We start from the raw sequence: 72089 nt of genomic DNA on the forward strand, positions 1-72089 counted from the left end.
TAAACAACAACATATAGAAGTCAATTACTTTGTGTGTATGTTTCAAAGGTAAATGCAAAAAATAAGATTCAATATTTCCTCAAACCAAAACAAAAATTGATAATATAAAGTGTACAGTATTTTATGCTGTAATACTCAGAGAATTTTGGTGGCTGCTCCACTTCTCTATAAACCATTGCATTTATTTATGTGAACTCAATTCTTGCATTTGAAGCATCCATTTCAAATTTACATCTTTGTTTTTTGTTTTTTACCTAGAATGCAGAGGATGAAGAGCAATCATTGTTAAATCAGTTGCATATTTTCAGAACATTGCAGCATATTGTTCAATTGTCTTGGAAACAATTTGCACCATGGAACAAAATACACATTTGGTAAGTTTAGGCTCTCCTTAAATAGGGTGATTAATTGACCAAACAAAGAGAGCGCAAGGTAATATTGTGCTCCAGTTGTACAGCAGTGGAAGTATGAGGTCAGCCTTGTATGGTGGCTTGTGGCACAAACCTCATGAGACAGGTGATGTCTTAAGCACGTCGACATAGAGTATATCTATAGTATATATTCAGAATACTGTCGCATAAGCCCTGAGCTGCGGGCTCATGCTCTCTTTTGGTAATATTTTTCAAGAGCAAATGTTAATATATTCAGATCAAATGAAAGGAGCAAATTAACGGATAAATCACTAGAATAAGAAGCAGAGTTTCCACTGAACTGTGGCTGAAGGTAAACATTTCACTTCACATATGTTTAAAGATCTCCATTCTCAGGCTTAGACTATTTCTTCTTTTTACTGGTACGTAACCTAATTATATGGTGTACATCATCTTCAAGAAAGTTGTAATGAGCTATCTTCTCCTTAAGGAAATGTAAAATAAATGGGTACCGCTGCTGTGAAGGCACCATACAGGAACACTCAAATGTCAGAATTCACTGCATTGTGGATCTGATGTTGTGTGAATGCAACAGTTTGCTTCATTAGGTGGTAAAATTCCGTGGACACATGGACTCCATGTATAGTGTAGTGGTTAGCATTATTCTATTACAGCTTGGGCGTCGGAGTTCTGAGTTTAATCCCGGCCTCCTCTGTACGTCCTCCCGTGGAATGCATGAGTTTTCTCTGGGTGCTCTGGCTTCCTCCCACTGTCCTAAGATGTAATGGGTAAGTTAATTGGCCATTGTAAATTGTCCCATGATTAGGCTAGGGTTAAATTGGGGTTTTGGGGATTTCTGGGTGGCATGGCTCAAAGGGGCAGAAGGACCTTCTCCTCGCTGTATTGCTAAATAAACAAAAATAAATAAAATATAAGAGAAGGATTAATTCTGGAGGAAATATCAAAGGTATAAAAGGCGACTTTGCAGTTATGTTAGACATTAAAATATCATGGAATGTGAGTGATGTGAGTGTTTAATGTACTGAATTAATGGAAGCTCATTGTGGCTTCTCCCACAATGGTGAACTTGGTAAGATCACTAAACATCATTCTACACTGATCTTAGGAAGTGTGTTTGTGACAACTGCAGCTAATTTCTCCAATATTTCAGGGCCATAGCTCTCAGTCCCAGAGAGAGGGCTCTCTTTCATGTCACCTCCTCAATGAAGTCTATTGATCAGGTATTCCTGCCTCTCATTGTAACCAAAATGTCACTGCAGTTGCAAAAGTCAAAACCTGCAATTGATGGAAAAACTGAAATAAAACTGAACAGGTCACTTAGCACCTGTTGTCACTGTCTGACCTTGAACTTATTTTGGTATTTTTGACTTTTATTTTATATTACTACAGAGGGTCTGTGAATTCCTTATCTCACTTGAACAGAGGCCTTGTCTCCTTGTTTCAGTTGCGACAGGAATACAAATACAAATACAGTAGCCTTTAATTTCCCCTTATAGAATGGTGTTTCCCATAATTAGTGCCTACTCACATTATTATTATTATTATGCAACTATTAAATAATTATATATCAAATACATATTAATTATTATGAATAATAATTATAAAATTCTAACTTTCATGCAGGCCGTGACAGCAGTTTACTATCATATCATCACTTCTAGCTGGGTTTATGTACGTCATTGATCCCCAGTCAAACAACTTCATGATATTTGTTGAGCCAGAATCCCAATCTTCCTCATGGACTATGACAAGGAATTTATTTCTAAACGCTGCTTAATTTGATGCACACACACAGCACACAAAACTTATTAAAAGGAAACATTTTTCAGCCTAAAGTGGATTCGTTCCAATCACTCATTAGATTTTGGTCCTTGTAAAATAAAGCAAACAATCAAAGGAACAATGTGAATGATTGCACCACCAATTTGATGCTGTTTCATTATGTCAATGGTACTATTAGTTTCAAGTTCTATTGTGAAAGCAACAAACAACAACAGAAGCTTCATTGTTAAACTGCTAGAGATGGATTGCCTCAATTATGATTCTGTTTCTTTGCAACAAATGTCAAGGCACAAGCCAAATAACCCAGTATTTTCCATTTATTTGATGATTACTTTCTGAAGCTACAAATATCCATGGCTTGAATTCCACTCCTTTCCAATGGTTCGGTGAGATGTACCAAACAATGCCCTTCATGTTTACTTTTGGCAACAAAATCCGTGCCTGTCCAGGTGGCCATTGAATGTATGCAGTCACAGAGTCCATTCTGTGGGGGTCCTTGATGATGGATGGTGCTTTCCATGTAGATGTGCTTAATGATGGGGAGGGATTTACCTGCAAAGCCCATATCCAATACTTTTTGTTGGATTTTCTGTTCAAAGGCATTGGTGTTTCCATACCAGGTTGTCATAAAGCCAGTCATATAGATCTGTAGAAGTTTGTCAACATTTTAAATGTCATACTGAATCTTCACAAACCTCGAAGGAATAGAGGCACTGCCGTGCTTTCTTCGTAATTGCACTTACGTGCTGGGCCTCTGAAATGATAACACCGAGGAATTTGAAGTTTTTGATGCTCTCAACCTCTGATACCTCGATGAAGACTGACTCATGGACCTCTGGTTTCCTCCTCCTGAAGTCAATAATCATCTTTTTTTTTGCTGACATCGACTGAGATGTTGTTGGCGTGGGACCACTCAGCCAAATTTTCAATCTCCCTCCTATATGCTGTTTCATCACGACCTTTGATGCGGCAAACGACAGTGGTATTGTCGGCAAACTTAAATACGGCATTGGAGCTGTGCTTAGTCTCACAGTCATAGGCGTAAAGTGAGTTGAGCAGGGGGCTAAGCACACAGCCTTGTGGTGCACCTGTGCTGATGGAGACTGTGAAGGAGATATTGATGCCAATCTGAACTGACTAGGGTCTGCAAGTGAGGAAATTGAAGATCCAATTGCACAAAGAGATATTGAGGCTAAGGTCTTGACGCTTATTGATTAGTTTTGAGGGGATGATTGTATTGATTGCCAAGCTGTAGTCGATGAAGCGCATCCTGACGTATGTATCTTTACTGTTCAGATGTTCCAGAATTGAGTGAAGAACCAATGAAATGGCCTCTGCCATGGACCTGTTGTGACAGTAGGCAAATTGGAACTGATCCAAGTCACTTCTCAGGCAGGAGTTGATGTTTCATCACCAACCTCTCAAAACACTTCATCACTGTGGATGTAAGTGCTACTGGACAATAGTCACTGAGGCAGGTTACCACGTTCTTCTTAGACACCGGTATAATTGAAGCCTGCTGGAAGCAGGTGGGTACCTCAGATTGCCAAAGCGAGAAGTTAAAGATCTCGGTGAATCCAGCCAGTTGATTAGCACAGGCCTTTAGTACTTGGCCAGGTACACTCTGTGGTCTGGATGCTTTCCGTGGGTTCACCCTCCTGAAGGATGCTCTCACATTGGCCTTAGGTGTGAAATCACAGTATCATCAGGGGCTCTGGGAATTTGTGAATGTGCCTCTATTTTTTGACAATCAAAGCGAGCATAAAAGGCACTTAACTCACCTGGGAGCATAAAAGGCATTTATTGATCCCAAGTGGGAAATCATTTCATTACAGCAGCAACATTTAAAAACACGCTTAGCAGTGTGCAGACTTAACTAATAGTAAAGTACAGAATAATAATATACGCAATAATAATTTACCAAATGTGCAATACTGTGCAATAGTAATGTACGAAATAATAAAAGAGACTACTGTACTATGATGTATGTTCTCCTCTCGCACAGAGATGAACTGTTGTATATGCTTATTGCATTTGGTAGGAAAGGTTTTCTGTAACGATCCTTGTGACAGTGGAGCTGAACGAGTCTGTTTGAAAGGGGAGGAGGGGCTCTGCAGCTTATTCAGTAGGTCATGGAGAGGATGTGCCAGATTGTCCATAATGGATAACAGTTTGTTTAGTGACCACCTCGCCACCACTAACTCAGAAGAGTCCGGGTTGTGGCCAAGGACGGATTCATCATTTCTGATGAGTTTATTTAGTCTTTTTGCATCACCAGCACCAATGCTGCTCCAACAACATAAAGCAGCAAAGAAGACTGCACTCACTACAACAGACTGGTAAAAGATCTCCTGCTACACATGTTGAAGGATCTCAGCTTCCTTGGAAAATAGAGTCTGCTCATCCCCTTCTTGTAAACAGCCTTGGTGTTGTTTTTCCAGTCACATCTGTTGTCGAGGTGAGCACCCAAGTATCTGAACACCACAACTTCTTCTCCAAGAATGTATACAGGACTTGTCACAGTCCTCTTCCTCCTAAAGTCAGTCACCACCTCCCTGGTTTTGGGCACTTTCAGGAGAAGTTGTTTCCTCCTGCACCACTCCACAAACTTGTCCACCGGTCCTCTGTACTCCAACTCCTGCCCATCTCTGATACACCCAACCACCGCAGAGTCATCAGAGAACTTCTGCAAGTGACAAGACCCAGATTTGTACTGAAAGGCTGAGCTGTACAATGTGAATAGAAACGGAGACAGGACAGTCCCTCATGGCACTCCAGTGCCACTCATCACCATCTCAGACAGAGATCCAAACTGGGGTCTGCATGTCAGGTAGTCAGTAATCCAGGAGATAGTGGATTTGTTTACACCCATCCTTTGTAGCTTCCTGCTCAGAAGTAGCTGGATTGCATTGAAGGCACTAGAGAAATTTAAAAATGTGATTCTCATAGCGCCACCAGCATCATCCAGGTGGGAGTGAGCTCTCTGCTACAGGTAGATGATGGCATCATCCACTCCCACATGAGGTTGGCAGGCAAACTGGAGAGGGTCCAATGAAGATCTCATCTGGTCAGGACCAGCCTCTCCCACACCGTCATCACATGAGACGTGAGGGCAATTGGTCTGTAGTCATTAAGTTCAGACGGAGTCGCCTTCTTGGGTACAGGAACCAAGCAGGAAGTCTTCCATTGTACTGGAATCTTTTCCTTACTCAGACTCAGATTGTAAAGATGCTACAAAATACCAGACAGCTGGTTCGCACAGGCCTTCAGTACCCTGGGAATTGTACTGTCTGGTCCAGCAGCCTTGCCTTGATGTAGTCTGTCCAGCTGTCTCCTAACCTGACCTGCCATCACAGTCAGGCGGGGTAGGTGGTCATCCCCATGGAGGCAGGATACTCCAAAGCTGGGGGGCAGGGGGGTTGGAACACAAGCACTCACCACAGGGGAGGGAGGGGTGGAAGGAGGAGGCTTCAGGGGCAGGAAGGGTGTGGGGTTTGGGCAAGTGGGGGAGGGGACAGCAGGAGGTCCAATGCTGATCCTGTTGAAAAACAAGTTCGATTCATTGGCCCTATCCAGGCAGCCCTCAATCTTCCTTTCCTTAACCTTGAAGCCAGTGATCTGCTTCATGCCCGACCACGCGTTCCTTATGCTATTCTGCTGGATCTTGTATTCCAGCTTTCTCTTGTAGGAGTCTTTGCACTCCCTTGCCCTCTAAGCTAACAAGCTCTTCTGCTGCTTTATTGCTGTTCTGTACACGTACCTCACTTTTTTATAACTTAGCTGTAATATGGTTTGATACTGAGATAAAATACCCTATGGACGGCCAGGTTTAATGGAAACTTTCTGAGTCAGCTAACCTCACAGTAAATGATGATTTGATGTGGATTTGAAACCTGGGGAAAGGTTGCAGAGCATTGGCTGATTTTGATACCACCACCTTCTACTTCCCTCTAACCTACCCTACCCTCCTTTAATCCCCACCCCTCACCTCCTATGGGCAATTGTATTTGTATTCTGCCAACACACCCCTGGATGAGGTTCCAACACAACATAGACTGAATGTCTCAAGCCTACTCTTTTTCATCTGAATTTCTGATTCATTTTGCATTGATCCTTAACCTTTCCATATTGGGAAATGGGTGCCTTCCCTCCTTGTCCTTTACTTGAAACAACCACAGCTTTAAGAGATTATCCCACTGCACTGCTGATATTGGCTAACCTCATTTCATTGACGTGCTCGCTCTATCACTTCCCTTGACAGTTTCTAAAAACGGTTTCTTTTTAAACTGGTTTTGTAGCCAGTATGTCGACTCTTGGAACATGAACACATTTCGTGAGCTAGTTCTGTCCATGTTTTACCTCTGTTGCTGATAGGAAGAGCCCAAAGGCAAGCTCTAATTAACAGCCTAAGTACTTGTTTTTGCCTGATGAGCAGTCATGTGTCCAATAAAGTGGACTAATACATCTATCTCTACTTTGGCACTCAGTTTTATAACAACCACTATGCTGCAATTCATGCACCTGCTATATTATTTCAGTTCATCTGCAGACACAACTGACAGGTATTGTCCATCTTCTCTTATAGTCTGTGAGATGCATTAATGCTATCGAAGTATATGGTGTCTGTCAATGTTTTCAGTGAAAGACCACTAGTTAAAATATGCCAAATCCTGCCACCAACTCATAAGCACTTAATGGCACAAGGGACCACTGTTTTTTTAGGAGTTGAGATTGTGCTGGGTAATCCCAGTGGTTGGGGCATCTAGCATATCTATTGTGGACTTTCTAACTAAATTATCTCAAAATTATAAAAACTTCAGGAACCTCTGTGGTATCTTCAGTGCCAACTAAAAAATATTATCTATAGGTTTTGTGAATTAATGGTACTTCAAAGCATTTCACTAATAATTTTAGATTATGAGGACACGCAGTCCTCTTTTATTGTCATTTAGTAATGCATGCATTAAGAAATGATACAGAATGATATCACAGAAACAAGACAAACCAAGACTAAAAAAACTGACAAAAACCACATAATTATAACATATAATTACAACAGTGCTAAGCAATACCGTAATTTGATAAAGAACAGACCATGGGCACGGTAAAAAAAAGTCTCAAAGTCTCTCGAAAATCCCATCATCTCACGCAGACGGTAGAAGGAAGAGAAACTCTCTTCCTGCCATGAACTTCCAGCGCCGCAAACTTGCCGATGCAGCACCTTGGAAGCACCCGACCACAGCCGACTCTTGAGTCCGTCTGAAAACTTCGAGCCTCTGACCAGCCCTCCGACATCAAGCACCAAGCACCATCTCTGCCGAGCGCTTCGACCCCAGCCCCGGCAACAGGCAATAGACAAAGCCAAGGATTTGGGGCCTTCCCCTCCAGAGATTTTCGATCGCACAGTAGCAATGGCAGCGAAGCAGGCATTTCAGAAGTTTCTCTAGGTGTTCCTCCATGCTTCTCATGTCTGTCTCCATCAAATCAGGATTGTGCATGGTACCTACTTACAAATATGATATCATTTCGGAGTGGCCACAAACTTAGAGACAATTCTTAACAGATCTTACTCAAACACAGTCTTAAGGTGGCAGTTCAAAGAGTCCAAGTGATTTATGAGAGGAGAGACTTCCCGAACCAGCGATGAAGAAAAGACAAAACTGCTGATGCAGATCCCAGCCAAGAAATGCCTTGTCTAAGGGATCATGAAGAATAAGATTTCTCACAGCAACTGACCTTTTGCCGGAGGTGGTCACCACACCACACCCGAGACCATGCAGGGGTTAACCAAAAGTGTGTGCCACAATATCCGTATGGACCATACCAAATGTCAATCACAGAACGCCGTTGATTTCTTGGGTTCGTAGGAAGCTGGTAATTCTTCACTCTCTCTCTCTCTCCCCTTCTTCCATTATATAACTATCGACTGTGACTCCCCAACAAAACAACTACGCAAAAAACTGCGGTCTCCCCTTTTATGCCGGTTGGAACATGCCATCACGTGACATCATATCACCCCACTATCACGACAATTACATCATGCCAATATCACGAGACAATTACATCATGCTCACAAGATACTCACGGGACGGGTAACACCAGCATCTCCAATTTCTTGCAACCTTTCATCTTTTACCACTACCTCCCTCCCCCGCCCCCCCCCCGAGTCCACCTGTCACCTTGAGCTCCTGTCTCACCATTCCCCTCTTCGCTTTATACCAGCTATCTCCCCTCTCCAGATGCAGGGTTTCAATTGGAATCATCAACAATTCCTTTTCCCATGCAGATGCTGTTTGTCCTGCTGAGTTCCTCCAGCAGATTGTTTCTTGCCCCAGATTCTAGCATCTGCAGTCTCCTGTTTCTTCAATTTCTTAATTTTCAGTAAATCCAGGTGTACTACCTGTGTTAGTGAATGCCAATTAAGTGCCTCTTATTCTCTGCACTCGTAGAAGATTAAGCATCTGCTGGTTTCTGCAAACACTGGCAAGAGCTGATGACATTTCATCCATTTACTTCAATGGACAAAGATAATGGATTCACAAACACAAAGCAGCCATAATGTCTAAATTGATCCATTTCAGACTGCTCCATAATCCAGACTGAATTTATTGATTATTAAACCAAATTATTCAACAGCACTTTTAGCTCAACTCTTACTTGTCAAAGTGAGGGTGCTAAAAATTAGATGCACATTATGCTTCATTTAAGATTGTTTGTAAAGATATGGCAAATGCATCTGGAATATGACCACAAAAACCAGCACATTCTCAACAACTGTCAACAGAATCTTAACCATCATATGCATCATAAAAACGTCTCAGTATTTCCTATTTAGCCAGTTTTCTCTCAATACAATATATAGAATTATGTTTGATGTTGAGTACATTTTTAATTACAAAGCCTGTGAACCTTTCAATGTTGAAAACCTGTGCCTTTAGCATGTAAACGTTAAAACCTTTCTGAAGTAGAAATTGTGTAGTAGCATTGGACACTACCTTTCTGAGCAACTTGGTAACAGAAATAAACATCACAAAATAGTTTTATTGTTAAAGATATTATTCTTTGCATTTCCATTCCTAAAGATTTTACCCTAAGATTTTAAATGTACTATTATAATATGTGTGCATGTCAATGTGTTATGTGTGCTTCATTTCCATAACAGGATGTGTGCACTGATTACTCATAAATATTCTAATCACCACAACACTGTTGAGAAAGAATTACAATTAAATCCTTCTCATAATAAATCTTAGGGCTTAATATATTGCCTCAGAACTAATGGAAAAACACATCTCATATTATATTTCTACAAGTCCAAAGGAAACAGTACCTGCAGATTACATTACATGTCAAAGATGCAGCATGAATATGTTTGTAGAAGGGAGCTATGTGTACTGACCTGTGCAGGCTTGATTTATGGATGAGTACATGAAATGAATTATTCAGAATTCATCTGCTTGAAGTGAACCAAATGCTCTCTCTTTTGCTGACTTTATCAGTGTCAGTTAATAGCTAATACCTATTTTTCTCTTCTCAAGAAAGCCACAGGCAACATGCAAGTACCAGCATGCGTAAAATTTGAATTTCAAGTGTGGTGATATTTATTTTAACATGAAAAAAAAGTTCTTCCCTTCCATCATTCAGCAAAATTCTTTATTGAGAAAAGGTCTGTGGTAATAACTTGACAATTTAAATATTTAATTTACAAGAATGAAAATGAAAAATATAGTCCTCATTGGCTGCACATACATCATGGTCTGTGGGTCCCAAACCCCTGGGCATTCATGCTCTGACTACTGGCTCCATTTTACTTTTCGGTTGGTTTATTTGAGATTAAACAGATTCTATTGCTAGATTCTTCATCCTCAGCCTGGTTTAATGCAAGTGGTAATGTGTCTGTAAAATACAAATGAAAGGAAATGGAAAACTGGGCAAAGTAAATGCAGGCCAGCCTATTCAGAAGCACTTGAGTAATTACACTGAAAATTCTTGCCCATGGGCCCGGTTTTAACCCAACCTGTTTGCCAGGAAACTGGCACGCTCGGCCAGGCTGCTGCTTTACACCCTAAGCGATTTTAATTAAAGTTAATGGAAACTAAAATGGGGCAAAATAACTGTTTAACAGCATCCTTTGCATGTATGTGAATAACCATATCTGCAACACTGCCTCAGTTATCATTCTGTGCATCTTTGGATCCTTAATTCTGAGGTCTAAAAGGATATCTGATTAAGCCACCGAACAGTCTGTAAAATTTATTCCTTGAATGAATTGTTTGCTGACTTCTCCTTGAATCAACTGCTATGCTGTCTCCTCTTTATCTGGATTACGATGTACTTTTAGCTGGCACACTGGCACTGGAAATGAATGAACAGTTTTCATTAAAATCTGTTGGCAATACTGTAAATCCACTGGTTTGCTCATTTTATTTCTGTGGTGTTATTCTATCATTTCAGTTTGCAATGATGATAATTAATGAAAATCGCAATTTTTGAAAATGCATCCAATTCAGTTTTTCAGTGTTTGTGAGTGAAGAAAATACTTGCATAAAATAAAAAAAATCACTGATTTGTTATGATGGATTAAACAAATTCACACTTTCAATCTAGTCCTTTTATAGAACTTAAGTTATCTTTGGCATGTCATTTATTTTAATAATCCTTTGATGCACTTAAAATTTCTGAAAGCAATGCAAATTGTTACATTTCCAGGTTCAATCCTGCAGTCTTGAACTAGAATGCAAATACTGTCATTAGTGTGTAAATTGTCCAGATACTTTTGGTGAGGAGGAAAAATCCTTCAAGTTTTAAGTCATAAGGATCATTTGACCTGCTCTACTGCTGCCTTGGCAGAAATCAGACCTCACCTTACTTGTCAAGTAATTGCCATATTTAATTATTAATTGCCTTTAAAGTGCAGGATGGAGTACAGGTAAGAAGCTTAGAGAGGTAAAAGGGGAGAAACAGCAGTTTCAAAGACTGATAGAATGGTTCTAAAGACATTTCAACTCATTTGAAGCCTTTGGCCTTGCTAAAGGACTGTGGATTTGTGTATTAAACAAGAGCAAAGTGAAAGGAAGGTCCATGTGCAGACTGGCACATGACGAATAGGGTCTTGTGGAAACACTGGGGATGGCAGAAGGCGGAACCTGGAAACCCCTTTTCCTCTGACCATCTTAGTGTTTTGACCTGAAATGTCGACGGTTGCTTGACCTACTGAGTTCCTCCCACTAATAGGGTTCTACCACTGCCTGAGACAGTCCTGTGAATAGGGATAGTAAAGTGTACTAATAGCTCTGCATTTAGCTATCTGTTGTGCCTGTTTTGTTAAGACACATTCCTAATCCATTTTCTCAAAAACATTAAAATGGTCCATTGAGAAATACAGTACTTTGGAAAGGCTCATCCTCTCATTCCAGTTCCCATTTTGCTGTGACAAGACATTCACATATGTTGGAATCTTGTGACGTTTGATCAAATACACAATTTTACCTGTAGCATCTAATGCAATATTATTCATTCCACAACTGAGGACCTATTAAGGAATCACAGAGCACAGCTGTTATTCAGGGGTCTGCTGTCCAAGAACTTGTTCAGGATTAGCCCTTAATTTTCTGTTAAATTGAGGACCGCTTATTACTCTGCACAGTGCTACATGAGCACTAATAGATGGATAGAGCATTAGAAAATAGGCCGTAATCCCATTTGGGCCCCATTCATACCAGTGATTGTGCTGTTGACAGAGAGAAAAAGAAACAACAGCTGGTCAAAAGTTTATGAGAGCAATGGTAGTCAGTTCAAAATAGAAAAACTAATACTGACTATTGAGGTAGTTGGAAGAACTATGAAGGACTTTTAACCTTTTCATGGGCTGTGTATTGCCTACCAACCTGGGGTGGCCAGTTTGATAAAGCCAACATGATTATATCATTAGTCATAGTCATAGAACTCTACAGCACAGAAACAGGCACTTTGGCCCATCTAGTCCATGCTTAACTATTAATCTGTGTAGTCCCATCGATATGCACCCGAAACACAGCCCACCATACCTTTCCCATCCATATACCGACCTAAATTTCCCATAAATATTGAAATTGACCCTGCATCCACCACTTCCACTGTCAGGTCATTCCACACTCTCAACACCCTCTGAATGAAGATATTCTCCCTCATGTTTCCCTTAACCATTTCATCTTTCACCCTTAACCCATGATCTCTAGTTCCAGTCTCATCCTTTCCTTATGACTCAGGTCCTGAAGCCCTGGCAACATACTTGTAAATTTTCCCTGCACGCTTCCAATCTTATTATATCTTTCCCAAAGGCAGGTGACCAAAACTGCACACAATACTCCAAATTAAGCCTCACCAATGTCTTATACATCTTCAACATAACATCCATCTGCTGTACTCAATACTTTGATTTATGAAGGCCAATGTCCCTAAAGCTCTCTTTATGACCCTATCTACCTGTGACACCACTTTCAGAAATTGTGGATATGTATTCCTAGATCCCTCTGTTTTACCACACTCCTCAGTGTCCTACCACTCACTATGTACATCCTACCCTAGCTTGTCCTCCCAAAGTGCAACAATTCACAATTGTTTGCATTGAATTCCATCTGCCATTTTTTCCAGCAGGTTCAGAGCTCGCTGCAAGCTTTGATAGCCTTCCCCGCTATCTACTATGCCCACAATCCTGGTGTCGCCGCAAATTTGCTGATCCAGTATACTACAGAATCATCCAGATCTTTGATACAGACGACAAACAACATCAGACCCAGCACTGATCCCTGCTTCACACCATTAGTCACGGTCCTCCATTCAGAGAGGCAACCGTCTACTACCACTCAGGCTTCTCCTCGGAAGCCAATGTCTAATCCAATTTACTACCTCATCATGAATGGCAACCAACCGAACCTTCTTGACCAACCTTCCATGCGGGACCTTGTCAAGGGCCTTGCTAAAGTCCTTGTAGATGGTATCTACTGCCTGAGTAGTAAATTCCTGAGTAACTTCCCCAAAAATAATCGATAAGATTGGTTAGACATGACCTACCATGCACAACCCCATGTTGACTACCCCTAATCAGTCCTTGTCTATGCAAATACTTATACAGTCCCTTCAAAAAGTATTCAGCATCAACTATTTTCATATTTCACTGCCTCATTTCCTTTTTTTGTAATTTATTTTTATTGAATTTCATCATCAAACAAACATTTCCATAAGATGTATTTCAGATACTGAAATATGATCAAATATGATCATGTAATCATATTTGTCACAAATCTCCACTTAATATTAAGATGCCAGTAACCTGCCTTTGCCCCTTCTCCTGTCAGTATAAACAGCTCTGCCAGGCTTAGTAGCTAAACCACACATGAAGGCCAGAAGCTGGACTTGGTTGTCAGAGACTATTGGAGATGCACACCATTGGGAGCATTTAATAGGCTGTGGGAGCATGTCCCCACTACTATCCCCATGCTATAACAACCTTAAGGAACGCTATACATATATATACAAACGTATATTTCCTCATTACAGAATTCCTCAAAATTATTATGGTTACTATTGGTGGAGTAGGTACGGATGCACCGATTTTAATGGAAACTTATGTAAAGGATGGAAAGTTATTGAATGGTTTATTGTATATATTTATTTTTGAATTAAGTACATTTTGAAATTAAAAAAAACTATAGCAAGTGATCACTGGATCTCACCAACAGGCACCAAGACCTCGCCTGACTGGTGGTGAGAGAGGCCCTCCCAGTCAGAGCCCTCCTGTACGTCCGGAACGTTGTCTCCGCACCCCACTGCCCACGGGAGGACTGCAGTGAGGAGGAGTCTGTGACCCTCCTCTTTGCACACTGTCAGTTCGCAAAGAGGGTGTGGAGGAGGATGGACGGGCTGGTGTCACATTTCCTCCCCAGCAGCTGCGTAAGAGAGGACTCTCTGATCTACGGGCTATTCCCGGGGATGCACATGGAGACCAACATCCGGTGCTGCTGGCAGATCATCAACTCGGTGAAAGACGCTCTTTGGTCGGCCTGAAACCTGATGATCTACCAGCACATGGAGATGTCCGTGGGAGAATGCTGCCGACTGGCACATTCTCGGCTGCAGGAGTACGCGCTGAGGGACGCACTGAAACTCGGTGCAGCCACCGCAAGGGGCCGGTGGGGAAGGACCACAGTATAGGTTTCTTCACCCGTGGGAGTGGGAGGGGTCGGGTGGCGGGGAGTATACCCCTCAACAATGATGTGGTAAGGTGAATAACTGGAGTGCCACATAGGTGGCCATAAGTACGGATATGTACAGACTATAATGGAAACGTATGTAAAGGATGGAAAGTTATTGAATGGTGTATTGTATATAATTATATATTTTTGAATAAAGTATATTTTGAAATTTAAAAAAACTATAGCAAGTGTAACTCTTGAACAAATGCTGGGAACAATCAGCAGATCAAGCAGTGTTTGTGGAAAGAGGAACACCTTGATGTTTCAAGTAAAAGTCCCTTCTTTAGAACTGGGAAAATGAGAAAACAAGTTGTAGAGAGTTGGGAGACAGATGGGTAGAGCACAAGGAATATCTCTGATGGAATGAGATCACTGCTGGCTGGGTAATGTAATGTTTACCACATGGTCCAGTTTACACATAAATGAGAAGAGAGTGTTACGTACCCCGTAACTGGGTTGCCAACCCAGCAGAAATGGATCACTCAGTTGGAGTCTGGATTACTAGAACTAAGAAAGTTTTATTAAAAACACAAGCAACACAGTACTGTAATCAAAAGGATAATGAATGCAACAGTTCAGCAGTGATAAACATACATGTACACAGAATTAAGATAACAGGATCAATCAAGCTCTATCGTTGTCTAGGGGTAAATGACCAGTTTCAAAGTGACGCAAAGTTCAGTTCAGTTCAGTTCACAGTAATCGCTGCCGTGGCGATGGACAGTGGGGGGAAGGTGAGAGAGAGCAAAACGAATGAATATTCAACATGGCTTCCACACAGACCTTCGCAGTCAGCTTTCGGGCGAGTCCTTTGTGATGTCATCTGAGGTCACTGACCGTGACCCCTCCGTTTCCAGATATGATCGTTTCCCTGTGGTGAACCTGGCACCCAGGCAAGGGTGGACACACACCAGGTTCCCGCCGATCGTGCCTTTCCACCCTGTGCGTCTATGGCCTGGTACTTCCCACCGACTTGTGAGAGACGCAGGGCTTCCAGGGTCTTGTTACCTCGGGTGTCGTGTGTGTCCTGCCTTAGTGAACCTGTCCCTTTTTATCCCCCTGCTGGGGTATCGCCTGTCCATCACTTCAAACAGTTCAGGGTTCAAAGGGGGAGCCGATCTTGACAGCTCTCTCTCCCCTTCATTAACATCTCCAAGTGCTGCCCCATTGTTTTCCTTATCTCTCTCTCTCTCCTGAAGACAGGTGGCAGACCAACTGCTGATTCCACTGGTGCCAGCACAGGACAGCTACATCGTAATCTATGTGTATTCTTGTCACGAGAGAGAGAGAGAGAGAGAGAGAGAGAGAGAGAGAGAGGGGGGGGCAGAGAGGAAGGAAGGGGAAGAGGGAGAGAAAGAGAGAGATAGAGAGAGGGAGGGGGGAGAGGGAGGGGGGAGAGGGAGAGGGGAAGAGGGGGAGGGAGAGTGAGAGAGAGAGCAATGCAATAGCTGTGAAATGCAGGTTGCAGTTTTGGCCAAAGCCTTTATGTGAAGAGGAAAAAGCTGGAAATTCGAGATCAGGCAATGGTTTATTATTAGAGATGGATACAGTAGTTTTATAGCAGAACTGGCTGATAGAAACAGAAGCAAATTAGCTGAAATTATTGAATTCGGTACTGCTGTAAGGTTATGTGTGTCTAATAGTAAATCAGTTTTTCTCTCTCCTTCACAACCACTGCTGATCTACTTTTCATTTTAAACTTCTGCCTTTTCCACTGCAACCTAAAACTTAATTTATTTTCTCAGTTTATCAGTTCTGATTACACATTTATAATATTTTCTGTTTTTAATTCAGATTTCCAAAATCGGTATTTTTTAAATTTTCAATCTCTTGGGACATGTTATTCTTTTCCTGTCAAACAGTAAGATCGTCAGGGTGAACTAAATGTAGATTTTTTTTATATCCCCTACAAACAAGTATGGAGCTTCAATCAAACTGAACTCTGGAGATGGAGTGGAATGATGTGGTGATGAATCTCTAGGCAAAATAAATCTCATACCTAAAATGGTTGTGTTGCTTCCTCTGAGAAGCCCATTTTGAAAGTTTGCATACACATCTCATTCAGGGTCAAACTTTCCCATTTCTCACCACTGACCAACCCTATCGTACCTAATCCAAGAGGTTAAGTGCCCTCAAGAACTAAACATCCAGGTAACTTTCCACTCTCCCTAATGCGTCATATTGTCTGAATCTTGATTGCAGTTCATCAGTTCCAACCAAAGTATTCCAATCTGCACATCATTTCTGCAATTACTGTCCCATGGATCCCATTGATTTCAATCCACTCCCATACAATACAGCTGCAATGTGTCAACTACCATGTCCCAAATTCATATGTATTTTTAAAAATTTCATTAAAGTATTTAATTCTGTCACCATTGCCTTCATGTCAGTGAAGTTCACACTTTGTGGCCCCTGCACTGGAGAGAAGCTGAGCCTGCAGTTGTATTCCTTTCATTTTGAATCATTTAACTTCAATTAACTAGTTTTGGCTAATTCACCAATTACCTGGGAGACTAAAAGCTACTGGTTTAACATAATGTAATATGATTACTTAACATTGCATATTTCAAAGAATTTAACGTCAAAGCAAAATTTAAAAATACATTAAAATAAAATCACTCTCTTCCTCAATAAAATCCATTTTCCCTGGTCCCTGAAGTCTGAGGAAGCTGTGTTAAAAACACACTGGGCTTTTGCTTGGGCCCACAGACCAGACACATCATAGACATTAAACAAAATATTGATTCTATCACCACTGTCCTGACCTCAAATGCATAATTTATGCTGCATTCAGAGGATGCTATGCATACAGTACGTTTTGAATTCATTTTGTTGGATTAGACCGTATAATTGTTATTTCCTTGAGTTTAACTTTCCTCTGTTTGTTTGTATTTTTATATAATTACCTATGTATATGCAATTGTTCAGTGTGTTTCCTAGTGGGTACCATTCTTCTGTGTTCTGAAAGCTTCTTGGGTATCACATTATTTGAATAGGGGCTATCTGATTGGTTAACTCTTATCTACAAAATGTTAATGGCATCTGTTATCTGTAGCATAAGAAGAGCAAAGCACGTTGGCTTTCTCTCTGTTCTTTGTTCTCCTTTCCTGCTGTCGCCTTCTCTCTCACTACCCTCCTTTCCCAATCCCTTTGTTCTCTTAGTGCTTAATAAACAGCTGTGAGCAAAAGTTTCATGCCTCATTTTTGACTTATGAAGAACCTTGGATCAAAAACATCAAAATCCAGCAAATTTTGGCCTAGTTGGCAAAGATGATTGTGAAGGTTTAGGGACTTGGAAGAATCCTGGTGAAGTGAAACATTTTCAGTGCGCAAACTCAAAAAGGAGATAATATCTCCCTCGAAATTCAAAATCACCTGAGAAAACCGCCTATTCTTTTTTCAATACACCTTCTAGTGGAAGTTTAAGAATGAAAGAAACTTTTATACATCGCTACTTTGAAAAAAATCTGACTAGCACTGAAATTAACATCGTGCTCAAATTAAATTCGAAAAAGCCGGTGGAGTACCTAAGAAATCTTCCAATTGTAATCTAGTGCTTAAAAAAGAGATCTAGATTGGAATCCAGTGAGGAAAAATTGTTATTTGCAACCAAAAATACCATCTGTAAGCCTACAGAAATCTGATTGTAGTCCTAAAATAAAATATCGACTGCAATCTTATAAAATTTCAATTGCAATCCAATAAGATTTCAACTGCAAACCTATAAAGGATTCACATCTATAGTAGTTTGTCAAAGTTAGTCCTTTGGAGTTTGCGAAGACTCAGCATGACATCTAAAACTTTGACAAACTTTCATAGATGTGTGCTGGAGAGTACATTGGCTGGCTGCATCACATCCTGGTATGGAGACACTAATGCCCTTGAACAGAAAATCCTCCAAAAAGTAGTGGATACCGCCCAGTTTGTCACGGGTAAAGCCCTCCCCACCATTGAGCATATCTACACAGTGCACTATCACAAGAAAGCAGCATTCATCATCTGGGACCCCCACCACCCAAAACATGCTCTCTTCTCATTGCTGCCATCAGGAAGAAGGTAGAAGAGCCTCAGAACTCACACCAGCATCTTCAGGCACAGATATTACCCCTCAACCGGAGGGGATAACTTCACTTGCCCCATCATTGAAATGTTCCTATAACCTATGGACTCACTTTCAAGGACACTTCAACTCATGTTCTTGATATTTATTGCTTATTTAATTATTATTTTTATTATTGTTATTTTTTATTCATTTTATCTTTATTTTTGTATTTGCACAGCATGTTGTGTTTTACACACTGTTTGTTTACCTTGTTGGTGCAGTCTTTCATTAATTCTATTATGATTATTGGATTTATTGAGTATGACCACAAGAAAATGTATCTCAAGGTTGCATATTGTTACATATACTTACTTTGATAATAAATTTACTTTGAATCTTGAACTTTGAACTTTGAACATATGGTCAGTTTGATCAAGTGTGTGATCGTGTGAAAAAATTAATGGAGAAGTAAAGTTAACTATTCAATTGTGAAAGAAAAGTAGAAGCTATGATAAACTACAAAAACAGCAAGATAGAGACAGTAAAAAGTCTAAAAAGCAAATTTTTTTCATTAACTGAATGAGTGAAAAAATATGATATGTGTAATAGAATTGAGGTGCATTGTCCAGAGCTTTGAAGCAGACCAAGGCAGAATGAGAAAGCTCAGCAGGGACTTCAAATGGGCAGAACCTGCGAGTGACGCTTCTTCTTGGGCAACACCCCCGACATTGGACAGTCCTCCAAGACTGCAACACCATGCAGTCTCTGAGGAATTACAGCATGGACATGACATGAACTCTGCAGTGACCTCTAGTAACTCAAGTGAAGATAACAGTGATGAACCAATAGGATTGACCGCTATGCCACAGCTTGCTCCAGTGAGGACCAAGGAAGTGAAGACATGCAGGACTGAAGATGGAACCTATGAAAGGAGACTGACAGTGGACTACTAGGTTGCTAATCAATGCATCAACAAGCTAACCCCTCTAGTGCAGCTCCATCAACAATTACACACATCACACTGAGAGTTTACAGTTATTGATATGACTAATGGATTCTGGTCAGTACCACTGACTCCTGAATGTTAACTGTGGTTGGTTTTCACAGTTGATGGTCAACAATGCTAGTGGACGAGGCTACTACAAGCGCTTCACAACAGTCCCACTGTCTATCACATGGCTTTGAGACAACCCCTGAGAGACATAGCAGACATTGATTTGAATATCATACAATATGTGGGTGATGTCATGACTGAATCTGAAGCTGCCGACCAGCATCAACATGAGGTGCTTTATTTGTTCAATTATCTATCCTACAAAGGTCACAAAGCAAATTTAGACAAGGCACAATTTCAACAAGTGGAAGTAATTTCAGCAAGGCATTTGATAAGGTACTCCATGCAAGGCTTATTGAGAAAGTAAGGAGGCATGGGATCCAAGGGGACATTGCTTTATGGATCCAGAACTGGCTTGCCCACAGAAGGCAAAGAGTGGTTGTAGACGGGTCATATTCTGCATGGAGGTCAGTGATCAGTGGCGTGATTTTTATAAATGACCTGGGTGAGGAATTGGAGGGATGGGTTAGTAAATTTGCTGATGACACAAAGGTTGGGGGTGTTGTGGATAGTGTGGAGGGCTGTCAGAGGTTACAGTGGGACATTGATAGGATGCAAAACTGGGCTGAGAAGTGGCAGTTGGCATTCAACCTAGGTAAGTGTGAGATGGTTCATTTTGGTAGGTCAAATATAATAGCAGAATATAGTATTAATGGTAAGACTCTTGGCAGTGTGGAGGATCAGAGGGATTTTGGGGTCCGAGTCCATAAGACACTCAAAGCTGCTGCGCAGGTTGACTCTGTGGTTAAGAAGGCGTATGGTGCATTGGCCTTCACCAATTGTGGGATTGAGTTTAGGAGCCGAGAGATAATGTTGCAGCTATATAGGACCCTGGCCAGACCCTACTTGGAGTACTGTGCTCAGTTCTGGTCACCTCGCTACAGGAAGGATGTGGAAACCATAGAAAGAGTGCAGAGGAGATTTACAGGGATGTTGCCTGGAATGGGAAGCATGCCTTATGAAAATAGATTGAGTGAACTCGGCCTTTTCTCCTTGGAGTGACGGAGGATGAGAGGTGACCGGATAGAGGTGTATAAGATGATGAGAGGCATCGATCATGTGGATAGTCAGAGGCTTTTTCCCAGGGCTGAAATGGCTAGCATGAGAGGGCATAGTTTTAAGGTGCTTGGAAGTAGGTACAGAGGAGATGTTAGGGGCAAGTTTTTTACACAGAGAGTGGTGAGTGCGTGGAACGGGCTTCCAGCGACGGTGGTGGAGGCGGATACAATAGGGTCTTTTAAGAGACTCCTAGATAGGTACATGGAGTTTAGAAAAATAGAGAGCTATGGGTAACCCTAGGTAATTTCTAAGGTAAGGACATGTTCAGCACAGCTTTGTGGGCCAAAGGGCCTGTATTGTGCTGTAGATTTTCTATGTTTCTATGTTTCTAATTTACTTGAGACTGGAAAATTTTCCAAGGTAATCAAGAAATTACTGAAGATCATGCAAAAGCCATTGAGTCAGCAAAGCCCCTAACAACAGTTCAGCAAGTCCGGTCATTTCTGGGTTTATGCAACTACATCAGAGTATTGGTCAATTCATACGCTGAAATTTCTCATCAATCTGTTGAAGGGGCAGTAAATGCTCAGGTGACCCTGTGACTCTTAATGGAGAACAACTGAAAGCATTTCAAACTTTAAAGGAAACATTACGTACTGCAGCTGCATGAACATTGAATGGTTTTTTCTTTTTTTTTGTAATTTATTTTTTATTGAATTTCATCATCAAACAAACATTTCCATAAGATGTATTTCAGATACTGTACATATACATCATATAATCATATTTGTCACAAATCTCCACATAATATTTATCTGAGGTATACACTTATAGAAAGGAGAGGAAAGAAAGAACAAGCAAAAGGAGAAAACTATGTACAAGTAGGGAGTGATTTTTTTTTTACAACATATTCATTGACTTGTGAGAATAAAATCAGGCCTATGAGGTGTTATGTAGTTAAACCATTTTTTCCAGTATGAATAAAATTTTTCCAACTTATGATGAATAGATGCTGTTATCTTCTCCATTTTGTAAATGTCCATTAGGGTTAGGGTCCATCCATACATTTAAAGTTAGGCTCTCCTGTGATAATCATTTCCTGGTAAGGGTCATTTTACCAGCCACCAGCAGTACATTCATTAAATATTTATCTCTTTTCAACTCTTCTTGAGGTATACACCCCAAATATATAGTCTTACTCTCTAAGGGTATTTCACATTTAAAGATGTCTTGTAGGGCATTATGTATCCCACTCCAATAGTCTTTGATAATGGGGCATTCCCAGAAAATATGATAATGGTTTGCATTTTGATTTTCACAATTTCTCCAGAAAACAAGGGGGTTACTATCATAATGGGATTTCTGAGAGGATGTAATAAAATATCTTATCAAGTTTTTCCACCTGAACTCCCTCCGTTTCTGTGAACTGGTATACTTCCATTGACACCTCCATATTCTTGTCCAGTCTTCCTCAGATATTATTATCCTACTTTCCTTCTCCCGTTTTGTTTTAATGTATGAAGCCGAATGTGTTTTAAGATTTGACAAACCCTTATACACGCTTGAAATGATTTTACTACCGTTGTCCGAATTATATACTTTTCTAAATAGCTCTATCAGACATGTACTTGACTTGGTTATATTTTTAACCGTCCTATTAACATACTGTCGCATCTGTAAATACCAGTAAAAGTCTTGTTTTTCTAATAAGTGTTTCTCTTTGAGCATTTCAAAACTGAACTGTGTTCCTCCTTTCATTATATTGCAAATAGCTGTTATTCCTTTAGCTGTCCAGTCCTTAAATCTAGCATCCAGTTTATTCGGCGTAAAATCCGAGTCATATGCACACCATTTAAGAATTGCAATGTCTCTCTCTAGTTTATATTCTTTTATAATAGTTTTCCATATTTTAAGAGTCCATTTGACCCACGGGTTGTCAATATTATTTATATAACTGTGTAGGTTGTTATCAGCCAAAATTGCCTGTATGGGGATGGAAAGTATCCTCTCCTCAATGTTTTTCCATTGACCATTGTCTCATTTTCTAAATTTAAAATATATTGAAGTAGGATTTTTGAGCTAATCTAGAAAACATTGTGCATCATGTCAAATCAAAAGAAAAAATTCAAAACGTCAATAGCTTATTAAAAATTATAAACCAAAATTGAGAGGCTGAAAAAGTATTCATCCTCTTTGCAATTACTATGCTAACTCGAAGTCAAAGAACACTCCAACCAACCCTCGAAAGGGTTATTAGAAAATGCAAGTCAGGAGATGGATACAAGAAAATTTCCAAGTCACTGACTGTCCCTTGGAGTACAGTTAAGTCAATCATCAAGAAATGGAAAGAATGTACACAGCTGTAAATCTGCCTAGAGCAGACTGTCCTCAAAAACTGAGTGACTGTGCAGGAAGGGGACTAGTGAGGGAGGCCACCAAGAGACCTATGACAACTCTGGAGGAGTTACAAGCTCCAGTGGCTGAGATGGGAGAGAGTGCACAGACAACAACTGTTGCCCGGGTGCTTCACCAGTTGCAGCTTTGTGGGAGAGTGGCAAAGGGAAAGCCACTGTTGAAAAAACTCACCTAAAGTCTCAGCTAGAGTTTTCCAGAAAGCACGTGGAAGGCTCTGAAGTCAGCTGGACAAAAGTTCTATGGTCTGATGAAAAAAAATTTTCTATTTTTTTAGAAAAAAAATTTTCTAATTTTCCCTGTTTTTTGGGCTCTACTATCGGGAAAAAAGGAGTATGTGATTCACAAATAAAAATTCTCAGTTAAATTGATCAAAACCTCTGGTTGACTAAGCGCTATGTTTGGTGTAAGCCAAACACTGCACATCATCAAAACACACCATCTGTACCATGAAGCATGGTAGTAGCTGCATCACGCTGTGGGGATATTTCACTACAGCAGGCCCTGGAAGGCTTGTGAAGGTAGAGGGTAAAATGAATGCAGCAAAATACAGAGAAATCCCGGAGGAAAACCTGATGCAGTTTGCAAGAGAACTGCAACTTGGGAGAAGATTTGTTTTCCAGCAAGACAATGACCCCAAGCATAAAGCTTAAGCTACACAGGAATGGCTTAAAAACAACAGTTAATGTCCTGGAGTGGCCAAGTCAGAGCCCAGACCTCAATCCAAATGAGAATTTGTGGCTGGACTTGAAAAGGAATGTTCACTCACAATCCCCAAGCAATCTTGCAGAGCTTGAGCAGTTTTGTGAAGAAGAATGGGGAAAAATTGCAATGTCCAGATGTGCAAAGCTGATAGAGACCTATCCACACAGATTCAAGGCTGTAAATGCTGCCAAAGGTGAATCTAATAAAAACTTACTTGAAGGGGGTGAATACTTATGCAATCAATTATTTAGTGTTTTATATTTGTAATTAATTTGGATCACTTTGTAGAGATCTGTTTTCATTTTGACACAAAGGAGTACTTACATATACATATACACATACATATACACACACATGCATATACACACACTCATATACATACACATACGTAAATGCTATCTAACGCTCAATGTGCAGAAAATAAAAAAAACACATCATGCTCAGAAAAAAGAACCCATTAAAAAAAAGAATAAAATAACCCATAAAAAAGACCATTGAGCACACAATGCGCAATGATAAAAAAATCAGCATGCAAACAGTAACTGCAAGCAAGCAGTGTTTCCAAACTGAAGTCCGTAAAGCAAGTCCCATAGTTCAGCGCAGAACTGAATAAATGCCGTGGAGCAGCAATGTGAACCAACCCCCACCTGGCTTCAGGCCTCTACACCCTGACCTTTTCAATCTGGCCCAGTGCTTAACTCTGTCCGAACACTGGATTCTGCCACTTCAAGCAGCGTTCTGAACTGACCCATACCTTGCTTCGGCCTCGACACCCTGACTTTTACAATCTGGCTCTGTGCTTAAACCTCTGTCTAAACAACAGGTTCTGGCTCTTGGAAATGCCAGACTTCACTGCTTCGATTCAGCCTGTAAATTTCCATCTGAACATCATGTTTAGTAGAATTGACAGGCTTTAGGCCTGGGCCCAGCGGCTTCGACTTGGCCTGTGCCCATTCTTTCATGCTCTTCCACACTCTCAGCAACAGGCCTAACACCTTGCCTTGCCTCAGTTCTGCCACATTGAATTGCCTCCAATTCTAAAGGGAAGTTACAGATTATTACTTGTGATGATCAGTTGCCTGAATAAGTGTGGTTAACAATGTATTTAGTTGCTTTCCTTGTTTCCTTAGTCACCAGCCAGAAGTTGCAGAGGGTCATCAGCTCCATCTTAAACAACCGTGTGGTAAATATTCAGCAGACCAAACTAAAATGAAGACAGAAGTGCATTCAAGACAAGTTAGGGAAATGATCATAGAGAAGCACAAATCTGGGGAAGGGTACTAGACCATCTCAAAGGCACTGAACATACCTTGAGGCTCAGTGCAGTTCTTTGTGAAAAATAGAAATAATATGAAACCACAGCCACCCTGCCTAAATCAGGCCACCCTTCTAAACATAGTTGACACCAGAAGAATATACTATAATGCCAACAGTCACTCTGAATGAACTGTTGAAGACAGTGGCTGCAACTGGAGATGAAGTTCATGGCTCCACAAGTCCTTGCATAAAAAGGGAAGAGTGGCAAGGAAGAAGCCTTAGCTAAAAAGAAGCACGTTCTTGCATGTAAAGACTTTGTCACTTAGTGGATACTGTAAAGATATGGAAAAAAGTCTTGTGGTCAGGTGAGACTAAAGTGGAACTTTCTGGCCTCAGCGCCAATGTGGCATAAATCTAATACTGCACATCAGCCAGGTAACACCATCCCTACTGTACGGTATGGTGGAGATAGCATCATGATATGGGGACGCTTTCAGCAGCAGGGATAGAAATCTAGTCAAAATTGAGGGGAAGATGAATGCTGCTAAATACCGAGAGATCCCGGATAAAACCCTGCTAGCCTCTGTGAGAAAGCTTAAACATTTTTGGAAGTTTGTCTTTCAACAAGACAACAACCCAAAGCACACTGCCAGAGCAACCATGGAGTGACCCAGTCAGACTCCTGACCATAACCCAATTGAACGTCTCTGGCAAGACCTCAAGATTGCTGTCCATTGCCGCTCCCCAACTAACCTGACACAGCTTGAGTAATTTTGCAAGGAGGAATGGGCAAATCTTGCTCCATCACATTGTGCAAAGTTAATAGAGACTAATCCAAAATCCATAATGTCTGTAACAGTTGCAGGAAGTGGTTCAGCTGCTGTAAGTGCTGAGCAAAGAAGGATGAATATTTTTGAGCTGTGACATATCAGTTACTGAAAATTTTTAGTTTTTTATGCTTTACAATTTTCCCTGTTTTTTAGGCTCTACTATTGGGAAAAAAGGAGTATGTGATTCACAAATAAAAATTCTCAGTTAAATTGATCAAAACCTCTGGTTGTAATACTCACTTATGTAGATGAAGGTTTGGGGGCTGAACACTGCATATCCTGTCCCTTAGAATACCTTTCAATAACTTACCTGATAATAACTGATGTCAGGCTCACCAGCCTAGAGTATTCTGGCTTATTCTTAGGGCTTTTCTTAAACAAAGGAACAGCATTAATTATCCTCCAATCCTCCAGCACCTCATCTGTTGCTCAGGACACTTTAAATGTCTCTGCTAGGGCCCCTGCAGTTTGTACGGTAGCCTCCCAAAAGATCTAAGGTAATACCTTGTCAGGCCCTGGAGATTTATTCACCCTAATTTGCCTCAAGACAGCAAACACCTCTTCCTCTGTAATAGGATCCATGACCTCACTACTGTTGTGCCTCATTTCTATAGACTCTATTTCTATCTCCCAAGTAAATAGAGATGCAAAAAATTCATTTCAGAACATCACCACCTCTGTCAGCTCCATGCATAGACGACCACTCTGAACTTCAAGAGGATCAATTTTATCCCTTGCTATGCTTTTGCTCTTACTATATCTGCAGAAGCCCAGGGGTTCACTAAACCTGATATCTCTGTCTTTTATTCTGACAGGAACATACAAACGCTGTACTCAAAATTTCACTTTTGAAGGCCTCTCCCTTAACCAGCATACTTTTGCCAGAAAACAGCTTCACATTTGCCAGGTCTTTTCTGATACCATCAAAATTGGCCCTTGTCTAATTAAGAATTTCAACCCAAGGGCCAGACCTATCCTTTTCCATAATTATCCTGAAACTAATGGAATTATGATCACAAGATGCAAAGTGTTCCCTAACACATAACTTTGTCACTTACCCTGTCTCATTCTCTAATAAGAGATCTAATATCACACTCTTTCTAGTTGGGACCTCTGTGTATTGATTAAGGAATATTCTTGAACATATTTGATGAACTCTATCACTCTTTCTACTCTATGTGGAAACTTTAAGTCATGATAAGTATAAAAGACACAGAAGCAGGATTGGGCCATCCAGCCCATCGAGTCTACTCTGCTGAACCATTTCTCTCTCAACCCCATTCTCCTGTCTTTTTCCCGTAACTTTTCATGCCCTGACTAATCAAGAAGCTATCAACCTCCGCCTTAAATACACACAATGACCTGGCCTCCCAGCCACTTGTAGCAACGAATTCCACAGATTCACAACCCTCTGGCTAAAGATTCTCCTCAGCTCCATTAAAAATGGACAACTCTCTATTCTGAGGCTGTGCTCTCTGGTCCTGGACCCCACCACCATAGGAAACATCCTCTCCATATTCACTCTATCTAGGCCTTTCAACATTTAATAGGTTTCAATGAGATTATCCTTCATTCTTCTAAATTCCAGCAAGTAAAGGCTCAGAGGCATCAATTGCTACTCATATGATAAGCCTTTCATTCCCAGAATCATTCTTGTGAACCCTGTCTGAACCCTCTCCAATATCAGTACACCCTTTCTTAAATAAGGGGCCCAAAACTACTCATAATACTCCAAGTGAAGCCTCACCAGTATCTTATAAAGCCTTAGCAATTTGTCCTTGCTTCTATATTCTAGTCCTCTTAAAATGAATGCTAACATTCCATTTGTCTTCCTCATTACTGACTCAACCAGCAAATTAACCTTTAGGGAATACTGCACGAGGGCTCCCAAGTCCATTTGCGCTTTGGATTTTTGAATTTTCTCCATGTTTAGAAAATAATCTATGCTTTTGTTCCTTCTACCAAAGTGCATGACCGTACAATTCACTGCACTGTATTCCATTTGTCACTTCGCTGCCCGTTCTCCTGATTTGTCCAGTCCTTCAGCATACTCCCTGCTTCCTCAACACTATCTGCCCCTCTACCTATTTTTGTATCATCTGCAAACTTGACCACAAAGCCATCAATTTCATCATCCAAATCTCTGACATATAATGTGAAAAGAAGCGGTCCCAGCACCGACCCCTATTTGTCCCCGGCAGCCAAACAGAAAAGACTCCCTTTATTTCCACTTTTTGCCTCCTGACAATCAGCCAATGTTCTATCCATGCTAGTATCTTTCCTGTAATACCGTGGGTTCTTAACTTGTTAAGCAGCCGCATGTGCGGCACCTTGTCAAAGCCCTCCTGAAAATCCAAGTACATTACATCCACTCACACATTGACTGCTCCCATAATGGCTGCTCTGCCTAAATGTAACCTTTTTAAATTAGCTTTTGCCAAGCGCCAACATCTCCTTAGGAACTGTCCTGATTGCTCCGCTTGCTTTTTTTGAAATCTCTCTCCCACTACACACAATCCAGCCAAGGGTAGCTAAACTAGTAAGGTATACCGTATATTCTTTGGAGTTTAGAAGAATAAGTAGTGAGCTTATTGAAACATGGAGGATCCTTAGCATTATGGCAGGACAGATATAAAGATGTTTCCATTAGTGAAAATCTGAGAATGTCTTTTTCTTTTGGTTCTGTATGTGAAACTTCCGCTCAGTCCATCATGCAGCGAGGAGGAGGACAAAGCTTTGATAGCAAAATTAATAGTCAAATTTTTGCACCCATTGCGATTAGATTGAGATTAAAAGTATAGATTTTTTTTGAATGTTGCTGTCTGTTACAAATTTAAAAGGAGATGAAGATCTGCCAAATTAAACTTAGAATGCAAACACATGTATGCAACAAAATGGAAAAAAGCTGGAAAAAGTTCTACTGTCTCAATGGTGGGGCATTTGGGAGCAAGGCTGGACCCAAAATGCAAGACACATCTTGTGAGGTTAATTAAATTTAGTTTATTGTTTGATACCAGGAGAACAAGGCAGAAGCAGGAGTACCGAACTGGACAAGGACTGAGGACTACGACTGGGCTGGGGCAAGGATCTGGGCTAGGACTCGGAATAGGATCCCAGAACTAGAGGCGACATGAAGAGGCTACAGTATGGACTCTGAGCCAGGGTCTGGGCAAGGACCCAGTACCTGGGTCTTGCCTCGGGCTCGGACCCCAGAACCAGGCATGGACATGACATGGGCTAGAGAGAGGAGGAACATGGGAAAACAGAGCCTCGGTCTTGGGAGAGCAGATACATGGAACCATGGACACATACACAGAACACAGAGTCGGAACCCCTCCTTGGGTACAGGACATAGGGCCGGGACTCACACACAGAACAGAGAGCCGGGACCCCTCCTTGTGTATAGGACATAGGGCCAGGACTCATGACCCCCCGCAGGGCAACGGCAAGATGGCCTGACTTACCCCACGGAGGCGAGGACAAGACATTGTTTTTTCGCCCATTCCTAATTACACTTATGGTGCTGATAACAGGCTGCTACGGTCCTCTTGGTGTAGTTTCTTCCATAATGCTGTTGAGCAGAAGCTTTAAGATTAAATCCATATTTTACATAGAAAAGAACTTAGTTTTAGTGAGTCTTTTAAGATTTGTGCAAATACCTCTTTGGCCGAAAATAATGTACTTATTTCTTTTTCTATTTCATTCAGTGGAAAAATATTCAAAGAAATTTTCATTCATGATGACCTCTTTGTACTGAGAAAGAAATTTGGCCACATCGACAGTACAGCTTGATACAAAACTGGTATAATGGATTATGTTCTTGCATATTATAGCTTAGTATCAGCAATTTTATGGTGCTGCTAATCCCTTCAAATCAGGGTCAGCTGTTGCCGACTTTTTATGTTGTCATTTCAATGCAAGCTCTCAATAAAACCTCCTGCGTGACTGCCTAACTGGCACCAGACTGAATCTAATTCTTTCAGGGATTTGCAAAATGTTCCAGTAATGATCATGCATCTTTTCAAGAATGAAGATAAGTGTGAGAAATAAGCCAAGAAAATGAATGACATTTAGCAGAAACCCTTGTCCACAAGAGAGTCTGCATTAGCTAACAGGAGAAGCACAGGCAGAGGAATAAGCAAATAAGCCATATTGAATCATAGAGTCACAGAACTATACAGCACGAAATAGGCCCTTCAGCCCATCTAGTCCATACTGAAACCATTTAGACTGCTTACTTCCATCGACCGCAGCCCTCCATGTCCCTATCATTCATGTACCTATCCAAACTTCTCTGAAAGGTTGAAATTGAGTTTGCATGCCCCACTTGTGCTGACAGCTCATTCCACACACTCACAAACCTCTGAGTGAAGAAATTTTGCCTCATGTTCCCCTTAAACTCTTCACCTTTCACCTATAACCCATGACCTCTGGTTGTAGTGCCACCCAACCTCAGTGGAAAAAGCCTGCTTGCATTTACCCTATCTATACCCATCATAATTTTGTATACCTCTATCAAATCTCCTCTCAATCTTCTATGTTCTAAGGAATAAAGTCCTAACCTATTCAATCTTTCCTTATAACTCAGGTCCTTCAGACCCAGCAACATCCTCATAAATTATTTCTGTACTCTTTCAGAATCAGAATCAAGTTTATTATCACCGGCATGTGACGTGAAATTTGTTAACTTAGCAGCAGCAGTTCAATGCAATAACACAGAAGAGAGAAAGAAATAAGTAAAATTAAATAATTAATTAAATAAATAAATAAATAAATCAATTACAGTATACATATATTGAATAGATTTCAAAAATGTTCAAAAAACAAAAATACTGTATATTAAAAAAGTGAGGTAGTGTTCAAGGGTTCAATATCCATTTAGGAATTGGGAAGAAGCTGTTCCTGAATCGCTGAGTGTGTGCCTTCAGACTTCTGTACCTCCTACCTGATGGTAACAGTGAGAAAAGGGCATGCCCTGGGTGCTGGGGGTCCTTAATAATGGATGCTGCTTTTCTGAGACACTGCTCCCTGAAGATGTCCTGGGTACTTTGTAGGCTAGTGCCCAAGCTGGAGCTGACTAGATTTACAACCATCCGCAGCTTCTTTTGGTCCTGTGCAGTAGCCCTCCCCCACCCTCCATACCAGACAGTGATGCAGCCTGTCAGAATGCTCTCCATGGTACAACTATAGAAGTTTTTGAGTGTATTTGTTGACATGCCAAATCTCTTCAAACTCCTAATGAAGAATAGCAGCTGTCTATCCTTTATAACTGCAACGTTACTTACATCTTTTCTGTAGGTAGGTGACCAAGATTGCAAACAATACTCCAAATTAGGCTTCGCCAACGTCTTGTACAACTTCAACATAACGTCCCATCTCCCGTACTCAGTACATTGATTTATGAAGACCAATGTGCCAAAAGCTTTCTTTATGACCCTATTGACTTGTGACACCACCTTCAACAAATTATGGACCGGTATCCCCAGATCCCTTTGTTCTACCACACCCCTCGGTGCCCTACCGCTCACTGTGTAAGACCTTCCCTGGTTGGTCCTACCAAAGTGGAAAACCTCGCACTTGTCTGCATTAAATTCCATCAGCCATTTTTCAGCCCATTTTTACAGCTGATGCAGATCCCTCTGCAAGCCATGATAGCCTTCCTTGCTGTCCTCTACATACCCAATTTGGTGTCATCCACAGATTTGCTGATCTAGTCAACCACATTACCATCCACATCTTTGATATAGATGACAAACAGCAAGGGACCCAGCACCAATTGCTGTAGCACACCAGTAGTCACAGGTCTCCAGACAGAGAGGTAACCACCTACTACCACTCTCTGGCTTCTCCCACAAAGCCAATCTCTAATACAATTTACTACCTCATCTTGAATGCTATGTGATTTAACCTTCTTAACCAGCCTCCCATGTGGGACCAAATGAAATGCGTTACTGAAGTCTATGTAGACAACATCCACTGCCTTGCCTTCAGCCACTTTCCTGGTAACTTCCTCAGAAAACTCAATAAGATTGGTTAAACATGACCTACATACATGAAGCTATACTGCAAATCCTTAATGTCCATATCTATCCAAATACTTATATATCTAGTCCCTAAGAATATCTTCCAATAACTTCCCCACTATTGATGTCAGGCTCACCGGCCTATAATTTCCTAGTTTACAGTATGTTTAGAGCCTTTCTTATACAGCAGAACAACATTGGCTATCCTCCAATCCTCTGATAGCTCTCCTGTCACTAAGGATAATTTGACTATCTCTGCTAGGGCCCCAGCAATTTCTGCACTTGGCTCCTTTAGGGACTAGGGGAACACCTTGTCAGGCCCTGGGGATTTATGCACCCTGATTTGCCTCAGGATAGCAAACACCTCCTCCTCTGTAATCTGTACAGGGTCCATGGACATAAGAACATGGGAACATAAGAAATAGGAGCAGGAGTCAGCCATCTGCCCCGTCGAGCCTGCTCCGGCATTCAATAAGATCATGGCTGATCTGGCCATGGACTCATCTCCATCTACCTGCCTTTTCCCCATAACCCTCAATTCCTCTACTATGCAAAAATCTATCCAACCTTGTCTTAAATATATTTACTGAGGTAGTGCCCACTGCTTCACTGGGCCGAGAATTCCACAGATTCACCACTCTCTGGGGAAAGCAATTCCTCCTCTTCTCCATCCTAGATCTACTCCCCTGAATCCTGAGGCTATGTTCCCTGGTTCCAGTAGTTGAAACTGCTTTGCTTCACTTCTATAGACTGTCCATCTATTCAATAAATACAGATGCAAAGAATTCATTTAGGGTCTCCCCCATTTGTTTTGGCTCCACACGTGGATTACCATTCTGAGCTTCCATAGGACCAATTTTGTTCCTTACAATCCTTTTGCTCTTAACATACAGTATCTGTAGAATCCCTTAGGATTCTCCTTCACCTTGTCTGCTAGAGCAACCTCAAGCCTCGTTTTCGCCCTCCTGATTTCTTTCTGAAGTACTGTCCTGTACTTCTTATACTCCATAAGCACATCATTTGTTCCTATCCGCCTATACCTGCTATGCACCTTTTTTCTCTTAACCATGGCCTCAATATCTCTTGAAAACCAATGCTCCCTACACTGTTATAGAGTCATAGAGAGGTATGGCAAAGAAACAGGCTATTTGACCCATCTAGTCCAAGCTTAAACCATTTAAACTGCCCACTTCCACCTACTTGTACCAAGACTATAATCCTCCATATCCTGACAATCCGTGTACCTATCCAAACTTCTCTTAAAAATTGAAATTGAGCTCACATGCACCACTTGTGTGGGCAGGTCATTTCACATTGTCATGACCCTCTGAGTGAAGAAATTTCTTCTTATGTTCTGCTTCAACTTTTCACTTTTAACCCATGACCTCTGACAGCACACTTGTAAATTTTCTCTGTACTCTTTCAGCCTTATTTACATTTTTCCTGTAGGTAGGTGACCAAAACTGTACATAATACTCCAAATTTGGCCTCAGCAATGTCTTATAAAACTTCAACATAACATTTGAACTTCTGTACTCAATACATTGATTTATGAAGGCCAATGTGCCAAAAGTTTTCTTTATGACCCTATCTACCTGTGACACCACTTTCAATGAATTATAGATCTGTATTCCCAGATCCCCTTGTTCTACCACACTCTTCAGTGCCTACTGTTCACTGTGTAAGATCTATCCTGGTTGGTCCTACTGAAGCGCAAACCTCACACTTGTCCATATTAAATTCCATCTGCCATTTTTCCAGCTGATGCAGATACTTCTGCAAGCCATGATCAGAATCAGAATCAGGTTTATTATCACCGACATGTGTTGTGAAATTTGTTAACTTAGCCTTCCTCACTGTCAACTACATCCCCAATCTTGGTGTCATCTGCAAATTTGTTGATTCAGTTAACTACATTATCATCCAGATCATTGATATAGATGACAAACAACAATGGACCCAGCACTGATCCCTGCAGCACTCCACTAGTTACAGGTTTCCAGACAGAGAGGCAACCCTCTGCTACCACTTTCTAGCTTCTCTCACAAAGTCAATGTCTAATCCAATTCACGACCTCATCCTGAATGCTGAGCGACTGAACCTTCTTGACCAGCCTCCCAGTAACTTTACCTTTTATTCTGACAGGCACATACGAGCTCTGTACTCTCAAAATTTCAGGTTTGAAGGCCTCCCACTTACCAAGTGCACCTTTATTGGAAAACAGCCTATCCCAAACTAAACTTGCCAGATCATTTCTGATATGATCAAAATTGGCCTTTCTCCAATTTAGAATCTCAACTTTCGGACCAGACCTATCATTTTGTATATTTATTTTGAAACTAGTGGCATTGTGGTCACTAGATGCAAAGTGTTCCCCTACACAAACTTCTGTCACCTGCCCTGTCTCATTCCTTATTAGCAGATCCATTATTATACACTTCTCATTAGTGTTGGGCATGTGGTCAAGTGGTTAAGGCGTTCGTCTAGTGATCTGAAGGTCGCTAGTTTGAGCCTCAGCTGTGGCAGCGTGTTTGTGCCCTTGAGCAAGGCACTTAATCACACATTGCTCTAGTCTGTGCGAGGAGTGGCGCCCCACACAGACTTCCAATCTGCGCCTTGTAAGGCATGAAAATGCCCGACACAGGCCTCTTATGGTCTGAGTCGACGTTCCCCTTCTCATTAGGCTTCTACATATTGATTAAGGAAACTTCCTGGACACATTTGACAAATTCTATCGCATCCAGTCCTTTTACAATATGAGATTCCCAGTCAACATGTGGGAAATTAAGATCACTTTCCATCACAACCTTATGTTTCTTGCAACAGTCTGCAATCTGTCTGCAAATTTGTTCCCCTGAATCCCACAGATGGTTGAATGGTCTATAATGTAGCACCATTAACGTAATCATACCTTTCTTATTACTCATTAACACCCACAACACCTGGCTAGACAAGTTCTCCAGTCTGTCCTAACTGGGCACTGCCATAACATTTTTCCTGACTAGTAACACCACCCCTCCTCCTTTTATCCTTCCCACTCTGTCACATCTGAAAAAATGGAACCCAGGATTATTGAGCCGCCAGTCCTGCCCCTCCTGCAGCCAAGTCTCATTAATGGCTACAATATCATAATTCCAGGTGTTGATCCATGCCCTGAGATCAACCACCTTTCCTACGATACTTCTTGACTTGAAATAAACGCAGCTTAAGACAAAAAGTGCACCATGCTCACTCTTTTGTTTCCTGACCTTGTCTGAGGTCTTTCTGTCTCCATAACCTCTTGACTAACTATTCTGGCATTCTGGTTCCCTTCCCCTGAAACTCTAATTTAAGCTCCACCATGCAGCACTAGCAAACCTCCCTGCTAGGATATTAGTCCCCCTCCAGTTCAGGTGCAAACCAGCTCTTCTGTACAGGTCCCATCTTCCCTGGAAGATAACCAAATGATCCAAAGATCTTATGCCCTCCCTCCTACACCAACTCCTTAGCCACATGTTAAACTGTATAATCTTCTTAGTTCTGGCCTTACCAGCATGTGGCACAGGTAGCAATCCTGAGGTCACAACCCAGGAGGTCCTGCCCTTTAACTTAGCAGCTAACTCCCTGAACTCACACTGCAGAACCTCATCACTCTTCCTACCCACGTCATTGACCACAACCCCTGGCTGTTCTGAGTTCTCAATCCAAGATGTCCTGGACCCTGGTACCTCGGAGGCAACATATTATCCGGGAACCTTGTCCTCACAGAACCTTCTGTCCATTTCCCTAACTAACAAATCCCCCTATCATCGCAGCTCACCTCTTCTCCCCGCTTCCCTTCTGAGTTGCAGAGTGACAGTCCAATTCCTTACAATGACAATGCTTGACAGAAGTGAAGATCACATGGGTCCAGGTGCTATTCACTTTTTCATGAGGCTATGGGTCTATGCAGATTACTCTGTGCAAGTGATTACATTTGTAGCTAAGAGATGACTAGTTTGAATGTGATGTGAAGTGTCAGCTGATCCCTCCTTGGCAAGAAACAAGCTGATGATGTCTTTTGTTACCTTTGGCCCAATGAGGACTGCCAGAGACCCGACCACTGTGATTTTCCTCTGCTGGGTCATCAATCCCAACAATGTCCAAAGTGATGTACTTGTTGTTGAGGGGGATGGCCACAAGGGTACTCTGTGCTGGCTCTTTAACCCCTTTCCCCTTCCTGACTATCACCCAGTTTCCTGTGTCCTGCACCTTGGGTGTAACTACCTCTCCATATATCCCAGCTATCACCCCCTCAGCCTCCCGAATGATCCAGACTTCATCCAGTTCCAGCTCCAACTCCTTAATGTGGATTGTTAGAAGTTGCAGCTGGGTGCACTTCTCGCAGTTGTATTTGTTGGAGGTCTCCTTAGCTTCTCACATCCTACAAGAGGAGTATTCCACTATCATTCCTGGCATCTCTACTGTTCTAACTGAGCAAATGTAAAGAACGGGCAAAAAACTCTACCTAGAGCTTTTTATTTTTGCCTTCTCTAACTGAAGCCTTGAAGAGCTAAAGCTTCAAAATGTCAACCCTAATTCTGTCTACTCCAGTGACAGCCGCCGCTGCGGCGATGGCTGCTCCACTTGCCACTGCCGTCTTTTAATTTGTTCTTGTAAATCAATCCCAAACACCGATTGGTCACTAGTCAAAGCTCCAAAAAAGCTGCCGCGAGTCACTGCCTTTAACACTCCGTCAGTGAACCTGAGTGAATTCCATCCTCTCCAGCTTCTCATCTCCTGATTGGTCACTGATCAGAGCTCCAAACAGCAAATACAAATTTTATATTTGGAAAGTCCTCATTGGCTCCAGTAGCCATCAAAAAACATGGAAAAATTAATTGCTTTTGCCACAGGCTGTTTCCAACATTAAGAAATATTGGATTGGTTCTAAATACTATCTGCAATGAGCAGGCGACATTTGTGTTGTTGCTCTGAGCGGTAGATGTATTGATTTTTCTACCATAATGTATTAAGTATCTACAAAGTCTTTCTTATCTAAACATAAATACAAGAACTAAAATAATTTAAATAGTTTTTTTTCAATTGTTCAGCACATACCTTGAAACATAAAACGTCAACAGTGAGTGGCTCAAATGCATTGACTGAAGACATGTTAAAATAATGCACAAGTAGTTAAATTCTTATTTGTTAAGAAATAAAAAAGAAGCCACTCAGTAAGATCCTCCCTTTCATACATAATCACTTAATACCCTTTGTATCTGAATCTATCAGTCTCCATCTCAAACACAATCAATGACTGAATAGCCTCAATCTCGAGGCTTGCTGTGTACATACATCTATTGATGCTTCTGGACACATCTTCAGTGATGTTCCTGGAATCATCGGGTGTTTCGGGTCTTTCAACATCATACAACCTCCTCCAGGTGACCCAGCCGGGGCTGATCAGACCTCAGCTTGTGTCCAGATGGCTAGCTACTTATGACTCCATGGCTCCCCTCTTTTGAGCCACAGCCATCTTGAGGCCCTCTCTGCCGCAACGGTGGTACTGCGGATGGCTCTCCTCTTCCTCTCTCCCTCGATGCCCAAAATGCTGAAGGCTCTAACTAAAGAACGGGCTGTGAATCCCCTACAGCCAACCTCCACTGGGAGACAGCTCGCTCTCCATCCAGCCTGCTGACAGTTGCTGACCAGTCCTGCGTACTTGGAGAGCTTCCTATCAAAGGCCTCCTCCAAGCTATCTTCCCATGGGACTGTCAGCTCCAGCAGCACCACTTGCTTAGTAGACTCAGACACTAGGACAATGTCTGGTCGCAGGGTGGTGGCTGCGATATGGTTAGGGAACTTCAGCTGCCCTTGGAGGTCCACCAACAGCTGCCAGTCCCTTGCAGAGGTCAGAATACCTGCAGATGTCCTTTTGGCAGGTATTGGCTGCTCCCCAGCTCTGACAAAGGCAATGGTCTGCTTGGAGGGTCGGGACCGCTTCGCCCACTCAACTCCTGTGCTGACGGCCTCAGCGATGGTCTTCAGGACCTGATCGTACCTCCACCTGTACCGTCCCTCACCAAGTGCCCTTGCACAGCCACTGAGGATGTGCTCCAGGGTTCCTCGCTTGGAGCACAGTGGGCACGCAGATGACTCTGCCTTGCCCCATGTGTGCAGGTTTGATGGCTAGGGAGAACAGTGTCACTGAGATAGTGCACCCTGTGATGATGCCAATCTCCACCTTGTTCCAGGTTGATGTAATTGCTCCTGAAGTTGCTGTAGTAATCAGAGATAAGGTTTCTGCTGGGGATGTGATATTTGGTCAGGTAGAGAATTCCCTCTTTTTAACTTTCATTTGCATGTAAAGAAAGAGAGAGAGTCTGCTTAGCTCCATCAATTACATCCTTCTTTGGCTTCCAAACTAACTACCCTAGAGGTTCTCCATCACCCTGGTCTTGAGCTCATTGAATTTTCTAATCATTGTGTTGTGTCCTGTCTGAACCTACCCTTGCACTAAGACCCAGTTACTGCTACAAATGTAATCACTTGCACAGAGAAATCTGCATAGCCTCATAGCCTCATGAAAAAGTGAATAGCCATGTGATCTTCATTTCTGTCAAGCATTGTCATTGTAAGGAATATTTTCGTAACTTCCATATGTTCCATTTTATTTTAAATAGCATACTATACTGACACCCTTAGAATATGGTCAAATTTTAGTGATGATTACAAGAAACAACCTGTAGGAGGAACTCAGCAAGATGAGTAGCATGTATGGTGTGGCGGCGGGGGGGAAAGAAAAAATTGTCAAAGTTTAGGATTTTGAACCAAGTAGTCAACAGTTCCTTCACCACTAACCAACCCCCCCATGCCTCCCAAGATGCTACTCGACCCATTGAGTTCCTCCAGCAGATTGTTTGCTGCTCCAGATCCCAGCATGTGCTGTCTCTTGTTTCAATTAATAACGATGGAGTGAGGAAAATACAAGATGCGCACTTATAAACACGAGAAAGTCTGCAAATGCTGGAAAGCTAAAACAATACACACAAAATGCTGGAGGAATTCAGCAGGTCAGACAGCATCTATGGAAATGAATAAACAGTCAACGTTTCAGACCAGGACCCTTCTTCAGGACGTCCAGTTAGTTCGCAGCCAGATAAATTAAGGAGAAAAGTTGGTTCTCGCAGACAACAGTATTATTAATCATAATTAGGTTTAATATCGCTGGCATATGTTGTAAAATTTGTTGGTTTGTATCAACAGTACATGATAATACAAAATAAAAATAACTATAAATTACATTAAGAAATATATTAAAAATAAATTAAATAAATAATGCAAAAAGAGGGCAAAATACTGAGGTAATGTACATGGGTTAGTTGTGGAAATCTTTGGATTAATTTTAACTGGTATGTAGGACTGAATTTATTTGCGTTCCAGAGAGATTGTATTTGGTCTTCATAAAGATGTATGATGCCAAACAACAAAGGTGCCTCAAAATCAGTGTGGTAGAGGATAGTAAATTCATAGTAGGGTACAATGAATTCTTGGTTCTGCATACAGCAGGGAGTTGCGGGGGGGGCAGTGGTTGACTATGTAGAAGTGAGATAAAGTAGACCCCCCCTACAGGACTGGTATCATGCAGCAAAAGTCTGTAGCAGATTCAACTCGCCCAAGCCACAAATTGTAGGTCAAGGTGAACTACAGCAAACTCATGCCTTGATACAAGCCTATTGATGGCTTCATAAAACTTCAGGACAGAAGCTTGCCATTGTACATATAAGGTAAAAGTGGAACTGTACACAGCTTGAACATAAACCTAGGTGCTGAAACTTGACACTGCAAAAGCCTTACCTCACAGCACTTGCAGGATAGAAATAGTGGGGGAAAAGTAGATATTAAAAGATATAAAAATAATGAAATCTTTGGGTTGGGGAGCATTCATTCTAGGATGAGTGACTTACCTGTTGATGTTAGCTTGTAATAAAGAGGAAGTTTGTTCTAAAGGTACTGTACACCCTGAGCTCAAGGTGAATTGTTTCTGTCAACACTCAGGCATCCATTTTTTCTGATACTTTTGATATTTGAGTTAAATAGTGAGAATTAGAACATTTTTTTTACTTTCGCAATCTCATCAGGCTGATTACAGTTAATCGGGGCACATTGGGACCAGTACACTTTGGACCAATTAAGCAGCTGCCCCAATTAGCCAAAGTTTCATGAAAATAGTTAAAAGGATATAAAAGAGACAAACTACCATTTAACTGAGTAACACAATGTATTTAAGTGAAACACAGAATAAAGTAGAACACTAAAAATATTACTACAGTACTATAAAACTGTAGTTCCTGATAGTTATTGTTGGAGGAACTCTCTGTTGCCTTATTTGACTTCATATATCAAATATGAAGGGCAACTGGCCAAAGCTGACTGTCAAGGGACTCTAGCAGGAAGGATAGCAGAGCAGCAATGGCTGGAGTTTCTGCGAAAAATGATGGAAGTGCAAGACAGATATATTCCAAATAAGAAGTAATTTTCGAATGGAAGGAGGAAAGTACCATGGCTGACAAGTGAAGTCAGAGCCAAAGTAAAAGCCAAAGAGAGGGCACACAGGAAGCCAAAGCTAGTGGGAAGATAGAGGATTGGGAAGCTTTTAAAAACTTGCAGAAGAAAACTAAGAAGCTCATTAGGAAGGAAAAGATGAATTATGAAAGGAATCTGGTGACTAATAGCAAAGAAGATACTAAAAACTTTTTAAGTATATAAAGGGTAAAAGAGAGTCGAGGGTAGATAAAGGACTATTAGAAAATGATGCTGGACATATTGTAATGAGAGACGCAGAGATAGCAGAGGAACTGAATGCGTATTTGGTATCAGTCTTCACGATGGAAGACATCTGCAGTATACCGGAAATTCAAGAGTCACAGGGAAGTGAAGTATGTACAGTGAAAATTACAACTGAGATTGTGCTCTGGAAGCTTAATGGTCTGAGGGTGGATAAATCTCCTGGACCTGATGGAATGCACCCTGGGGTTCTGAAGGAAGTAGCTGGAGAGACTGCGGAGGCATTAACAATGATCTTTCAAGAGTTGATAGATTCTGGCATTGTACCGGATAACTGGAAAATTGCAAATGTTACTCCGCTGTTTAAGAAGGGTGGAAGGCAGCAGAAAGGAAACTATAGACTTGTTAGCCTGACATCAGTAGTTGGGAAGTTGTTGGAATCGATTGTTAGGGATGAAGTTAAGGTGTCCCTGGAGGCACATGACAAGATAAGCCAACGCCAGCATGGTTTCCTGCCTGATTAACCTACTGCAATTTTTTTGAAGAAATTACAAGCAGGGTAGACAAAGGAGATGTAATAGATGTGGTGTATTTGGATTTTCAGAAGGCTTTTGACAAAGTGCCACACATGAGGCTGATTTGCAAGGTAAGAGCCTATGGAATCACAGGGAAGTTACTAGCATGGGTAGAGCATTTACGGATTGGCAGAAAACAGAAAATGGGAATAAAGGGATCCTATTCTGGCTGGCTGCCGGCTACCAGTGGAGTTCCGCAGGGGTTGATGTTGGGACCTCTGCTTTTTACAATGTATGTCAATGATTTGCTCTATGGAATTAATGGATTTGTGGCTAAATTTGCCGATGATACAAAGATAGGTGGAGGAGCGTGTAGTGTTCAGGAAATAGAGAGACTGCGGAGGGACTTAGATAGTTTAGGGGACTGGACAAAGAAGTGACAAGTGAAATACAATGTTGGAAAGTGTATGGTGATGCACTTTGGTGGAAGAAATAAACGGGCAGACTATTATTTAGATGGGGAGAGAATTCAAAATGCAGAGACGCAAAGGGACTTGGGGGTCCTTAACCTCCAGGTTGAGTCGGTTGTGAAGAAGGTGACTGCAATGTTGGCATTCATTTCTAGAGGTATTGAATATAGGAGCAGGGATGTGATGTTGAGGCTCTATAAGGCTCTTGTGAGACCACACTTGGAGTATCGTGTGCAGTTTTGGGCTCATTTTAGAAAAGATATACTGACAATGGAGAGGGTTCTGAGAAGGTTCACGAGAATGATTCCAGGAATGAAAGGGTTACCTTACAAGGAACGTCTGGCAGCTCTTGGGCTATATTCCCTGGAGTTCAGGAGATTGAGGGGGGATCTCATAGAAACATTTCGAATGTTAAGAGGCCTGAATGGATTAGATATGATAAAGTTATTTCCCATGGTAGGGGAGTCTTGGACAAGAGCGCACGACTTCAGGATTGAAGGACGTCCATTTAGAACAGAGATGTGGAGAAATTACTTTAGCAGGAGGGTGGTAAATCTATGGAATTTGTTGCCACGAGCGGCTGTAGAGGCCAAGGCATTGGGTGTATTTAAGGCAGAGATAGATGGGTTCTTGATTAATCAGGGCATCAAAGGGTATGAGGAGAAGGCAGGGGAGTGGGGATGACTGGAAGAATTGGATCAGCCCATGATTGAATGGCGGGGCGGACTTGATGGGCTGATTGGCCTACTTCTGCTCCTATATCTTATGGTCTTATCGAGTTAAACTACTGACATAATTCCAAGCAGTTGCAGGACTGAAGATTCCTAAAGAAATATGTGCAAGGAGTTATGCAGAGCAATGTTTATTTTTGTGTTATTGGAGTAAATTTATTGCATCTTCCTGGAGTTCTTCTGAAAATGTAACCTTGATCTCCTAGAGAGGTGTTATGGGTGGAATTGAGAAATAAGAAAGGTATGACCACAATAATGGGGCTATATTACAGACCACCAAATAGTCTGCAGGATTTAGAGAACAAATTTGTAAAGAGATTGCAGACTGTTGCAAGAAACATAAGGTTGTTATAGTAGGTTATTTTAACTTTCCAAATATTGGCTGGGAATCTTATACTGTAAAAGAACTGAGATAGAGTTTGTCAAATGTGTTCAGGAAAGTTTCCTTAATCAGTACATGAAAGGCCCAACGAGAGAGTGTGTGGTGCTGAATCTGCTATTATGGAATGAGACAGGGCAGTTGTCAGAAGTCTGTGTAGGGGAACACTTTGCATCCAGTGACCACAATGTCATTAGTTGCAAAGTAAATATGTAAAAAGATAGGTCTGGTCCACAGGTTGAGACTCTAAATTGGATTCTAAATCTACTTTTCTAAGCTCCAAGTACCTACCTAAGAGTCCCTTAAAAGACCTTGAGACTGGTCTCCTTGCAGGCAGCCACATAACAAATAACCCCAATAGAACCCATTATAACAAAAGAAGATCGTCAAACACCAATGTGCAAGGAGAAAAAAACAAATTGTGCAAACATAAAAGTAAGCAAGTAGCATTCAGAATTGAAGTTCACAAAAGCGAGGCATCATTGCTGCTAATTAAAAACCCCATCACAACCTCAGTTGAATGCAGAGAACAGTAAACTTCATGGACCAGTGAGCTGAACCAGCCCATCCCACGCCTCCGGCACTGACACCCCAATCTTTTCAATCTGGCCCGGCGCTTAAGTTGTCCAAACCTCGGGTTGTTACTTTCCCTCGGACTCAGACCCTGTTGCTTTGATACGCTCTCGGGCCTAGGCCCAGCTGCCTCGATTTGGTCCGTATCCGACCTTTCCAATTTGGCTCAGCGCATAAATCAATCAAACCATGGTTGATGCTCGCTTTTGGTCCTGGGCTCTGCCTCGACTCTGCCTCACCTCTGCTTGCTTCGGTTTGGCCACATTGAATTGCCTCCAAGTGCATTCCAGCAATGGCCATACATTGACTCATTTCCCACTTTCCAGCACGGACCCCACTGTCTTGATTCGGCCTACACACACTTCAGTGCAACCATCCTGCGCCTTTGAGACATCAGTTCAAACTGCAAAAATGCCAGGTCGTACAAGTGGTTCAAAAGCTCAGCTGCAACAGGGAGGTTGCAGGCTATTGAGTGCAGTGATTGTTACCAGAAAAACAAAACATGATAAGTAAAGTACTTAGTTGTTTTCTTTGTTTTATTTGCCATCAGCATTTAGTCGCTGAGCTTCACTAGTGCCATCTTAAACCATCTTTTACACTTGTGTACTGGAAATGCCATTAAATAATCTTGATAAACATCAACACATTTTATTTTGAGATATGCTATGTAGAATGCCTTAGGAAAAAAGAATACCAGGTAATACTTGAATGAGGCAGATTTTGCATTCATCTTCTAGAAAAGAGCGCAGACAGTAGTGTGACCAGATAGATGAAGGTGCTGCATGACTGAATCTGGGTTTTCTTCTATTGGAGATTGCAATGTTAGAAACTATACTGTTGAACTTTGTTTTGAAGGATGGAACAGAGTCACCTCAGCAGCTGGACTTTGAGGCACAGAATTTACTAAATCAGTAAAACCAATGAAAAGAGGGGTTGAGAATGACTAATAAAGAGGAAACCTAAGTTGAAGTTTCTTTGAATCTGGTTGCTTACCAAAGCAGAACAGTCCATCAAATTATTTGGCCTATCAATGAGATGCTGGATGAGGTTTTCCAAGTCTTTGAGAATTATTGTAACCCTCCATGCAGTGAAACAAATAAGTGATTCAAGTCTTTTAAGGTATGTCAAGTAAATAGGAAAGTATCTGAGATCAGATTCCAGCATTTGCAGTCTCTCGTGTCTCCAAACATTTGAAACCTAGTTGACTGAAATTGCTGGATGCAAGTGATAAATTCAAAGATCTGAAGGATGCAGGAATGAGGGTGCTCTTGTGATTGTATACACCAGTTCAAGAAGGCAAGTGTGAGGTGTTACACGTTGGGAGGACAAACCAGGGTAGGACTTACACAGTGAGTGGTAGGGCACTAAGGAGTGTGGTAGTACAAAGAGAACTGGGAATACAGATCCATAATTCCTCCAAAGTGGTATCACAGGGTAGAGAGCTTTTGACACATTGGCTTTCATAAGTCAAGGTACTGAAGTTGAAATGTTATGTTGAAGTTGTATAAGATGTTGGTGAGACCTAATTTGGAGTAATGTGTGCAGTTCTGGTCACCTACCTACAGGAAAGATAGCAATAAGATTTAAGGGTACAGAGAAAATTTATAAGGACTTGAGGACCTGGGGGAAAGGTTGAAAAGGTTAGAACTTTATTCCCTAGAATATAAGAGAATGAGGGGAGATTTGATAGAGGTATTCAAAATTATGAGGGGTATAGATATGGTTAATGCAAGCAGGCTTTTCTCACTGAACTTGAGTGAGACTAGAATGAGAAAGCAAGACAGCGGCTATACCTTATTAGGAGATTGAAGAGATTTTGGCATGTCTACAAATACACACAAAAACTTCTATAATTGTACCATGGAGAGCATTCTGACAGGCTGCCACTGTCTGGTATGGAGGGGCCAAAAGAAGCTGCAGAAGGTTGTAAATCTAGTCAGCTCCATCTTGGGCACTAGCCTACAAAGTACCCAGGACATCTTTAGGGAGTGGTGTCTCAGAAAGGCAGCGTCCATTATTAAGGACCTCCAGCACCCAGGGCATGCCCTTTTCTCACTGTTACCATCAGGTAGGAAGTACAGAAGCCTGAAGGCACACACTCAGTGATTCAGGAACAGCTTCTTCCCCTCTGCCATCCGATTCCTAAATGGACATTGAACCCATGAACACTACCGCACTCTTTTTTTATATACAGTATTTCTGTTTTTTGCACATTTAAAAAAATCTATTCAATACATGTAATTGATTTACTTGTTTATTTATTATGTTTTATTTTATTTACTATTATTATTATTTTTTTCTCTCTCTGCTAGATTACGTATTGCATTGAACTGCTGCTGCTAAGTTAACAAATTTCACATGACATGTCAGTGATAATAATAAACCTGATTCTGATAGGTTAAGGGTGAAAGGTGAATAGTTTAAGGGGAACCTGAGAGGGAACTTCTTCACTCAGTGGGTGGTGAGAGTTTGGAAGGAGCTGCCAGCAGAAGTAATGGATATAGATTCGATCTCAGCATTTAAGATAAGCTTGCATGTACATGGATGAGAGGTGTGTGCCAGGCGGTGGTCCAGGAGCAGGTCGATGGGACCAGGCAGAATAATAGTTTAGTACTAAATTCCAGAAGGGCCTGTTTCTGTGCTGTAGAGCTCTGTGACTCTGTGACTCTAAGGCAGCTCTAAGTACATATATGTCACCACATACAACCCTGGGATTCATTTTCTTGTGGGCATTCTCAGTAAATACAAAGAAATGCAAAAGAATCAATGAATGACCGCACACAAGACAGACAAGCAATCAATGTGCAAAAGACAACAAACTGTGCAAATACAAAAAGTGGAAAAAACAAAATAATAATAATAAATAAATAAGCAATAAATATCAAGAACATGAGATGAAGAGTTTGTGAAAGTGTGTCCATAGGTTGTGGGAACAGTTCAGTGATGGGGTGAGTGAAGTTGAGTGAAATTATCCTCTCTGGTTCAAGAACCTGATGGTTGAGGGGTAATACCTGTTTCTGAACCTGGTGGTGTGAGTCCAGAGCCTCCTGTACCTTCGTCCTGATGGTGGCACTGAGCAGAGAGAATGGCCTGGATTATAGATGTGCTCTTTGATGGGGCGGGTTTTACCTGTGATGGACTGAGCTTCATCCACTACTTTTTATGGGCTTTTTCCTTCCTGGGCATTGGTGTTTCCATACCAGCTGTGAAGCAGCCAGTCAATGTACTCTCCATTGCAAATCTATAGAGGTTTGTCAAAGTTTTAGATGACATGCTAAATCTTCACAAACTTCTGAGAAACCAAGCGACATCGGTGACAACAAGGGTTCACTCTCAGAGAAGCTTAATTTATTTTATGCTCACTTTGATTGTCAAATCATGCAAATAGCTTCACAAACTCTCACAGCCTCCAACAACCCTGTGATTTCAGTCTCTGAGGCCGAATCCACAGAAAACAATCGGCCAAGATGGGGTACCTACACAAATATGGAGGACCTGTGCTGATCAACTGGCTGGAGTGTTCACTGAGAACTTTAACCTCCCACTTCAGCAGTCTGTGGTTCCCATTTGCTTCAAGCAGGCCTCAATTATCATCATCATCATCAGGTGCCATGCCCAGTTTGAGCTTTGACTGCCATGGCCCACACACTCGTGTTTCGGGTCAAATGGAACAATTCATTGATATTCATTTCCAGTTCTCTGGCTACTGTCTCCATCATCATTTGTCTTTGCCTTCCTTTTGCTTTCTTCCCTTCATTCTTTCCCATAATTACCGTGCATTCTAACTCCTCTTTCCTAATCGCATGTCCAATGAAGTTATGTTGCCTTTTTATGATCTCATACATTATTTCTCTTTTTGTGTTTGCTCTGTTTATGACATCCTCGTTAGATATTCATTTCGTCCATGATATTCTTTACATCCTCCTCAAAAACCACATCTCTGCTACTTCAATTCATTTCCTCAGGTTACTAAATATTGTCCAACATTCTGAACCAAATAACATAATTGGATAAACATAATATTTCAGTACTCTGAGGCAAGTTGTCATGCCTAGTTTAGTATTGCTCAGTATACTCTTCATTCTCGTAAAGGTGTCTTTTGCCATCCCTATTCTTCTTTTGATGTTCAAGTCGCACTTGGCATCTGATGTCACCCAGCTTCCTAAGTAGCATAAGTTCTGTACTTGTTTTATGTCTTCCCCGTTTATTCTCAGCCTGCAGTTAGGATTCTCCTTCTTTTTGGATATCACCATACATCCTGTCTTTTTGCAATTGATAGATAGACCCATTTCTGCACTTTCTTCAACAATTACATCAATTAAGTTTTGTAGTTCTTCCTCCGTATTTGCAATTAACACAGTGTCATCTGCATATCTGAAATTATTGATGTTTTCACCGCCAACTTTGATTCCCAAGATGTCTCCTATTTTTTGTAATATTGTTTCACTGTACACATTAAATAAATCAGGGGAGAAAACACATTCTTGTCTAACACCTCTCTTGATTTTCGTAATATGACTCACTTCTCCATCTATTCTTACAGCAGCAGTTTGTTCCCAGTACAGATCTCTGATTAGGCAGAGGTCTTTCAAATCTAGATCTAGAGTTTTCTGTAATATTTCAAATAACTTATTGTGCTTCACTTTATCAAATGCTTTTGTGTAGTCAATAAAACAAACAAACAAATCTTTTTTGCACTTGAATAGCTCGTTCTAATAGTATCCTTAACATCAATATTGCGTTTCTTGTACCTTTGGCTTTCACAAAACCACATTGTTCTGTGCCTATTTCAGCTTGTATCTTACTTTTAGCTCTTGTGATCAAAATTCTTAGAAGTATCTTGATGATATGACTCATTAAACTTATGGTCCTATGTAATTCACATTCTATTGCTTCAGCTTCCTTAGGAAGAGTGATAAATACTGATTTTTTCATCTCTTCTGATATTATTCCAGTCTCATAAATGTCATTGATTAATTCAGTAAGTTTTTCAATTCCATAATCTTCAAGAGCAATAATTTGTTCTATTACTAATTCATCAGGACCTGTTGCCTTTCCTTTCTTCATCTTATTTATTGCATTAGGAACTTCAGATTTTAAAATACTTGGACCTTCAATGTTTTTCTTTATTTCTGGTTTTTCGCCTCGATCGTCTTGAAACAATTCCTGAATATACTCAGTCCATCTGTTCATAATCTCATCTTTTTCCATGATAGTGGTACCATCCTTTGCTTTCAAACATCCACCTGAAGAACAGAGGAACTTTTTACCAGTGATATTCTTGATTTATTGATGTAACCTTTTTGGATCAGTCATAGGGATTCTTCCTATTTGCTCACATTCCTGGTTTAACCATTCTTCTTTGGCTTTTTGACATAAGCTTTTAAATTTTTTACCTAAGGACTTATATTCTATAGGATTTGCTTTCTTCCATTAGATTTTTGATTTCGTCTGTCATCCGTTTATTCTTTGTGTTTTTTTTTTAGGAATCACTGACTTTGCTGGTTCGACCAAGGCATCCTTTAGAGAGTTAAATTATACCAGTGCCTAAGAAGGACATGGCAACTTGCCACAATGACTATCAACCAGTAGCACTTACATCTACTGTGATGAAGTATTTTGAGAGGCTGGTGATGAAACAAATTAACTCCTACCTGATGAGCGACTTGGATCCACTCCAATTTACCTACTGGCACAACAGGTCAACAGTAAATGCTGTTTCATTGGCTCTTCACTCAACCCTGGAACATCTAGACAGTGAAGATGCTCACATCAGGATACTCTTCATTGACTGCAGCTAGGCATTCAGTGCTACCATATCCTCAAAACTAATCAATAAGCTTCAAGTTCTCAGCCTCAATACACCCTTGTGCAACTGGATCCTCAATTTCCTCACTTGCGGACCTCAGTCAGTACGGATTGGCAACAACATCTACTCCACAATCTCCATCAGCACTGGTGCACCACAAGACTGTGTGTTTAACCCCCTGCTCTACTCGCTTTATACACCACCAGCTTGAGATAAACAACAAACAAAGTGCAGAGAGAACCCAGAGGATCAAGCAGCATCTGTTAATGTGTGGGGGAGGGGCAAGGGAAGTGTGATGGATATTTGCTTCCTGAATTAGTGGACCTCTTGTTTTAGCCAAGCTTAGCTTTCTAAACTCAGCAGTTGCCACTTGATCAAAGAGTTGTAAGTTAAAATTTCAGCAAGATGTTTGTTTAGCTTCTGGTCATAAATGGAAACCTGTTTTTAGTTTTAAATACGTAAATGAAAAACAGTTTGAAGTTTGGAAACACAGCTTTGCAAACAAGCTGTCTATGGAGTAGCCAACTAGCTCACAACACCTATCTTACTGCTCAAAAGGTGCAGTATAAGACATGGGGTTATTTAAATTAGCTTGTTTCAAAACAGACAACACTAAGTTGCTTGGTTAAAGGAAGCTTGCAGACCAGATGGAGAAAATCATTTGGCATACCTATAACTGATCTATTAATAAGTTGGGATTTTAATGTAATGAAGGAAGATAGCTTTACAGCATTAGTTGTGGGTAGCTGGGATTCATGTCTCTGAGAAGCGGTTATATTGTTTCTGTGTAAGAAGTGTATCTGAGGAAATATTATATATATGTTAAATCACTCAAGTGGCAAAAAAAATCTATATAAACACAGAGAGCAGTTTTGGACCTTTGTCTGTTCAGAGTTTGCAGGCACTATGATCTTGCCTCCAGCTGGTGTTGGAGGAATTCTGAAATGGCTACTTCAGAATGCCAGGAGGTTACAGGCCTTCTGGGCCAGTCGTTCTCCCCAACGTACTCAGCAATTCTTATTACTGTCATTTCCCTTAGTCTTGGGACCAGCTCCACCCAAGTGTGGAAATCCAGTTCAGGTTTTTGTGTGGATTTATAAACAAATTAATGGTGGAGATGTGCGCAGAGGAATTGGTACTGTATTGAGTAAAATAGTCAAAAGCCAGGGCTTTAACAACAGTTTATCAGATCAGAGAACAAATGACAAAGGGCAGACTAGGACTGAGTTCATTCTATCCTGTTACCCTTTATCCCAGTGAAAATCCGCACACCATATGCAGAATAACCAACACCTGATACATGAACAACTTCAGGTTGTTCAATAGGTCCTGCACACCCACATGGTGGAAGCAGGATTACCACTCATCCCCACTCAAGGGCAATGAGATGCTGGCACAGGGTCTTTCCTTTTTCCCCTCCAAAGAGGATGTAGGGTCAGCAACAAAGTCACCAAACCAACCTCATCCCTCTGGTCGATCACATTCACAGCTTTTGCCGACACCAGCCCCTCAGCGGGGAAGACATAATGAACAAACCAAATGTTCCCTGGAGACAGCTTGCCTTAGGAAGAGATACTCACCCACAAACTAGATGACCAGACACTAAGTATAGGGCACAGCCTTTAGCTCCGCCCTCTTTATTTGCAGAAGGAAGTTTTAGAACAAAATACTCCTGGGATAGAGGGAACATTCAGAGACCTCTTTGATATTATAGAGAAGATTACGAAACTAAGCACACATCGCAAGGCTGGCCTCATCCTTCACCCTCTAAATATACAAAGGGACAGGGCCCATCCAAGCGTCCACTCTCTTCCCTGAGCTCAGGGAAACAAAATGTAAAGAAATGTAAAGAAGGGACTGCCAATGTTAATGTAATAAAAACTGCACGGGAGAATTTCAGCAACAGCTCTAATCAAGGTGCTCCATTTGATGAATAGGATACAGACATACCAAGTCTCACCCTTCCATTTGCTAAAGCTTGTGTTCTGGCAAAATTTAACCCTGGCATTTTGATACGGGTGCTGACATTTCAATGCTAAAGTTTTATACAAGTGGAGCTGACAGAGAAAATTAAAATTGTAAGCATACATGGAAGTGAGGTAGAGTGCCTAATTTATAAAGTTTCAGAAAAGATATATGAGATTGAACAAACAATAGAAGTCAGGTAAAGCTTTTTCACCAGTTTGCCCCATATCTTACTATACTAGCACTTCTGACAGGAACACCCGATGTTTCCTGTTGGATTTGTACTATAATCAAACTAATAACTGATGCAACTTCACCAGATGAATGTGACATACATATTGAGAAACAGCTAGACTGTCATTAAAAAGTTCATAAACAAAGGCTATATAATTAACATTAATAAAATCTCAACTCTGTTGTACAGAGGTAAATTCCCTTGGTATGACAATTACCAATTAAGGACGTTGTTTAACCCCTGAATTTACTCAGGAAGTCCCCTGATTAGGAGATCCAAAGACCATAAAAGCCTTACAATCAACCCTAGGCCTATTAAATTTTGCTAGAGTTTTCATACCCGATGATCCTTGATTGTCAAAGCCATTATATGACAGATGTACACCTCAGAAGATTATGAGGCACTAGAGAACCTGATGAATGCGGTTCAATAAGCCGTAGACCTCCGGGTAAGAGACTTACAAAATCTCTTGTTCTGTGAACTCGTGCTTCTCCAAAATCATTGTAGCCATCTGCTATAATGAGTGAGAAGAAACAGGCCCCCATACACTATGCCTCATATAATTTCACCCCAACAGATCAGAAATTACTGTTTCAGAACGGCGTCTTACTGTGGTATTTCACAAGCTTATTGCAGTAAGACCCCTGCAAGGGGACAAACCAATTATACAAACAAAATTGTGGCTTTGAAAAATGATAGGAAATTACCAACAAATGAACGGAGAGCTACCATAACTAGATATGTGGAATGCAAACACTTTTACAAGATGACTCCTTAAAGTGGGAATACATTCCTGAGAGCTATGACTTATAATCATTTACTTGTCATGGAAGATGCAGACCCATCTCCTCTACAACCTAATATAGTGCAGCATCCTTCAGAGCACTATTCTCATATATGGTGCTGAGATGGATCAGTGATGAAAATCCAGAGATGGATCCACTCAATTACAGGCAGGAGCAGGGATTATTAAAGGCAAATTTTTATTGGAAACTTAATTTGAATCACATGAGTTGCAAGCGCATCATTTTGGGGATCGTACAGCTCAATTTGCAGAGGCTAAAGCCTCAGATTTATATCTAAAACAAGTAAAGACAACAGAATTAGCCTTGACGTGTATTGACTCTATGTTAGGAATGCAGTAGAAAGAGATCTTCCTACCTGGCCAACTAATGGATGGAGAACACACAGAGGTAAACCGCTTCTACATTTGTCCACATGAAAGAATATTTATGGATTATTATTGACTACACCATTAGTACAGGTGTTACACATCCTGGGACATATTGCAGGCCTCTTGTGCAGCTACAGTAATAAACTAGGTAACAAACAAGTAAAACAAACTGTCAGGATGGACCTTACTACGGGAGGTGGGTTCGGTCGTAACTAAGCAACAAATAAAAAATAACTAGCATGATGTTTTAAGAATTCTCCTAGATACTACTGAACCCAATTCCTAAGGATTTCCTACACGGTACAAATATGATGCTGATGGCGAAGGTAATGTTTGGATTTGCCGCCCTATAAAAGATAAGAAGCAAATACCAAGACGAGAAAATCTGCAGATGCTGGAAATCCAAGCAACACACACAAAATTCTGGAGGAACTCAGCAGGCCAGGCAGCATCTGTGGAAAAGAGTTAACAGTTGATATTTCAGGCCAAGACCCTGGAAAGGGGGTGGGGGGAGAAGCACCGGAGGGAGGTGATGGGCAGGTAGGGAGATAAGGAGAGAGCCTGCTTATCACCTTCCGCTGGTGCTCCTTCTCCTCTCTTTCTTCCATGGTCCTCTCCTATCAGACTCCCCCTTCTCCAGCCCTGTATCTCTTTCACCTATCAACTTCCCAGCTCTTCACTTCACCATCCCCCTCTCAGTTTCACCTGTCACCTTGTGTTTCTTCCTCTCCACCCTCTCACCTTCTGACCCTGACTCCTCATTTTTTTTCTCCAATCCTGATGAAGGGTCTTGGCCCGAAACGTTGACTGTTTACTCTTTTCTATAGATGCTGCCTGACCTGCTGAGATCCTCCAGCTTTTTTTGTGTTTTGCTTGGATTTCCAGATCCGGCAGACTTTCTATTGTTTGTGATTGCACCAATGCAGGTGTGGCAAATTGATCATCTAAGCCTCTTTCTGGCATGCCAAGGCAACCTACCTTATTGGAAACTTTATTCTTGTGATAAGAAATCTTTGTATGGGATGTACATGATCGACTCAAAGGAGAGGCTGCACTTGCCCCTGACGGCAATTGTCTGTAAACAAAGTGCCAATTGTGAAAATAGGAGTACCCAAGAATGTTACACCTTATTTCTTAATGTACTATGTCCACCTAGTTTCACCCTGATCACTAACTCAGGCCAACCATCGCTTACACCAGATTCAACTCTCTTCAAAGAATCAAGAGAAAGCAAAGGAATCTGGCAAGACAGCTTGGAGACAACAAAAAGGGGACTGGGTCAAGGAAAGAAATGACATAAAAACAACGGAAACCTCTTCATCTCGTTATCCAATTTATCAGCGATAGGTCTATGATAATCAAGACCAGGAGGGGAAACAAGACTGTAAGTTAAACTGTCTCCATAGGTAACAGTAAATCTGTCCCAGAATGAATGGAACCCTTATATTAGCCCAATACATGGGTTCACCACGGAACTCCTGTGCCCTGACAGGAAGTAGGGATGAGATGTATTAAAAAGATAAAACACATGTTTAGATCTAAAAATAAGCATAAAAGTTCTTTTTCTCTTGAGGAAAACCCAATAGACACATTGCCCAGGGATAATACACCCAGAATGCATTACTGCTTTCAGAGTGAGACAGACTCAAACTCTAGGGAAAAATGTTGCTCTTGATATACTTTACTTCTAATATTTGTGCTTATTGTTCAGTGCTGCCTTACTTAACATTTGCTTTTTCACAGACGAAGTCGCATTTACTGCAGAGATTGTCTCATCTTGCTCAGATACCCCTAAAACTTAATGACACAGAGAATATTAGATTCAGAGGACCTGAGAGCAAGGATGATTCTAATTTAAATATCACTAAGTGACACTTACCTCTTGGTCATATGTGAACTAATACACTGGAACTCTTAACCCTTGCGAAGTGATTGTTTCCGTCCACTTAAACGTTCCCTCTGACCGCATTGTAGTTGAAATGAACACAGATACATGAAGACAAAAAATCACAAAGCAGAAATGATTAATAACACCCTAACAGAACTAAAAGATTCCAGCCAGATATTGAAGGTCAACTAATAGAGGATTCCCTTGACGTGGATCCCTCTACACTTGAAGAAAAGTGTAGACACTGTTATGTCATTGAACGGTCCCACTCATGGGGACATGACATTGAAACATTGTGAAAAACCCTATTATTTTAATGAAGACTTCTCCATTAGACAGATACCTTATTGCACTTTCCCTTCATGGCCCACAAGCATATAAACATACTTATTACAAGGATTTTGGATGTTTCCATTTCTCCAATTATGGCCACTATTCCACTCCATTGTTAAATGTCGGGGTAAGAGGACATTTTCTGCATTTCTGGGTTATGTTCAAAATGGTTCAGCAAAGCCCCAGGTATGGGTTTTTGCATGGGAAGATAAGACAGAAAGATGCACTGAAGCAGAATGTATCATAAAACGAAAATGTTTTCCATCCTAGTCAACTGAAACTGATAAATCCAATAAGTTTTTCAGAGATTTTAATCCTATAGACTATTGTATCTGTTCAGGTTTCCTATTTGCCCTTAATCAAACAGTCATGAATAGTTTATGCTGTGGTGCAAATAATACTTTACAATGAAAATTAGTTCAGAATTATTGGTGGCCTTACAAATTCAATTATATTTCAGATAGATTTCATCTACAAGTTGGAAAACGGGGAAACAACCCTACAACAGATTTTTAATGGTGCAGACCAGTTGGTAATGCTACATTTAGGGGTTACACTGATAACATTACTCCCCAAAAAGACATTGTTACATATGCAGACAAACATTCAATTACAGTTGTGTATTCCCTTGCAAGGTATTATCAGCAACAGGCAGGAAAATAAAATGATTTCGCATTAAACAATTTTCATGATTTTAAAAATATATTAAAATAAAATTGCCTGGACAGTGCTCACTATCATAATAGCACTGATCTATCAGTACTCAAAGTCAACAAAACCCGAAAGGACTCTGGTCATTGGCACGGTTCCCCTTTAAGAGAGCGGAAGGAAGGATGCCATGTGGTTTAAAAGTTCGTCGAAGAAAGTGTGGCTTTCGACTTCCAATACCGACCATTTGGAAAATGTAGTCTCCAGTAAACAAAATCAAAGATTTCAGAGCTAGATTGCTGTATGATAGGAACATTAAGACCAGCTGTGCTTTTGTTTCACAGAATCTTGGATGTCCCCCACCATTCCAGGCGCAGTGATACAGCTCAGTGCTTCACAATTTACAGCCAAAATAGGACTGCTGATTCTTTCAAAGGCAGAGGAAGTGGAGTATGCTTTATGATCAACTCCTTGTGGTGTACAAACGTTGCAGTGCTATCCCAGTCCTGCTCACCCAACCTGGAACATCTCATGATTAAGTGCTCGCCACTTTATCTGCCATGGGAGATTTCAGTGATTATCTTGGTAACGGTGTACATCCCAGTGTAAAACAGGCTCTAGATGAAGTGAGTGATATAATAAACAGGCATGAAACAGCACATCCTGATGCCCTCCCTAACATTTTGGGGGATTTTAACCAGGAAAAAAAACTCTAAATAGCTATTGCCAACAAATCACTCGTAGTGTTAGAGGAACCAACACACTGGACCACTCTTATGCCACTATCAAGAGTGCTTACCGTGCTATCCCATGTCTGCACTTTGGAAAGTCTGATCACCTGTACTTCTACTCCCTGAGTAACGGAACAAGTCACAACGAGATTGGAGGTGGAATCGGATGCACGTCCACTCGGGCAGGGTTTGCAAGCCAGTTCTTCCTACAAAGTAAAACCTAACATTATGAATGGCTGTGGTGCTTCACTCCCAGGTGAGCTCAACACCTTTTATGAACCTTGTAAAGGAGAATAAAGCTACAACAATGAGATTCCCTGCAGCATCTGGTGACCCTGTGATCTCTGTCTTGGAGAACAACACCAGACTGTCTTTCAAAAGGGTGATCCCTCGCAAGGAGACAGGCCGTGATGGAGTACCTGGTAGGGCTCTGAAAACCTGTGCTAATCAACTAGCGGGTGTGTTCAAAGACATTTTCAATCTCTCATTGCTACAGTCATAAGTTCCCACGTGCTTCAAAAGGGCAACAATTATACCAGTCCCCAAGAAGAGCAGGGTGAGCTGTCTTAATGATATTTGTCCAGTAGCACTCACATCTGTCACGTATAATTGGTCTAACAACACAATCCCATGGAAAGAAGAGTTAAGAAACATTATACTCTACTCACCTATTTGGATATTACATATTTACTCTCTAATATGGGTAACTTCTTATATAATATGGTTCTTAAGATTTTATGTAATGCACTTTGTAATTACGTTGCTGATAAGTCTGTAAGACATAGGAGCAGAATTAGGCCATTTGGCCCATCGAGTCTGCTCAACCATTTCATCATGTCTGATTTTGTTTCTCTCTCCACCCCATTCGTTTGCCTTCTCCCCATAACCTTTCATGTCCTGACTAATCAGAATCTATCAACTTCTGCCTTAAATGCACCCAATAACCTGGCTTCCAGAGCCACTTGCAACAACAAATTTCACAGATTCACCATCTTTTGGCTAAAGAAATCCCTCCTCACTTCCATTCATTGCTGATAATGGTATTATACTATCATGGTTTACACCTTTGATTTTTATATTCAAACCATCTGTCTTACTAGACAGTGTATTGTGTGTTATGTTAACGAATGGTAAAAGACTTGCCAGGAGGAGAAAGATAGCTACCCCTGGAGAATGCAACACTCCTGATTACCTTGTTACCTATTGTGTTGTGATTTCTTCTAAAATGGCAATGTAATCTTAGGGCCTTTGAGGTCTACAAAACATTATATTTTCATAAACAGTTTGAATGTGTTTTACTTACTATTTGGGTATAAGCAGATATTGCGTACAGTATGTGGTGCTCTGATAATGCAACAAGTAGAACCAATAGGCCTACCAATACTGTATTGCTATTTGTGTCATATTTGTTACTAGAACAATTTGTATAATTGGTTGATAAAATCCTACGGTTTGACAGAACAGATCAGATAGCCCTTGCTCAGTTAAAGTTTTCTGAGAAAACCCAAAATTTGAGAAGATGTGTCAATTCTTCTCAGTTAGGCCCAATCCTTAACAAAGTAAACGGGGAAGACCTGAACAATTATATCCAGAGTTCAGAATCACAAAAATGGGAAGAAACTTATGCAGATGGGATGGTTGGTGTCAGAATATCAAGTTGCAGCATACTCCCATGGGATAGACATAATCATCCCCTATGTTCTGACATCTTTTTATCTGGGAGCTTAGAATTAAAGACATAGACAGGATTCTCAACAGGAGAACTGTAATTTTTAACAGGAAAAGGTGAATGTTTCACCTTTCATGGATGTTATTATATTGTGAAATCATGTAGCTGAGGGATATAACTAAAATGTGAGATTACTAATCCTTAGGCAAGACAGCAATGCACGATCAGTAGCTTGATGACAAGACTCATTTTCAGGAAACCTGAGTAAACTCATGCACTGCATTGAAAGCAATGCAAACACCCCCGTGAAAGACATGAACATCTTCAGCTCATTGAGAGACATTGCCAGCTGACCTAATGAACTAATAATGACAGAGATAGTCATTTGAACTTGCATCAAGGAAATGGCAAGAGCTGTTTGTGGGGAATATTTTAAAGATACACTAATATGAACTTAAAATATGGACATTGATGTATTGTTGTCACGTTTATGGAAAATTATAATGGCGACAATCCTTTGAAGTTTGAGATATGTGTGCAGTTGAGATTAAGGAAATGAATGCTCTAGCAAGAAAATCACACAGAAACCCTTACATTGGGAAGTACTCAGTGAGTTCTTTGAGTATTGGATCAAAGAGAGCTTTTCTAGTGGAATGGTCATGGAGTGATAGTCTGTTCCTAAGAGGAGTCTTGGCAGGAGTCTTTATCTAGAACCTGATATCCATAGGAAAAAGTTGGGTTAGAAATCTTCGCTTAGCAAGAAGGGTGGTGTGATGGATATTCACTTGCTGGGCCAGTGGGCCTTTTGTTTTTGCCAAGCTTCACTTTCTAAACACAGCAGATGCCACATGTAAAGATCAAACAGTGCAAGTTAAAATTACAGCAAGATGTTTGCTTAGCTTCTGGTCGTAAATGGAAGCCTGGTCTTCAGTTTTTAAAATGTAAATAGAAAGCATTAATCAGTTTGAAGTTTGAAAACATGGTTTTGCAAACAAGCTCTGTCTATGGAGAAGACTGCTTGCTCACAGCACCTATCTTACTGCTCAAAAGGTGCAGCATATGACATGGGTTATTTAATTTAACTTGTTTCAAAACAGACAACACTAAGTTGCTTAGTTAAAGGAAGCTTGTAGACCAGATGGAGGCAATCATTTCGCATATCAATAACTGATCTATTAATAAGTTGGGAGTTTTATGTACTCAGGGAAGTTAGCTTTACAACATTTGTTGTGGGTAGCTGGGATTCATGTTTCCAAGAAGCTTTTATATCATTTGTACAAAGAAGGGTATCTGAGGAAATATCATATACATGTGAAGTCACCAAGTAGCAACGAAAATGTATAAATGTAGAGAGCAGTTCAGGCTTATTAGGAATGTGGTAGGCAACATCAAAGGGAATGAAATAAACACAGGGTGAACTGAATTCCATTGCTCTACCTTCAATTTCTGTAACAGATGATTCATTTTTCTGCATGATTGGTATGTCTTTTTAGTTTATAGGAACTGTACCCGTGTTTTGGAAGTCCTTTGTGGTTTAGAAATGGTTTGTAATTTAGAAATGTTTTATAAGATAGAAATCCTCTGTGAGTTTTAAATGTGTTTTAAGAATATTGTTTGGATTTAAATGCGTATCACTGAAGATAAATGAACTGCATTTTAAACAACTGTGTTAGCTGAAAGTACCTTCTCCTCAGTAGGGAAGGGGTGCCCACTGCTTAGTTCATGGGTGATGTAAGGTAAACTCGCCATGGAGAATAAGCTGTGAAGTGAACTAGTCTTTGAAGATTGAATAGCTACAGTATAACCTTGCTTTAGGAGGTTGAGATACTACATCTGGCTATGTCCCTCCACAGATACTGCTTGACACACTCATTTCCCCAGCATTTTGCTTGTTGCACCTAATGAGATTGCACTTAATGCAAATCAGCGACTGATACTCCAGATTTTATTTTGAAAGAGCTTGAATGCTGGAGAGAAGATCTATGGTGCAGAATGGCTGTGAGTTAGCAATGAGCAGTACAGCTTCAACGATGGGCTGCCAAGGCTGTGAAAGGGAAATTAAAGGTAGAACTTAAAAGACTGCTGAAAGCCAGGCAAACTAGGTAAACCGTAAATCTGCTAGGATCCATATAATCTGAAGTAGGTGTGAAAAAAGAACCCTCATTTGAAGAAAACTATTGAAAATATCCTTTGAGATCTCAGCAAGGCAAATATCTTTTCATTGTTGGATGGTCAGATTGTTTTTTGGCATGTAGAGTTCACCATGAATTTGCTTCTAATAGCCTTCAATGTGACATTAGTGAGAGATCACTGGCTGGGACTAGTGTTTAGGATGAGCAGCCCATTTGATGCATCGCACTGAAGGCTTACTTGGATATGCTGGTGTAAAAACTATAGCAGATGTTATCCTTGCCTTTGGAGGGGTACTTTTGAAGAGGCAGAAACAGACTATGAGCTAAAGACAAGAGCCTTAATGAATGGAAGCAGAGAGAAGAATTTCTAGTGCAACATGAAGAAAGCAAAATTCAGACTAAGGAAGGTTTTGTTCACAGGTTATGTGATCACCATAGTGGGATGAATACAGATCTGAAAGCCAAGTCTGACAGATGTTGGAATCCAGTGTTTCCTAGGGTTTGTCAGCTATTTGAGCAGAATCCAACCCCGATTCAGTGATGTGTGTGAGCAATTGGAACAATTTAAAAGGAAACTAGAGTTCAGTTGGTCCAAAATGAACAGCAGCCAGGCTGCCCATATACACCAGGGATGCCAATTGGAATACCTTGTAGACTTTGTGCTGGAGTAATAATGGGATTGGAAACTTGTATTGATATTTAAGAGGTAGTTTGAATTGAATGGACAGTAATACATGGAAATTTATTTAGGTTCATTGGAGCATGAGAGAGGATTCTCCATTGCATTGAATTTTAAAAACTGAACATAAATAAATATGAAAAGAAGAATGCAAGTAAATGTAGCACCATCCAGTGTCAGACCCAAATTTCCCCTGACCCAGTCCTCTTTCTACTCCCATCCTCATATTTCATGTCCTACCTTCTCTGTACAGGCATGATAACAGTTTTCAAGGATTCAAATCAATGAGGGAGAAGGAACAATCCAAAGTTGCTGCAGGATATTTTATTAGAGTGTAATAAGTGATGAGGAAAAATACACAAAGATATATAAAACACAAAGTCAAAAACAAGGTGTAGAATAATTGATAAAAGATCAAGTCCCACATCTTCTACTAAGTGATGCAAAGAATTAATAAAAAAGGAAGTCTAAAACAAAGTACTGAATAATGAATACAGTAGCATGTTTCACATCCTTTACTCATTGAGAATTCTGAATTATAATGACTGGTCTGCAGACTCTTTGATATCCTTGGCACCGATTGCAATTGTGGCCCAAGGATAGAAGTTCTATGAGCTTGCTCACTGTTCACACTTATACAATCAAGAAAGCCCACACTTCTTTTCTAATCTATGCATACCAGTCAGCTACAATTCTAAAATTAGTTATTTCTTAATGATAGATGAATAGTGAGGATTCAATTTCCCACTGAATTAGTTCCAAAAATCTTATCAGTTAAGACTTTGCAAACTGAAATGCTCATCCTTGAGGAAGAAGCCAAGTTATCACATTCCCATAATGGCTTACATCTGTATACCTCAAGGCTCCATGGACTTTATGAATCAAGACCTTCTGCTGTACTTACCTTTCTAACAGACTTGTTCACTATGAATGGACGACTCCATTCCAAGTAAAAAGACCTGTTTTAACCATTTCATTACAACTTCCTAGGCTAACGTTGCCTTTGAATGGATCTTGAATCCCTTAGATCACTTTTACTTCAAGAATTTTGGTCTTGAGCCTGTCACACAAAGCTGGCATAGGTCCTCACTTTGTAATCTAAGTGAGCCATTCCCAGTGTGTTAGAATTCCCAGCTGTTTGTTTTTCAATAGTTTACACTTTACTACTCAGATTTACCATTCTTAAAATGTTTATTTTGGATTTACAAGTTATAGACTGTAAAGTGACATTACATATGTTTAGAAGGGAGGTGTGTTTTCACTCAGTTTGACTTGAGCACAATTGATATGATTTCATCTCCTTGAGACTTTTTAAGATATCTGATTACTTCTTACCGACAATAATGAACTTGCCCATTGGATTGTCATTAACTAATCAACTTTGGCCGATGGCACTTGCATGGTATATTTCCCATAAATGCAGTGAACCAAGTTATGGCTGAAGGTCCATTTTGTTTCAACAAGAGAAGTGTCACCAGTGGAGGTTGGAGAAAGGTTTCCTAAAATTAATACCTACTGGCTAGGGGTATTGCAACTAGTAGGACCACGAGCTATAATCCCCGGGGGAATGGACAGGTAGAGAAGGAGAATGGCACAGTGTGGAAAGCCACACTCTTAGCCCTCAGGTCAAAGGGACTGCCGGTCTCCCGCTGGCAGGAGATCCTTCCCGAGGCACTCCACTCCATCCACTCCCTGTTATGAACGGCCACCAATGCCACCCCTCATGAGCGGCTCTTTTCTTTTCCCAGAAAATCGACCACTGGAACCACCCTACCAACTTGGCTGACGTCCCCGGGGCCAGTGCTGCTCCAGAAACCAAAATGCCTCTTAAGTTTTTCTGCTTTTTCTAGCTGACTCCTTTGTCTTGGTTCAGCACGGTGGGGTGCCCTGTGAGCACCCGTTGGTCGTAGGCGGTGGGAGGGGGCGCCGACCAAGATGGCCGCCCCCATGTCTCGCACGTGGTGGCGGCGTGCAGGGGAGATGACAGCAGGCAAGATGGCGACCCCCATGTCTCGCACGTGGCGCTGCTCGATCCCGCTCGTGGTTTGGATTTACAGACCTTGGCGAAGTGCCCTTCTTTCCACAGCTGGAGCAGGTAGCTTATCGAGCCGGGCAGCATTTCCGGGGGTGCTTCTGGAGTCCGCAGAAGTAGCACTTCGCGGACTTACGACTGACGGCAGCCGAGGTTAACTTGCTGGCGGGTTGCGGGGACTCGCAACTGGCAGCAGCCGAGGTTAATTCGCCGGCGGGTTTTGGGGTCTGCGGCGCCCACGAGGCCATCGGGGGATCGCATGCCTGGAGAGCCTCGGAGTTATGCAGAGCGGCCTCCAGCATGTCGGCCAGCTCGATCGCCGAACTTAAGGTAAGATCGGCTTTTTCCAACAGCCGCTGGCACACAGACACTGACCTGGTCCCCGTGACGAAGGTGTCTCTCACTAGGAGTTCTGCATGCTGTACTGCCATCAGTTCTTGGCAATTGCAGGCTCGCACGAATGTCCGTAGGGCCTGGACAAACTCAGCACTTGATTCCCCGGGCTGCTGGTTTTGAGTCGCTAAACGATGTCGCACGTAGACACTGTTTATCGGCTGCAGGTATTGTTCTTTGAGAGCGCTCATCGCGCCATCGTAGCTCGGCTGGTCTCTGATCATCGAGTAGACCCGTGGACTGACCCTGGAGAGTAGAACTCCATGTTTCGCTACGGGGTTGGTCGCTTTAATCTCCTCTAGGTACAATTCGAAGCAGGCCAGCCAGAGTTTGAAAGCATTTCCAGCTTCAGGTATTTGCGGATCGAGATCTAATTTGTCGGGTCTCAGTGTGTGTTCCATGCTTTAAAGTTACAGCGAATAAAATTAAAGCACCTTCAATAACTCCAAAAGACTGAAGTAGGGTAAATACTGAAAGGCTTTTATTCGCTGTACAATATGACCTCCATGGTGAGTGTCTGCCCCTGGACTGAGGGGGAGGGGCAAGGCGAAACACCTTTATACAGGGATGTGGGAGGAGCCACAGGGGCAGTCAGCAGAGGGGCGTGTCCAGACAGGTAACCCAGTTACAACAGTGTAGATCTCGGTGAACTTTCGAATAGATAGAAACATAGGAACGTAGAAAACCCACAGCACAATACAGGCCTTTCAGCCCACAAAGCTGTGCTGAACATGTCCTTACCTTAGAAATTACCTAAGGTTACCCATAGCCCTCTATTTTTCTAAGCTCCATGTACCTGTCCAGGGGTCTCTTAAACGACCCTATCGTATTTGTCTGCACCACTGTCACCGGCAGCCCATTCTACACACTCACCACTCTCTGCATAAAAAACATACCCCTGACATCTCCTCTGTACCTACTTGCAAGCACTTTAAAATTGTGCCCTCTCGTGCTAGCCATTTCAGCCCTGGGAAAAAGCCTCTGACTATCCACATGATTAATGCCTCTCATCATTTTATATACCTCTATCAGGTCATCTCTCATCCTCCGTCGCTCCAAGGAGAAAAAGCCGAGTTCACTCAACCTATTCTCATAAGACATGCTCCCCAATCCAGGCAACATCCTTGTAAATCTCCTCTGTACCATTTCTATGGTTTCCACATCCTTCCTGCAGTGAGGCGACCAGAATTGAACACAGTACTCCAAGTGGGGTCTGACCAGGGTCCTATGTAGCTGTAACATTACCTCTCGAGTGTTCATTTTCTGCTTTAGATTGAAGACTAGTTGGCTGTTGGATGACATCATGTTCTGGAAAAATGCAACTAAGGACGCCATCGAACAACCAGCTAGTCTTCAATCTAAATCTCCCTGACAGTCTGACGTGGAAGAAGTCAGGGAGGAGGGTTGGGGGCAGGAAAGGAGAACAGTGATATATCAAATTCCAGTGTGAATGGTCTAATTCAAAAGAGGATGACAGATCACAGCAAGTTAACATGTTGACTTTTGGGGAGATGGGCAGGTCACAGATCTCTCAGTGGGTGAGCATCTGGGGGACAGTGACCACTGCTCCCTGGCCTTTAGCATTATCATGGAAAAGGATAGAATCAGAGAGGACAGGAAAACTTTTAATTGGGGAAGGGCAAGTTCTGAGGCTATAAGGCTAGAACTTGCAGGTGTGAATTGGGATAATGTTTTTGCAGGGAAATGTAATATGGACATGTGGTTGATGTTTAGAGATCTCTTGCAGGATGTTAGGGATAAATTTGTCCCGGTGAGGAAGATAAAGAATGGTAGGGTGAAGGAACTGTGGGTGACAAGTGAGGTGGAAAATCTAGTCAGGTGGAAGAAGGCAGCATACATGAGGTTTAGGAAGCAAGGATCAGATGGGTCTATTGAGGAATATAGGGAAGCAAGAAAAGAGCTTAAGAAGGGGCTGAGAAGAGCAAGAAGGGGGCATGAGAAGGCCTTGGTGAGTAGGGTAAAGGAAAACCCCAAAGCATTCTTCAATTATGTGAAGAACGAAAGGATGACAGGAGTGAAGGTAGGACCGATTAGAGATAAAGGTGTGCAGATGTGCCTGGAGGCTTTGGAAGTGAGTGAGGTCCTCAATGAATACCTCTCTTCGGTATTCACCAATGAGAGGGAACTTGATGACGGTGAGGACAATATGAGTGAGGTTGATGTTCTGGAGCATGTTGATATTTAAGGAGAGGAGGTGTTGGAGTTGTTAGAATACATTAGGACGGATAAGTCCCCGGGGCCTGATGGAATATTCCCCAGGCTGCTCCATGAAGCAAGGGAAGAGATTGCTGAGCCTCTTGCTAGGATCTTTATGTCCTCGTTGTCCACAGGAATGGTACCGGAGGATTGGAGGGAGGCGAATGTTGTCCCCTTGTTCAAAAAAGGTAGTAGGGATAGTCCGGGTAATTATAGACCAGTGGGCCTTACATCTGTGGTGGGAAAGCTGTTGGAAAAGATTCTTAGAGATAGGATCTATGGGCATTTAGAGAATCATAGTCTGATCAGGGTCAGTTAGCATGGCTTTGTGAAGGGCAGACCGTGTCTAAGAAGCCTGATAGGGTTCCTTGAGGAAGTGACCAGGCATATAGATGAGGGTAGTGCAGTGGATATGATCTATATGGATTTTAGTAAGGCATTTGACAAGGTTCCACACAGTAGTCTTATTCAGAAAGTCAGAAGGCATGGGATCCAGGGAAGTTTGTCTAGGTGGATTCAGAATTGGCTTGCCTGCCTGCATGGTGGAGGGAGTACATTCACATTGGGGGATTGTGACTAGTGGTGTCCCACGAGGATCTGTTCTGGGAAATCTACTTTTCATGATTTTTATTAACGACCTGGATGTAGGGGTAGAAGGGTGGGTTGTCAAGTTTGCAGACAACACAAAGGTTGGTGGTGTTGTAGATAGTGTAGAGGATTGTCAAAGATTGCAGAGAGATATTGATAGGATGCAGAAGTGGGCCGAGAAGTGGCAGATGGAGTTCAACCCGGAGAAGTGTGAGGTGGTACACTTTGGAAGGACAAACTCCAAGGCAGAGTACAAAGTAAATGGCAGGATACTTGGTAGTGTGGAGGAGCAGAGGGATCTAGGGGTACATGTCCACAGATCCCTGAAAGTTGCCTCACAGGTAGATAGGGTAGTTAAGAAAGCTTTCATAAGTCGAGGGATAGAGTTTAAGAGTCGCGATGTAATGATGTAGCTCTATAAAACTCTGGTTAGGCCACACTTGGAGTGCTGTGTCTAGTTCTGGTCACCTCACTATAGGAAGGATGTGGAAGCATTGGAAAGGGTACAGAGGAGATTTACCAGGATACTGCCTGGTTTAGAGAGTATGTATTATGATCAGAGATTAAGGGAGCTAGGGCTTTACTCTTTGGAGAGAAGGAGGATGAGAGGAGACATGATAGAGATGTACAAGATAATAAGAGGAATAGGTAGAGAGGTAGCCAGTGCCTCTTCCCCAGGGCACCACTGCTCAATACAAGAGGATATGGCTTTAAGGTAAGGGGTGGGAAGTTCAAGGGGGATATTAGAGGAAGGTTTTTTACTCAGAGAGTGGTTGGTGCGTGGAATGCACTGCCTGAGACAGTAGTGGAGGCAGATACACTAGTGAAATTTAAGAGACTACTAGACAGGTATATGGAGGAATTTAAGGTGGGGGCTTTTATGGGAGGCAGGGTTTGAGGGTCGGCACAACATTGTGGGCCGAAGGTTCTGTAATGTGCTGTACTGTTCTATGTTCTATGTTCAGTACTTCCATAGTCTCCTCTATCAAAGCTCTCAGAAGTAGATTATCAATCAGGTCCTTGGGATTGGTCGACTTTCAGCATTTTACACTTTCTCACAAATGATTTCAAAATGAGAAATGCAGGTCACCAGATGTCAAGGCTTCATGATGTCAATGTTGCCAGTTTCATCCAATTCTTCTTCAAAGTTCTTAAATCCAGCACTCGTCTTGTCAGATTACATGGAAGAGAAGTTCTGTTATTTTTGGAGCTTTCCTGGTTCACTAAATATTCTCCACATGATGGCTCCGAATCAGAATCAGATTTATTACAATTGATTTTATGATGTAAAATAGTTTGTTCTGTGGTAGTAATACAGTGTAAGACAAAATTCTATAAATTATAATATAAATGAATACTGCAAAAGAAAGGAATAACGAGGTAGTTATCATGGGTTCATGGACTATTCAAAAATCTGATAGTGGAGGGGAAGAAGCTGTTACTGATTTGTTTAGTGTGAGTCTTCAAACTTCCTTACCTCATCCGTCATGATAGTAAAGGGAAGCTGACATGTTCAAGATGATGAGAATCTTTAATGATGGATGCTGCTCTCTTGAGGCACTGCTTCTGGAAGATGTTCCCAATCATGGGAAGGGTTCTTTTCATGATAAAGCTGACTTCATAAGTGGACTAGTTTTAGATGTTTTCCTTTACTAGGTGGCTGATAAATATACTTATATCTCAAAGTACAATTATTGCAAACATAAATACAAATGAAAAAGGATCTTCTGCTTTTAATTCAGATTTCCAACATCTGAAATACATTGTTTTTTTGTAATACATTAAAATGAATTATTTGGGGTATATGCGATGTCCAGGGAATGGGTCACACCTCTGGGGGAGGGGCTTGTTGTGTTCACTTTGGGGCAGCTCACTCCCCTTTAGTCTCTGCCGGACACTCAACTCTCACCTGTGACTCCAAGTAACTGTTAAAATGTGACAGCAGCCACACCCCGGTACACTGCTTCGACAGGTGAGCTAAGCCAGGTGAGGGTAGCTGGCGGCCTCATATACCCCGGTGAGATAGGAACATGTCTGTCCTAGCATTTGAGGTCAGCTCTGGTGGACTGGGTGGATGAGATCAACAGTGAGATCCAACAGCCAAGAAGCAGTTCTGCAATGCTTCATGAGGAGTGAAGGGCATGATAAGGCACAGAAGAAGTCATGTTTAACCACTACAACCAAGGAAGACTGCAGTTTGTGACAACCACTTGTTCCACTGGACCCTGGACTTCTGAGTTCAAGAGTGTGGAACTGTCCCAGTGCAACGGCGCTTCCACTTTAAAAACTCTCCCACACAGGCCTCCTGTTATCGTTGGATATGATGGACAACCAACCAAAGTGAATCATTTACTTTGCGCACTGATGTTGCAGAAAATCCAGAGTCCGCCATACAGCTAGATGGCTGGAGAGGGGTGAGAAGTGGGCCCACTAGAGTGCCTCAGAGTGCATGGTCACCAGCACGTAATGTGGTTGTCAGGTGTGCTAGCCAAGGCAGGTTCATGCTGTGGGTCTCAAGGTACTGGATGATTGGAGCAAGGATTTGCAAGGATGGAATGATGGGCTGAGGGTCAGTCTCCATTTCAGCTGGGTCAAACCGTAATGACAGGGTGTGTGCCTTAGTGTTCTTGGAGCCAGGTTGGTAGGAGATGGGGAAGTTGAATTGCTCGAAGAAGAGGGGCCTATGAGCCTGATGTGGGTTGAATTGGTGGATCTGTTGAATGGATATGAGGTTCTGATGGTCTGTCCAGACCAGGAAGAGCTCGGTGTTTCCCATCAGCCAATGTCTCCATTCCTCCAAGGCCCATTTAATAGCGAGTAGCTCCCTGTCTCCTACTCCATAATGGCAATGTGTGGAGTCGAACTTGTGCAAGTCAATACAAGGGTTTGTCTTCTCATCCAGTCCTCTCTGGGAGAAGATGTTCCCAACACCCACATCAAATGTCCTCTTCTACCACAAGAGGTCCAGAGGGGTTCAGGAGGAGGTTGATTGTGGAGTCGAGTAGTTTGTGAGACAACAGGGTGTGAACTCCCCTTTTCCTGAAGTGAATGACGAAGTCATGGCATTCCTGTGGGAGTTTGGTAAGGTTGAGGGTTTCCTCCGTCTCCATGGATATCTGGTGTGAAGTCAACTGGGGTTGCAGGCAGGTGATCCCGCTCAGCAGTGATCCGGATAACCAGGTGAAGTGAAGGTCAAGAAAGAAGAGCCAGGGGCAACCCAAGATGAGAAGAGTGTTGGGTGAGTCAATCAGGAGGAACTGGATGGACTCATGGTGCTGACTTTCACAGGCCATGTGTGTGCACTGAACATCCCAGTTCCTAAGGGACATGTGTCAATAGCCATGATGCAGAAGGGATGAAAGATAAACTCGGTAGGGAGTGCAAGTTGCATAAACAGAGTCCAGTCCAGAAAGTTGCCTGCTGCGCCAGAATCCACCAAAGCCTCCTGCGTGTGTAGAACCGTCAGAGTGTGGAAGAGGACAGAGTAAGTCGTATTATGGTGCTGGAACAAAAGGTGGGGGGGAGGCTTACCAGACAGAAGGTCCTTGGTGATGGCGTTTCCTGAACGCAGTGGCCATTTAGTGCGTTAGTGATCGGCTGCTCCACAGTAAACACCCAAGTTATTTCTCCACTGACACTTATGTTCTTGGGGAGTTAAGAGAGCTCTCCCTAACAGCCTGGGTTCTGGAGGCATTAGTGTGAGGGCCCTGCAGCCAGAAATGGTTCTGAGAACAGAACTAGGGTCCTGATTGATGGCATCACCCAGCTTATCTTTCAAGTACTCCAAGAGACCGTGATGGTAATGGGCTAGCAACACTTCTGCATTCTAGTCACACTTCACCACTGTGGGGGTCTTGAATTCCAGCACAGGGCATGAGACTTGACACAGGCGAAGTATCTGATCCACTGCTTCCATCCAACTTCCCTGATGAATGAAAACCCAGCACAGCTCAGGGTAAATTCCTCATATTTATTGCAGATGGTGGTTTTATTACCTCAGTTAGCAGCAGCCCAGCTCAGTCAAGAGAGAGATAACGAAGGCAATCTTAGCTTGGTCCATAACATACAGAGATGGCTGGAACTCAAAGTGTAAAACGCACCGGGACAGGAAGTTGCAGTGTCAGATTGGGGAATCCGTCAAAGCTTTTGGGCCCTGGAATCCACGGATCCGAGGGAGAAGGCTGATTGGCGTGAGGTTGATGTATCAAGATGGTGAGTTGGTCGAGAGTGGCGAGCAGGTGGTCAGTGGTTTCTTGTTGCTTCAGCATCATGTGCTCATGTCAATGGACAACTTCCTAAAGGTGAGCATGCTCTGCTGGGGCAATCGATGGGTTACTCATTTTGTCAAGAAATGTAGAGGAAGCTTGACCCAAAAGCAGAACAGCTGAGATGATTTAGAAGTGAGCAATAACTTTAATAATAGACTGCAAAATAACAAGCCATGGGGGGCACAAAGCAAGAGAAAACAGATATTAAACACATCAGGTAACAAGGTAACTGAAGGCTGGGAACAACCAGCTTTCCATGGGTGCCACGGTAGCAGTTGGCAAGATGCGTCAGAGTGCACAGAGCAATTCCAACATCATATGTAAGGAATCAGTATGTCCTTCACGTGGAACGCGTGGGTTTTTTCCGGGTGCTCCGGTTTCTTCCCACAGTCTGAAGATTTCTTCCCAGTTGGTAGGTTTATTGGTCATTGTAAATTGTCCCGTAATTAGGCTAGGATTAAATCCGGGATTACTGAGGTGGCATGACTTGAAGGGCCAGAAGGACCTACTCCACGCTATATCACTGAAAAAAATAACAAACTGGTTAAATCCAGCTGGTTCACTGAGTAAACAAGGAGTATGGTTGAGAGCTGAGGTCAAACAGTCTGCATGCAATGAGTTAGAAATGAATGGCTGGCTGGAGACTGCGAGAAGCATGCATGTGCAGGCCTGACATAAGCCAGTTAGTTTAACATTGGTAGCATGTTTTCTCTCTTTTTGCACTACTTATTAATTTTATTTTTTATATATACTTATTATAACTTATAATTTTTACTGCTATGTATTGCAGTGTACTGCTGCCACAAAACAACAAATTTCATGATATATGCCGATGATGTTAAACCTGATTCTGATTCTGGTGCTTGGGGATTTGTTAGAATCTGCTCTCAAAGATTTAATAACAGAATACTTGAAACGCGTTAATAAGATTGGACAAAAAGTTTATGAATCAGAATCAGAATCAGGTTTAATACCACCAGTATTTGTCATGAAATTCGTTAATACTACTGCAGCAGTACAATGAAATACATGACAAATAAATATAGAGTAAAAAACTGAATTACTTTAAGTATATATAGAGTATGTCTATTAAATAGTTAAGTTAAAATAAGTAGTATAACGAAAAAGTAGAAATAAAAATAAAGTAATGAGGTAGTTTTCTTGGGTTCAATATTCACTTAGAAATCAGATGGCAAAGGGGAAGAAACTGTTCCTCAATCACTGAGTGTGTGCCTTCAGGCTTCTGTATCTCCTTCCCAATGGTAACAATGAGAAGAGGGCATGTCCAGGGCAGTGGGGATCCTTAATGATGGACACACCCTTCCAAAGGCTCCACTCCTTCAAGATGTCTTGGATACTACGGAGTCCAGAACCCAAGGTGGAGTTGACAAGTTTGACAAGTTTCTGCAAACTTACTTCGATCTTGTGCAGTAGCTCCCCCCCCCCGACCCCACCAATACCAGACAGTGATGCAGCCAGTCAGAATGCTCTCCGCAGTACATTTGTAGAAGATTCCGTGTGTTTTAGGTGACAAACCAAATCTCCTAAAATTCTGAATGAAGTATAGCTGCTGTCTTGCCTTCTTTATGGCTACGTCAATATGTCGTGTGCAGGTTAGGTCCTCAGAGATGCTGACACCCAGGAACTTGAAATTGCTACTTACTCCTGTGGAAGTAAAATAGTAAGACATTGTGACGAACGTTAAGGGGTTAATGACCTTCTTCTAGTATGTGAATTCAAAGTCTGTAATCACTTATCTGCGACTATTGTACACTTGTGTGAGTGAAATGTGCTTTGTAGACAGGGTGGGAAAATAACTATGTCTGTGCTTCCTTGTTCTAAGAATCATCACATGTCTGCACTTGGGAAAGCCTGATATACTGCCCTGAGAACTAACCATACCTAGCTACAAGTAACTGACTCGCACGCTTGCTTATACTTTGAGAAAGAAGTGGTAACTTGTTTCTTTCAGGTATCATTGCTCCGTAATCTGCCCTAACACGGCAGGCAGAGTAACTTTTAAGCTGATTGGTGTTTTGGGTTATCATCTAGAACATGCTGTGAAACTTCTCTATTCTATTTTGTGTGAGAAAGTGCTTTTTGTCATGTATATTTTGACT

General features: G+C 41.6%; 1 long non-coding RNA gene across 1 annotated transcript; it reads right to left on the reverse strand.

Annotated features, from left to right (window-relative positions):
* Positions 1-9939: 9939 nt before the first annotated feature.
* Positions 9940-56106, reverse strand: LOC134340351 (uncharacterized). The gene is made up of 3 exons (XR_010016529.1): positions 56060-56106; positions 54271-54350; positions 9940-10070 (listed from the first exon to the last, which is right to left on the reverse strand). It is a non-coding gene; the product is annotated as an uncharacterized LOC134340351 (long non-coding RNA).
* Between the last annotated feature and the right edge of the window lie 15983 nt (positions 56107-72089).

The sequence above is a fragment of the Mobula hypostoma genome, chromosome X1 (genome assembly GCF_963921235.1).
Source record: "Mobula hypostoma chromosome X1, sMobHyp1.1, whole genome shotgun sequence".
Lineage (NCBI taxonomy): Eukaryota > Metazoa > Chordata > Chondrichthyes > Myliobatiformes > Myliobatidae > Mobula > Mobula hypostoma.